A 71,826-nucleotide genomic window follows, 5' to 3' on the forward strand; every position below is an offset into this window, starting at 1 on the left:
TCTGCTGCTCTAGAGTGGAGATGTGCTTTACACCACTATATCCATGGATTTGCATGGATATAAGGCTTGGATGCAGCTGCTCCACCAGGGAAACCCATTCCATGAAGCTCTCTATGCACTGCTCTTGAGCTAATCTGAAGGCCACATGAGGTTGGGAGGTCTGTAGCGATTGACTATGCAGAAAGTTGGAGACCTTCTGCCTCAGCATCCACTGACCACATTAAGTGAATTTATTCAGCCTATCACTTCTTGTCTGAGTTTCTGTCATTACTAGTCGTTTTCACATAGTTACAGTACCATTAAAAGTTGACTGTGGAATATTTAGTAGCGAGCACATTTCATGACTAGACTTGTTCCCCAGGGGGCTCCTGAGAGTTACTCATTCTTTCACAAATGTGTGTAGAAGCAGTTTGCATCACTAGGTCTTTGATTTTATACAACTGTGGCCATGGAAATGATTGTAACTCCTGAATTCAGTGATTTACATGGGAAAGAGACTGCCTTTATTAATATAGTGTATCTGACCATGCTTTAGTTACATGCAGTTACAGCACTCCATAGGGAATGTAATAAGGGAACACAGTGGCCAATATGCAGTCTCACAACCACTGGCTATTCCTTTAATGTCTACTGGACATCTGCTAAATGGAAGATCAGTGCTTCAACCACTGAACCCCAAACTACTTTTTTTTAATGGGCTGAACTTCGGCAGCAAAGGAGGAGGTGACTCTGCTTAGCTGATATGAACATGATAGGTGTGACTCTGGGAGAAGAGAGAGCTATTAGTCTGAGAAGTCCAAATAAATTCTGTAAGGAAAGTCCAATTAGTGAGTGAAAGTGTGGTAGCTTACTTGGACTCCTGAGGGGGAGGTGACTGGTTTGCTTTTCCACAGGTGGAGAGAATGCTGCAGGCAGTTGGGTAAGATAGGTGAGTGCTCCAGGAAGAGCCTTCAGGTAAGGCAGACCAGCTTGAGTGATTTTGGTAACTTATCAGGAGTTAGTGCAGGCAGCAAGAGCCTGACTATCACACCATAAACACAGATAATCTGGGAGAGACTGGGTTCTGGAGTTGTTCCTTAAATAGAGATTGAGAATGAGAGCAGTTGAGAAGCAGTTGGTTAGACTGAAAATCCGGACTCCAGGCAGAAGGCAGATGAAATTCTGCTATGCTCCTGACTGACTCACAGAGAGTTAAAGACTGCAAAACAGCCACATACCAGGTAGAAAGAGTAAGAAAGCGCACAGAGTCCCCAAGTTGATGGCATCTGATTAGAACGGACCAAGAAACCTTAACATATGACTTACAACATGACACAAGTCTGAGTGCATGCAGTCACATTAAAGGACAAGTGTGTACAAGATTGTGATTCTACAGGAGTTTAGCTCAATGACATCCTTCTTGTCTGTCCCAATAGCAATCTCCAAAAGTTGAATCTGTTCATCTGGACGTAGCGTTTTGTGGGAGAAACGTTTCGTCACTCATCCAAGTGACGCTACGTCCAGATGAACAGATTCAACTTTTGGAGATTTACTTTCCTGGATGATTGAGAATGCATCAAGACGTCCCAATAGCAATATCACAAAATGTGAAAAAGTCACAGCTGGCACCACTTTAGATTTATCTCACTGACTTTGCTCTTTAAGTTCACATTTTACAGTTTAAAATGTCTCTAAAAACATGAATATGGAGTTGAATTTTAGATTAATGTTTTCAGTTAGTTTACAGAAGATTTCCCTTTTCGTCTATTTCAGAGCATAAAAACAAACAAACCCTGTGAACTGGATAAACCTTCTGTCTGCTGTGAGGCAACAGTGCTAACTAGCCAGTCGTAGTTCTAGCACTGACAGTAAAAATCTGATCTGTCTTCCACAGTGTGTATGCAGTCCCATACCACACAGGACCTGTCCTGTGTATCAAACTATTTATATAACTGCTGTATTTATTTTTTCAGAAAACTCATGTGCTGCCCATCTCACACTTGTAGCAAACATAGCAGAGCCGGTGACTGATGTTTATCTGCTGGGTTTCATCAATTTTGCACTGGTATTGTGTCCAGTCTCACTCCTGTTTTCACATTATAAAACTTGTTTAAAACTATGAAGGGTAAGAAAACAAAAGGTCGTTTATCTTGAACAGATTTAATGCATATCTGTTAGAGCTTTTACAAACTAGAGACGTTTTCAAACATTATCTCGGAACATAAAAAAAACTCAGGACAACATCCAAAATTGCCTTGCCTAGATTTCTTACACTGTTTTGGCTGGATTAAGAAAAGGCTTTTTCTGAATACCACTGTTAGCACGGCTCAGGAGCTTCTCTTGGGATGCTGATTGCTCATGTGAAGATAAAACACACCTTTTGTCTAAATGATTTGTTTTACATGAGCCCAGAGTGTGACCAGGTAACGTAAGATAACAAGCAAAAGTGTTGTGGGGGGTTGTTATAGTTTCTTTAACACCTCAAAACATTTCCCATAAATTGCTATTAGGCTTCTCATTTTCAAACACAGTGCTTTAGTAATTAATGTTGAAAAGTAGATTAAACCCTGTGACAGACTGGCGAACTGTCCCAGGGGTATCCCTCTGGAAGGACAAGTTAAACATAACTACAGCACAGATGTCATTTCTTAAACACAACACTGACAGCAGTATTCGCTTCAGTTTTTATTTATATAACACTAATTCACAGCAGCAGCGAATTGCAGGTGTAAATTGAAAAATAGATCATGTGGTTCATATTCTTAAAGAAATGAAGTGTAATCATCTGCAATAAACAGACTGACTGAACCTTTGTTCAGGGCAAACGTGTTTTTCATGTTAGCTTTAGTGTGTACTGAAACTGTGTGTGATGCAAATGTGCTGTGAAAATTGTATTTTGCATTTACAGTTTCAAGAAAACCTTAGAAAGTTTCGAGAAATCTCCCTTAGCAGTTCTGACAAACTGTAAATTATTGGTCCCGCTGCTGTCCCCACCCACAAGGTTTCAAGGAGGGACTTGAGCCTTTCACCATTTAACCAGTGAGTAGCCGGGTCCCAGTGACACAGAGGGCTTTTCAAAAGCTGGAATCAAACCAAGCAGGAGCGCAGCGAGCTGGGGATCCCCTCACGCTTCCATCCTAGTCATGTAAAGAGCAGCATTACAGCCTTTCTGCTTTATAATGGATGCGTGCGCTTTTGATGTTTCGAAGAATTTTTCACTACCCAATCAGGTGGATCAGTTTTCTGATAAATGTGACAGGAAATAACTGCTGCAGACTTTGTCGGTGTGGATGGACAGGTCAGGAGTGCATATGCGACACTGTGGGAACGCTTGGATTTATTTACCGCATCCTTCTGGGATTTACTGCCGAAAGAACTCTGCTCCTTGACCGGTTAAAATAAGGGAGAGAATGTATGGAATAAACCAACACTGTATTTACATGTAAGAGGGCCGCACACTCTGATTGTATGATAGCCACAAAAAATCACTTTATTGCTCATTCATTTTTGTTGCTCCTGCAGATCGTTTCATTTTTTCGTGCTGTGGTGCCAGGCTCAGGTAAGCCACTAAAACTTAAACCTCTTAACAATAAGGAATAGTTGAAAGAAGGAACAGTTAAGAGGCTACAATCCAAACGACATTTGAATATGAGAGCTGATGTTAGTTTGCCAAGGAATATTAATTTGTGAACAAATCTGACGTATTTTGGTGCTTCTAAAATTGGCTATCGTTTCTTTATCCCAGATTAGAAAGACAACATTATGTATTTTATTTTTCCCTTTGCATAAAAAAGGGGGAGAATCACCCGTCTCCTAATTTTAACCAGTATGTGAGGACGCAGGGCGCAGTGACGGACCAGCTCAGCCGAAGACAGGTCAGAGTTTACCAGCTCTACAGTCGCACTAGCGGGAAACACGTCCAGATTCACGGCAAAAGGGTCACCGCCACCGCCGAGGATGGAAATCTGTACGGTAAGAGCTAACAGATTACTTTAAGAATAACCAAGGATTACGATCACTAAGGCCTACCGTTAGATATTTAATGAGAAAGCATTTTCTTTCCAGCAGCCCATCCCTCGAAAAAATAATACAAAAACATTTACATGATATTTTCAACTGATTTTTTTTTTGTTCTTCTTCTTCTTCTTAATGTAAAGGTACCTTTTTGTGCAAACACGCAAAATATGAAGTACAGTTAACATTTGGGCAATTAGCATCAAAACCAAACCAGGGATTTTAAACGTGCCAGGATAAATATGTAATGATCATAAATTGGTTTATTACATTACTAATACTTTAATCTTTACATCATAATTTAATACATTTATATTAACAGACTCTCACCACCGGATTGTATTTTTATTTTGAGTAAAGCTGCCAGAATATGAACTTTTCTCTAAATGAATATTATGGCTAAATGTTCATCTAAAATAGTACTGATATTATTATTAGTTTTTCCTTAGGAAATAATAATAATACAAATAATAATAATAATAATAAATATGAATATAGTACATTTTGTGACTATGTAACCATACCTGTACAGAAACCTTGAAAAGAGCAATTGCACACTTATTTACAATATCTCAAATGTGTATTACATTCACAATATATTTCATATATAAAAATCATGGATATCATCAGTACCAGTATTAAGTAATTTTTACAAAATCCAATTGAAAAAGTTAAAAATTTTGAAATTTGTTCATTCCAGAGTTTCTATGTATTGTAATAGTTGCATTATCAAGAGGCACAAAATGATGCAAGCCACATGCTAAAAAAGGGACATTTTCCACAAAGTAGCTGAATATGTTAATAAAGTGTGATACTTTTTTTCTGTTAAAAGCTTTAAAATTTTGATCTTCCAAATAGGAGAAAATTCTATATTCAGTAGAAATTCAGTTGAAATTCACTGAGACATCAGCTGAACCGAAACCATACTCCTGTTCCACTGAGTCACAAATGACTTGGTGGAGGTTAAGAGGTTAAGGGTTTTGCATAGTTTGGCAGAACGCAGTACACTAGTCTGCAATCAGTGACAATGCCTTGTTAAAGACACTCTTCCGAGGAATTAGTGACAATCTGGAGTTTTGTGGTTCCCCACAGCGCAGCTATTTAGCCCCTGCTGGGCACTGATGTCCTCAGGCAAAGCCAGCAGTTTCACATCCAGCCTGCCCGTCCCTCCCACTTTGAGGTGTTTTCAGTTCTGTATGTTAATTCAGCCTCCCTGCTGTATCCATGAAACCATCGTCTGATGAATTTAGTGGCTGATTAGGACAAGCCCTTTGTTTCTGTAGTCCCAATACACAAGACTGTTGTAATGGCCATGATTAACTGCCGAATAATAAGTGAGAATGTATATTCAGCTAGTTCTTTAATGACCAGACATAACATTTGTTTAATCACTTGGTGTTTTGACTTTCAGCAGGCTGTTATCACTAAGGAGTTTCAGCTCAACAGTGTCCACAGAGCAAAGAAGTACAGATTCTTATACTAACAGCTTACACAATAACTCATCATCCATTATCCCTGTAGGTTTTATATCTGCAGTGAATAGCAGACAATAAATGCTGGTCATACATGGTACAACAGAAATCAGGGCTTCATATTTCAGCGTCACTGTCTGCTTTCAATAATACCTGATTCCCATAAAGACAGTTTGTACATGCCTTATTACACACACAAGACAAAAGTGAGTCTGTGGCTTTGTCCTAGGCTCCTTTTGTCTTTAGCCCCCTGACAGTCCTGTGTCTTTCCCGCAGCTCGCCTGTTTGTTGAGACAGACACCTTTGGCAGTCGAGTTAGGATAAGAGGTGCAGAAAGTGGGCGCTACCTCTGTATGAACCGGAAGGGGAAGCTTGTTGGAAAGGTATGTGTTGAGGATTGTGTGTTAACACAGTAGCAGAAACTACACCTATGCTGTCTTTAGTGAGCAAAGTAGGGGAAAAATGTGGTGAACCAAAAAGAAAGAAAGAAACAAAAAAGCAGTCAAACTGTATTATAGTAGACTGATATTTGTCAGTGAACTTTATCATCTAACCTGAACATCTACCAGGTCAACCCATCTACTAACTGTAACCCTAGGTTCCCAATGATCTGGTGGATGCTGGTGGATACTGAGAGGTTAAGGCAAAATGAACACCTTGAACATCTTGAAAATGAACACATCAGGTAGAACACATCAGTGCTATCATTGTTCTGTCTGTAGCATGTAAAGCTAGCATAACCATTTTCCCATAAGATGGACGAAAGATCTTACATATCTGGAAAAACACTTATGAGAAAACTTTTCCTCAGAGGAAATACAGACTTTATTTTAACAGAGTGCATATCCACTAAAACACACACTGTAGCTCAGATGCTAAAGCTCCAGTCCATTGTTACTGAATTCTCATACCTTGTCAGTCACTCCAGGACATGATGTAGTCCTGGAAAAAAGGGATCCTCTCAGGACTGAGTGATATCACTCAGTCCTATTGGCCACGGTTGACAATGACTGGGGGAAGTACCCTCCCATCATGCACACCCTGTGTGTTTGGTCATAAGTCAACTCTCCACTTCCTTCACGGAAATGGAAAAGATGGATTCACATATCTGGCTGACATGACAAGTCATAAATCTCGTTCTCATCACGATTCAGAGGTGTTGAAATTGTGGCTGCTGTGATATCTGTACAGAGATAAGAAGTTCACTGAGACAGTCTGTAGGTAAAGATGAAAAGAACAGTTCTTTTCAATACTTCTGTGTACAAAGTCACAACAAACTTGAATGTAACCATCACACATTTTCTGCTACATTTTTCTAGTATTGCAGATTGTACCTGTTATCAGCATATCAGAAGACGACAACAAATGATTAAATCACATTAGTTTCCTTTGATCATTGTGGAAAGGGGTGATTAAATTTTTAATTTGATACCTATCAACTGTTTTAATATAAACTAAAATCAGAAGCTTAGCACAGCATAAAGACAGCTAGCACATCTCTGTACAAAGGTAACAATATATGCCAGCATTTAACCATGTGAGGCTTACGTCATTGTCAGTGAAGACCACAACTTTAACCCTAACTCTAATCGTAGGCAATGACAATGTGAACTTTCTGGTTTTCCATTTTTCTTCCAAATCTTGGCAATAAGGAAACAAAGAGAACAATAATTTCAACTGAAATACATGAAAGAATATTTACATTTTCACCCCGAAAAAGTCTCATTTCAATTTCTCAATATTATCCCATACTTGACTGACAAATTGTGGTTAACACTAATGATGACCACACTGCAACTGTGAGGTAAGTCGTAAAGGCTATCAGTTCCAACCCTAACCCCAACCTTAGGCAATCTGAATAAGTTTTGTTTTTGCAGTTAGTGAAGAAAGAAAATCATAATTCTATCTGACACACATCAGAAGCTATTTGCATAAGTAAGTCAGCAGAAGCTCACTGTTGAGTAAACTGAAACAAGCAGGGTTGTTTTATTGCTTGTTCCCTCAGCATCTCATTTATATCAGGTTGAATTTGGTTTTCTCTTTCAAATGTTAAAGTCTTATTTTAAGGCGTTTGAATTGACAATCGTTTTTGGCATAGTATAAAGTAATTTATCCCGTGACTTCCAGCAATAATTTAATATGTAGATGAATCAGAACATTTCTTATCCAGGTGTAACATAAGAAACCTTTCTGTCTTCTCCCACAGCCAAATGGCCGGAGCAAAGATTGTATCTTCACTGAGATTGTACTGGAGAACAATTACACAGCCTTCCAGAATGCCAAGTATGAGGGCTGGTATGTGGCTTTCACTCGGAAAGGGAGGCCCATCAAAGCCTCCAGAACGAGGGAGAATCAGAGAGAGGTCCATTTCATCAAGAGGCTGCACACAGGATTACCTCCCTTCCCCAACACGGACCAAAGTAAACCATTTGAGTTCATCAGATTTCCGTCCACACGTAGAGCGAAGCGGAACAGGAAATCACCTAGCTCTTCCTAGGCACAGCAAAAAGTGATGGACTGATGACAGCTGTGACATGGGAAGAAACAGATGCAATTTTATTTTTGTATATTTTTTGACAAGTGAAAAATGCCTTAGATGCCATAATATTGCTGTAAAATGATCATGTGTAAATACTAAGAGAGAGTAAAGCAAGTGGATTGTATTTAATTGTCTACTGCGTCAGTGCAAGTGTTGAGGGATGAAGTGAATGCATAGGGTGGGTAGCAAGAAATCAGAGGAAGCCTTAGAAACATCCCACAACACCATTAGATACTACACTTTCACATGCAAATCAATTATAAAATACATTTAGTTGTGCTTCAAAGAATGTTTTTCTTTATATTCCAGTAGGTCGACACAATACTACCATCCATACCACAAGGAAACATTTTTAAAGCAGCAGGGAACAAACAAAGAGCTCCAATAAGGCCATATTGGAGACAGCTGGACAGTTAGATTTAAAACAAGTTTGAATTTTTTGGTAGAAACATGCTGGCTGGATTCAGTTAAATGACTAATTGGATGAAGTGAGGCGATTGCAACTAAATGGTGACCAGCTACAGCTACAGCTACAGCTATCAGAAGGATGAGTTATAAAAAACAAAAGGGGGGTTGCCACTTCAATTAAAAAAGGAAGAATGGAGAAATATATTTCAATTTGATGTAAAATCTACTTTTTCCTAATAAAATGACGTTAAATGTTTAGGTGTATTGCACAATCACTGTCTAGATATTTGCTCTGACGTTGTAATGGGATCAATGACATACCATTTCCACATTTTCTCTTAGCCTAGTGGCAAAGTAGGTTCATGTACCAACATGCATGAACTAAAGGGAATGTTTTGGATTTTAGGAAACTACTCAACCTCAGGGGAATGCTAAAGGTGAAATCTGTACAGTATCAGTGTTAGCGAGATTTGTTCTGTGTACACCGTGAACATCCATCCATTCTCTTCCACTTATCCTTTTCAGGGTCCCGGGGGGCCTGGAGCCTATCCCAGCTAGGGATAGGGCAAGAGACGGGGTACACCCTGGACAGGTTACCAACCTGACGCACAGACAAACAGACACACCAGGAACATCTCATCATAAAAATAAATTATTTGAGATAACTCAGTCTGCATTTAACAGTTTACGAGTCTATGCTTGCAAGTGGTCCACTTATACTTTCACAGAAAGGAGTGTTGTTAGTGTCTGCAAATACATTTACATACAAACAGCAGTGCTCATATCACATTAAACTGTGTTGCTGTCGGTCAGGACTGACCTATGCTGTTTGGACTTGAGCCAGACAATGTAGCTCTTTTAATGAACTTGGCAAAGAAGGAAGGTTTGAGTCTTACTCAGTATTAACACTGATAGAGGGAAATGTGGTTGCATTTATGTGAATATAATGAGATCTATTTTTAAAACAATGGTAGGAAAACACTTAAAAAAAAAAACAAGATGGAGGAAGCACACCAGTAGTTAATATTTACATTTAAATCAGATGTGTGGCATCACAATGTTTTTCACAGTCTATTTATAGAAATAATTTTATAACATTAAAATTATTTCATTAAATATTGATAAACCAGATGTGAATATGTATGTATAATATCTTCACCTCATTAAAAAAAGAATATATAGATATAATATATGAAACATACTACATATATAATAACCACCAAGCAATAACAATGATATGTAATAATTAGTGCTCCCGAAAGTACAGCAGCAGTCATTTCAGCCACATATATTGGGATGATAGCACTCTCACTGATTTTGAATTTCACATTTGTCTTTTTAAAAAATCAGGAATAACAATGGAAGCTCAGCATAATTGAATGTATTTTACTACTTTTATTTTATCTTTTAAATTATTCTCTGCTCTTTTTCTTCTTTTTCTTGTAAGGTCGAAGGTCAGAGTTGACTAAAGGACCGCATCCCCTGACAATGTGCATGCTTGATGACTGAGCAACCCTCAACTCCTGATGACCTTGTGCCATTTGCCTACCTCACCGGTCCTGCCTGTGTTTGAGGGATTATATATGGTCTTTGGCCCCCTCTAGTGGTAGTTGCGGTCAATTGAACTCGGATCAGGTGGAAAGTCAGCTGACTTTTGCACAAGCAGGAAGGGGAAGTCGCAGACTAGTCATGTCAAACAGTTAATATATTTTTGTGCGTTTCTTTTATTTAATAGACGAAGGCTTCAAACTTTTACAGAATGTTCGTTGGGGACGATGAGGACGGAGACTTCTTGTCTCCCACAGGAGGGTAAGTTGGTTTTGTACTCCGAGCTAATGCTCTTTAGGCTGTAAGCTAACTAGCTCGCCAGGATTTAGCCAATGTTCTAGCCGTTGACCCAGCTTTCATTTTAATCTTTGTATTACTGTTGATTGATGGTAGTCCACCCAAAAAAACAACAACAAAAATCTAAAGTGCAGGCTGATAATTTTAAGCACCTTTCTAACATGTAGTGCATATTTCAGTTATGGTTTTAATTTCCTTTGTTACATGTTTTACCGGAATATCAAGAGAATCATGTAGAAGTGATGTGAAGTTTTGTCAAAGCAGCATATCTGTGCCGAATTTCAAAGTGACCTCGTCTAAACAATGAGGAGAATAAAACGGCATTTAAGTTAAGTTCAGGACTATTAATACAGTGTAAGGTCAACAAATATGAGCGGGTTTGAATCGTTTTCGTCATGCAAAATGTGACCTCTTATAGGTTTACGAGGCATTATGATTGCTTATATTACACACTCCGGTGTTGGTACTGCCTGCTCACATGATTCTGTGACTCATTTTCCAAGTAGCATTGATAAATGAAGCTTTTCATCAAATTTAATTTTTCGTTCATGTTTATCTGTCGCCCGCAATAAAAGCATAAAAGAAGCAGATGGTTTTATCAGGCAAAAACCTGCAAAACTTCGGGGCTTTTTGCTTTTTAAACACACGCATCTTGAACATGGGCTAGCGCGATGACGTTTACCCCTTTTCACAGTAAACGTCGTCGCGTTCAGTAGGACGCTATTGCAAATTAAAGAGTTTCATTATTTCCATTTAGTGAAAAAAAAATCTTTATTAACTGATTTTATGGACAGGTCACTATGCGTGAAAATTAGTTGGTGCATGATGTTTTTTCCTGTGTGTCAGGTATTTGGAGTGAATTGGCCACAGACTTTCCTGTTTAAAAATGTGTGTGTGAGGAGAGAGGCTTTGCACACAGGGTGAATGAGAACAACAAGATCTGATATCGGGATGTTTTCTTTTAAGAAGAAATGAAAGCCAAGTAAATTGTGAGATACTGGACTACGTAATTTGAGCTTCAAAGTGTTTTTGAAAAACATTTATCCCATCGTGCTACATTCTGACTATTAACATCTAACTGGTAAATGAAAATAAATGTATTTACTATGGAAGTGTACAGGTAACATTTGCATATAAAGAGGTTACTTCTAAAAACTAAAGCCACACAAACGGCATGATATGGGACTTCTAAAACTGTGACACACAGTTTAAAAAATAATAAAATGAATACAATGAGAACATTTCAGGCTGATTCACAGTGATACAGACATTTTGAGGGCCATACTATATTTAACTGTGGTATACAATTATGTGAAAAAGAGTTCACATGACTCTATAGAGTTTACTGCTTCCATAGGAATTAAGACGGTAAAGGTAAACGGTCATTGATAAGAATGGGGAAGTATGTCTGTAGACCAAGTTTTGGACGTTTACCGATCAGACGTATTCAGGTGTGTGTTTTAAAACACTACCAACGAAAAATAAAAACCAATGTTTTAAGAGCACTATAGAGTCTGTACTGAGGAATACATTTTGTAATCCCAGGTGTTAATGCAAACTGTGTGTCGCGTTGTCATGGGAATGTGCGTGTATTCATTTAACGATTCACAAAATGTGTAAACGTATTTATACTTGATTTTGACTTAGCTTCTTAGTCTGTTTTACACTACTGGAAATGCAGTTAGAGCATAGGACACATGCCACAAATACCCATTCAGTCAGTAAGAGCAGTTTCTACGGAGCCCCGCAGGGGACATGGGAGAAAAAAAATTACGATGAACTTTTGCGAGATCTCGCAAAACTAACTCGATCTCGCAAAACTCGCAAAAATTGAATTCCAACAATGGCGGCAGCTACTTAGTTGTAATATTACTCTTTCTGGGTCACAAAATAAACTTTTAAGATATTTTGACGCGTGAATGTAGCTGTGTAAACGTCAAATATCTGCTCGGTTTACAAGACATCACATATTTGCAAAAGTGCTCCGACGTTTTCGGAGATCTGACACCCACCATCTCGAAGCTGACGGGAGGTCGAGACCTACTACAGCCGGGAGGAACACCGCTCTCCCGGCACATCGTGCCTCGACCTCCCGGTCGGCTTCGAGCTGGCGGCCTCCGAAGAATGCGGCTAAAACTTTTGCGAGATCCCGAGTTTGTTTTGCGAGATCTCGCAAAAGTCCGTCTTAATTTTTTTTTCTCCCATGTCCCCTGCGGGGCTCCGTAGTTTCACATTGATATGCCAAAAAACGAAATCAATTTCACTTCACCTTTACTACGCTATGGGACGTTATGATTTTATGTGTATAACTGTTTAACTGTATCCACTAAGTTTCAGAACTCTAATGTGCAGCACTATAAAGAGCACTCTCAGCAATGAAACCGTTAACCTGTTTTAAATTGTGTATTTTACCACTGCATACCAAATCACTAGATTAACAATTTTCTGAAGTATTAATCTCATTTCTTTCTTTCTTGCAACAGTGATGTATTTTATTGTTACTTTTTTATGTTCTCTCTAAATTTCTAAAAACCATGAACTCATCATCTGATAATATCTCTAACTGGACCAGGTGACACTCATAGAGCATCTGGGATATTTATTCTAGAGTCAAAGGCCATCTATCGAGGGCTAAAGGTTGGCTGAAACAGTCATGTAACAGGACAATGATGCCAAGCACACTATCAAACCTATGAATGAATTTATTCATTTATTCATTCTTTTATTTATTTTTTACATTTTTCAGACAAAGCCCAGACCTTAGAATGTGGTAGCTTAAAGGAGCTGTGTGTAAATTCAAACCTTTGCATATCAATTAAAACATTTAATTTGACACTATTTTCAAAATGCAGTGTTTTGCAGCTTGCTTAGTGTCCTTGGAAAAGTAGTTCCAGAATCTTGAATTATTCCTTCTTCTTTAAAGAAAAAAAGGATCTGTGTGTTGAAAGACCCAAACTTCGTGCACTTTTGTCATGGGACAGACTCACTGAGTATTAGGAAAGCTTACAGCTGGCTTTTTAATCTTTGCCACTTTTCCCATGCCTCCTCCCTCTGCATGAGTTCTGTGTGACTGTAGTGCAGTGTGTGTGAGCGGTTGGAATCAGTGGCAAGCGTGGAGGAGGGACAAGTGTTATGGAATCTAATTCCTCTCACATGCTGCTTGTTAGAGTAGACTGGAGTTGAAGGCTTCTGCCACAGCCCATCTCTTCCCTCCAAAGACCCGTGCAGCACTAAAGCAAGAGCACTGCGCTTTTCTTCTTTTTCTGCTATGCTGTCGAATTTGTCACACAGGTGTGATAGCACTGGGGGTTGAGTGGTCAGCATAGGTAGCGAGACGAGCATTGGAACAAGCATTAAAAGGATTTTAACTCACACATGCAAACTGGCTGCCCCTCCTCAGCCCAGTTCCTTACCGTCGGAAATGAATGCGTTAAGGCTTTCAACATGTCTGTTCTGGGAGATGCCAGTGATTACCAGTGGAAGGAGTTCCAGGGGTCAGTACCAGACTGCCACCATTAGTCAGTGACTAAAAATTACTTGGCAAGTAATTGGATAACGAACTAATCATTTCAGCCATTTGCTTAAAAAATCTGTGATTAGAGAAAGAATCTTGATGTCATGTGAAAGATATGACAGGCAGTTTACTTACTGTCCCACTTCATAATTTACCTATTATGACCGTGGACAAAATGGTATATTTGAATAAAAATCATTAGCTGGTAATGGTTAAAATGGTTAAAATAATGACATCTCGATGGGAGCTCTATGATGTGTGGTTTTATGAGACTTTCTTGTTTACACGTGTGTGATGATGCAGTGCAAAGATGCTGGAATAAAGGCACAGATAGAGATAAATAACTGGTTACTGTATATGCAGTTTATACATGGAAACTTGACTATAAAATAAAATGTTGGCGCTGTTACCGCCGTCTGGCGGGCACTGCCTGTGTTCACCAGTGTTCTGATGATCACAGGGCTCACTGTTGCCTTCACCTTCCACATCTTCTCTAGCTCTTCTCTAGCTCTTGGTATTCCTCAAGCTTTTGTGTTCCTTGCTATTACTTGCTGTTGCTATATCTGTTACTACAGGTTTCTTCCTCTTCTTGCCCACCACTACTAAATCTGTTTGGTTAGCTGCCACCAATTTGTCTGCCAGTATCTGGAAGTCCTGGAAGTCTTGGCCTGGTCATTCTCAACCACAACCACCATTTCAGCCTGCACCTGGGCTCGTGCTTAGTGTTGTAGACCCAGCCTCTGTCAGTCTTGTGCATATTCCTGTGCTGCCAGGATTAGTGCCTCTTTGCTGTATTTTAGTCCAGCTTTGTCCAGCCATCTGTAGGATCAGTTGTGTCATCTTTCTGATATGCTCGCGGATCTTTGTTTCATCCTGAACAGTGATTCTGGCACTCACTAGTCCTAAGCCTCCTTCAATAAACTTAACGTAAAGTGTGAGAGTGCTGGAATTTTGTGGTGAAACCTCCCATGCATGCTAGGGAACTTTCTTGCCCTGAAGTCAGTGCCATCAGTTTCCTCCTTTGACTGTCTTATTATCCCAGTAAGGTATCTGATGACTGACAGGGCATATGTGTTAACTGCCTGAATCTTGTTTTTCTTGTTCAGCCGACTGCTTACTCTCTGCAGGTACCTTAATCTCTACACAAATGCTATGGCAAGGGGGAGTGAGGAAGTTGGGCCATAAAATATAAATGGAAAGAAGGCAGGAATAAATAACAGATATGAGAAATGTATACAAAACAGGAAAAAGGCACACATTAGAGGACAAAAACACAAAAAAGGTGTACAGTAGTCGGGAGAGCTGTGCTGCTTCATACGTCTGTATGCACCGCCATCTTGCCATCATCCCCACACTTCAAAATTGGGTACCAAGCCCCAATAACAACTGGTATGTTGAATGTGAGAGCAGCTGATCTGAAAGAGAGGATTATACCTAAGCTGGAAATCTAGATCCTCCATGACAAAGAATGCATGAAATACAGTGGCTTGCAAAAGTATTCGGCCCCTTGAACTTCTCCACATTTTGTCACATTACAGCCACAAACATGAATCAATTTTATTGGAATTCCACGTGAAAGACCAATACAAAGTGGTGTACACGTGAGAAGTGGAACGAAAATCATACATGATTCCAAACATTTTTTACAAATAAATAACTGCAAAGTGGGCTGTGCCTAATTATTCAGCCCTCTGAGTCAATACTTTGTAGAACCACCTTTTGCTGCAATTAACAGCTGCCAGTCTTTTAGGGTATGTCTCTACCAGCTTTGCACATCGAGAAACTGAAATTCTTGCCCATTCTTCTTTGCAAAACAGCTCCACAACTGCCCTGTGACGGCCTCAGAGGTTGTCTAAGAGAATATTGGGAGCAACAACACCATGAAGTCCAGAGAACATGGTGACTCTGGACGAGCTGCAGAGATCTACAGCTCAGGTGGGGGAATCTGTCGATACGACAACTATTAGTCGTGCACTGCACAAAGTTGGCCTTTATGGAAGAGTGGCAAGAAGAAAGCCATTGTTAACAGAAAACCATAAGAAGTCCCGTTTGCAGTTTGCCACAAGCCATGTGGGGGACACAGCAAACATGTGGAAGAAGGTGCTCTGGTCAGATGAGACCAAAGTGGAACTTTTTGGCCAAAATGCAAAACACTATGTGTGGCGGAAAACTAACACTGCACATCACTCTGAACACACCATCCCCACTGTCAAATATGGTGGTGGCAGCATCATGCTCTGGGGGGTGCTTCTCTTCAGCAGGGACAGGGAAGCTGGTCAGAGTTGATGGGAAGATGGATGGAGCCAAATACAGGGCAATCTTGGAAGAAAACCTCTTGGAGTCTGCAAAAGACTTGAGACTGGGGCGGAGGTTCACCTTCCAGCAGGACAACGACCCTAAACATAAAGCCAGGGCAACAATGGAATGGTTTAAAACAAAACATATCCATGTGTTAGAATGGCCCAGTCAAAGTCCAGATCTAAATCCAATCGAGAATCTGTGGCAAGATCTGAAAACTGCTGTTCACAAACGCTGTCCATCTAATCTGACTGAGCTGGAGCTGTTTTGCAAAGAAGAATGGGCAAGGATTTCAGTCTGTAGATGTGCAAAGCTGGTAGAGACATACCCTAAAAGACTGGCAGCTGTAATTGCAGCAAAAGGTGGTTCTACAAAGTATTGACTCAGGGGGCTGAATAATTACGCACACCCCACTTTCAGTTATTTATTTGTAAAAAATGTTTGGAATCATGTATGATTTTCGTTCCACTTCTCACGTGTACACCACTTTGTATTGGTCTTTCACGTGGAATTCCAATAAAATTGATTCATGTTTGTGGCTGTAATGTGACAAAATGTGGAGAAGTTCAAGGGGGCCGAATACTTTTGCAAGCCACTGTACCCTCTGAAAGTCTATTAGAAGATGTTAATGCAGCATTAAGGACAATGTCTACTGCGACCATCACTGAAACCAAGCAGCTGATCTATACGATAGCAAGAGTAATCCTTGAGATGGCCTGGCTACAAGCTGAATAATACCCACAAAGAGTATTGCCCTCCATGGTGTGATGAAGAAACTGGTGGCTAAGAAGTACAACAAGCTGTCTATACTCGAGGCCTGGTGAATTGCCAAGCAAAGATTCACAACCAGCACCAGTAGGCCAGCATCAGTCTTTCAAAGGATATCAGGGTGACAGGTCTGTAGTCATTTAACCCAGTCACCAAGATGATTGTGGAGTGCTTGAAATGGGAGGGGACTTCACACAGTTTCAGGGATCTGTTGAAGATCAGTGTGAGGATGGGAACCAGCTGGTCAGAGCATACTTTGAGGCAGGAGGGTGACATACTGTCTGGACCTGGTTCCTTCCTGGTCTTTGTCTCTTGAAGAGTTGCTAGATCTTCACACATCATAGGAGAAGGTGGGATGTCAGTAAAGAGGGGTGGGTGGTGGGGGCAGCACCATCACACTGTGCCTGTGCCTGACAACTGTCTTTGTAGTCTACCTGTATAAGAAATATAACCCCAGGCTGTCTTTGGTTAGCTCAGTAGTCAGTCTTACTAGTTTTAAGTGGTATGTCTCCGGGTGTTGTCATAATAATAACAAAAATGATAACCAAGCAAGCATTGTTACTTCTTTTGTAGCTATTTTAATTAACTTAATACAGTAAAATGTAATGACATAAGGAAACGGATTTATAAACGTATACAGTATTACCACTGTAGCGATAACCTTCTACCAATGTGTGGTAAACAATTGGGCTGCAGAGTAGGGGTGAAGAGTTAGGCTCACTGCTTAGCCCCTGTGGCACAGAGGCCCTTGCCCAGAACAATGTCACATCTACTGGTGCATTCTGCCATGCTGCCATTTTGGTGTCACTTCAGCTGGTCAAGATTTTGTTTGAGGGGAGATCCCCCAGGGAACCATCTGTTATCTATTTGGGATCATGGTTTGATGTTGTCAGACATGCATACAATATAATACTTTTTATATAATAATTTTGCTTTTAATGAAATGATTTGCATACTTTCATTCCCAACACATTACCCAGTCCATATCAGTATAGATGTCCAGCATGATTTTTTTTTTAAAGCACCATATATCAATGCAAATATGACCACATGTACATAATCTTTTGTGTTTTTTAGGGCCAAGCTGGCTTCCCTGTTTGGATTAGACCAGGAAACCAGTCAGGGGAATGAGTCATTCCAGTACACAGCCCCCAAACAGCCTAGAAAGAGCTCCAACCAAGGTAACATTCTCAGAACTGCAGCATTGCTGAATTTACATTCAGTTGTCGTGCAGAGTCACCACTGATCATGTCTTTAATATTATCGCAGCTCCATCCAATCAGAAGCCAGTTCCACAACCTGGAGCTCCAGCAGTATTATTTGCAACAGCAGTCCAAGCCTTCAGATAGTGAGTTTGAAAACCATTTTTAAGCACTCATCTAAATATGTTGGGTGCTATATTCTGAATGTCAGTTTCCATGTTTCTTTGTTTTGTTTTGTTTTACATCTGTTTGGAGCATTATCCCCCTTTTCTTTACAAAACTTAAACTCTTTACTCCCCCAAAGTTCTCTATCTGTTCACTGAACAGCTGTTTTGTCTCATGTAGTATTAATGGACAGTACATGAAGCAGGGAAAGCTGGGAGCTGCTGTGCTGGGCAACCATACAACAAAAGAGGTTGGAGCTTTGTTATTTAGTCTTTTCCTTTATGCTACTGGTTTGACTTTTGTTTCGTTTTTAATAATGAGCTCAACTCTTCTTTTCTTCAGTACAAGCTGCTTCTGTACTTAAGCCAGCAGAAACAAGTAACCTCTGCCAAGATTAATGTGGGCTTTGCTTTCACGGTGAGTATAGTCATGAAGGATACAAAAGTAGATGCACTGTTTGAAATTCTGTTAGTTATATATTTCCGATAATCATTGTGATACCTGTTCTTTACAGCTGTTGCAGAAAATGACCTTTTTAAAAAAAAAAAAAGAAAAAAAAGCTTGTAACAACTGTTAAGAATAGCTTTTACCAAGAATGTTATGTTTTTTCCCCACTGACTGTTTTCATGGCTACATGCTCTTCTTCCTTTGCAGGTACAGCAAAACAATTATTGCACTTTTTATGATGACCAGAGGCAGAACTGGTCCCTTATGTTTGAGTCAGAGAAATTATCTTCAGACTTCTGCAAAGAGGTGAGCCTCAAATAATAAATACTGTGATTACAGTTGGGCCAACACACTGTGTGACAAAGCAAACCAACTTTGTTTATTGACAGGATAAGGTCCAAAAGTATCAGGTGATTTTCAATAAATGATCTGTGTAGTCTACATTTTGTACAAGCATTCATTAAGATGCTTTTAAAACTGAGTCGGTTATTTTTAGATGAAGAAGTCTTCTTTTACCATCAGGTATGTTTAGCAAAAGTGAACAGCGCTGCGACTTTAGATGTGGTGGTACTCCAGGATCTGAGTCTTGGTGAGGGCCAGTCAGTGGAGAATGGAGACTCTGTGGAGGTGGTGTACACAGGCTGGCTTTTGGAGAACCACACTTTTGGACAGGTCAAACACTCACATCATTCATTTTAACAAATAGAATAGAATAGAATTCAACTTTATTGTCATTGCACATGTCATAAGTACATAAGTACAAGGCAACGAAATGCAGTTTGCATCCATCCAGAAGTGCTTTAGCCATGATATAGATAGTATCGGTGTTTTTTGTTTTTTCTCTTGTGGATTTTCTGGTTATGATGACGAAGTCTTTGAATCTTATTTGTATTGCTACAGATGTTTGACTCCAACCAAAACAAAGACAAGCTGCTGCGACTGAAGATTGGAGCTGGGAAAGTGATCAGAGTGAGTAAAAGCATAATCCAATGACTGTGAATAGTAGCTCAAAGTGCTGTCCACACAGGAAGTGACATGTAGTGATGTGGCAACCCAACTTAACTTGTGATAGAACTAAGCTAGAAACATCATGCACTACATACTGCAGAGAGCTGCCTAATCTTCCCATCTTGACTGTTACTGGAAAAATTTTAGTTATACATTCACTATTTAAAATTCAGTTTTATTTATATAGCGCCAAATGACAAAAACGATCACCTCAAGTCTCTTTAAATTATAAGGTAAAGACCCTGCAATAATACAGACAAAACCTCAACAATCAAACCTCCTTTGAGCAAGCACTTGGTGACAGTGGAAAGGAGAAACTACCTTAAAAGAGGAAGAAACCTCTGGTGCAATGAGGCTTGGGGAGGGGCGACCATCTGTCGCGACCAGTTTGGTTGATGGGAGGATACAGGACAGGATACAATACACATTGTGGAAGGGAGTCAGATATTAATAATGAATAATGATTATGATGGTGAGTGAAATAGAGCATCATGGGAAGCCACCAGCAGCCTAAGCCTATTGCAGCATAACTAGAGGAGGATTCAGGATCACCTGATCCAGCCTTAACTATATGCTTTTCTTAGGCTTTATGAAAAAGGAAAATTTTAAGCCTAATCTTAAAAGTAGAGAGGAGCTCTGTATCCCAAGGCCAAACTGGGAGCTGGTTCAACAGAAGAGGGGCCTGAAAACTGAAGGCTCTGCCTCCCATTCTACTTTTAAATACTCTAGGAACAACAATTAATCCTGCACTCTGAGAGAGAAGTGCTTTATTTAAGGGATATGGTACTGTGAGGTCATTATGATAAGATGGGGACTGATTATTCAAGACCTTGTATGTGATTAAAAGGATTTTAAATTCAATTCTGGATTTAACAGGAAGCCAATGAAGGGAAGCCAATATAGGAAAAATATGCTCTCTCTTTCTAGTCCCTGTCAGTACTCTTGCTACTGAAGGCTTTTTTAGGACCAGGAGTTTTTAGGACATCATGATAATAATGAATTACAGTACAGCCAATGAAGAGAAACCAATGTTGGGGGAAAAAACACGTCCCTATCAGTACTGATGTTGCAGAAATCTTTTCTTTGTGCTTTTCTTTTTCTTTGTACAAGGCTTGGTGATGGGAATGAACATCACTGTCTGACATGCCTCATGTTAGCTTATGATGTAATTTGGCAAGCTACCAAAACACTGTCAAAAGCAACATCAGAGGGTTCTCTTCTTATGTATATTTTAGATTGTAATCTGCACTGTGCTTAGAGCCGTTTGTTTCTCAGTTAGAGAGACTACAGCCCACTTTCTTCACTGTCCACGGACTGTTAGTCAACCAAGAAAATTGTAGAATGCCTCGTTTTTAAAGATATGTTACAGTTCATTCACACATTAAAAATAAAAAGCACATAATACATGAAACAACTTAGGTACTGCCTACTTAAATGACAAAAAAAATCCAATATTACATTCTCACATTAGGTTTGATAATAATTTGTTTTACAATGCTGGGGTCGTAAATGAGACCAGTGGACTAACCAGCTGCTTTTAGGCTCACCTTAACTTATGATGTTGTTGATTAAATAAATAGAATTAGCAGTTTTTTAAATCGCCACTCATTTATGTTTGCTTTTGTGTTGGGTCTCTCCTGCATTTCTAATTATCTAAAAATGGCTACAGTTGTTTTTTAAAGGTTCTAGCATAGCTTTAAATTAGGTGTGTGAGCACTGAGATCGTGCTGTTTATCACTCTTCTGTTGTTATTTTGTTATTACCTCATCTCTTTCCTCTCCTTCTCTGTATGCACAGGGCTGGGAGGAAGGGATGCTGGGGATGAAGAAGGTAGGCCGTCGTCTCATTGTCATCCCACCCGATTTAGCTTACGGATCTAAGGGTGTCCCTAACCGTGTCCCAGCTAACAGCACTCTTATCTTTGAAGCGGAGCTTCGACGGGTAACATCCGCTGCACAGTCCTCGGCATCTCCCTCATCTACTGTATCTGTTTAGCAGCTACAGTCTACCATTCAACCGCTTTCCGAAATATTAGAAGCTTATTGAGGTTGTTTTGTGGTTTAGGTGAAGTTCTCAAAGGAAAGTGGCTCTGATCAGGCGAGTGCTGGCTCCAGAGACTCTGCTGCTCCTTCCCCAGCCCTCAGTATTGAAAATCTGGTCCCAGAGCCCTCAGCACAGGCACCCTCTTCAGGTTCAGGAAGACCAGGGTAAGATTTAAACCTGATAAAGTTAGCACTATTATTCTAAACTTTTTTTTCTCACAATAGCTGATTTTTCTTCCCAGGGAGCCACCAGTTCGTGCAAAGTCAAACTCTCTGAGTGAGCAGCTGGCTGTAAGCAAGCACCTTATTTTGTGTTTTTGTATTCATTTGTTTTGTTGCTGTAAAGATTGAAGCTGCTATTCTTCTCCAATTTCAGAATCCAGATGCCACTAAAGCCAAACTGATTTCTCGGATGGCAAAAATGGGCCAGCCCATGCTGCCTTTTCTAACAGGAGCGGCCAGCCAGCCTGAATCCAGTGACTCTGAGCTTGAGGTCAGTATCTTGTCATGTGTACTGATTTAGAATTTTCCTGTTGTCAATAACCTAAATATTACTGCTCTTGTATCCAAAGCCTGATAAACGTTATTCCTGTACCTGTAGTTCATTTTGAACCTACAGGTGCTTAAAATACTCTCCAACAAATGTACCTGAATCCTGCAGCTAAGCCTGGTTTAGTGTATTTTTAGGGTATTTCTTTAAAAAGATTCTATCTTTGCTAATGACCACCGCCCTCCTGTAGGGCCGGTGTAATGTTTGTAGCTGTAGTCCACGAGGTAGGGCAGGTCATCTACTAATCAGAAATCCCTGCCTGCTCCAGTCTCCATACCAAACATCCCTTGGCAAGATACTAACCCAGTGCTCTGCAATGGATGTGTCAAGAATACGTGTATAAATGTTAGCTAGAAAACACTTGCTGCCAGTATGCTGGGGTTCTTACTGGTGGATGGGAGGGTTGCTTCTTCATGTTTTCGGGTCATGGAATGGGTCCTGACTGTCATTTGCACTTTATTTACTATATTTACTATTATTAGGATTGTTATTATTAGAAGTATTAGTGATATTAGTGTTATTAGCAGTAGCTGTTTTAAAGACTTGGTGTTTAAGCTTCCCATGACAGGCCAGCCTTCATTTTTTCATATGCAGAACGGTATGGTAAAAACTTCATGTCAGAAAGTCTCCGAGGTTGTTCATTGGCCCTCACAGCTGATTTAGATTAGGAGGCTATTTTTCGCAAAAAAACAAAAGAAAATTAGCCCAGTGCTTTAATTGTTTAACTTTGCCTGTACAAAACCCACAAATGCCGTATACAGGAATAAAATGGCTCCTAGCTTCTGTTTTCACAAAAGATGAAACTTTATTGTGCTCTATATTTCTTGTTACTGTACTGAATGCATGTCTCCATGGATGTGCACAAACACAAATGTTTGGATGTTTTTATGTTTGTAAACATTTACATGTTTTTTTTTTCCTTTCCTTTATTAATAATATTTAAAACATTTATATGGTTAAAATAGTGTTTTATGTTTGTCTTTAGCAATAGAAAACAGTATGTATGAGTCATTTAAATTTCAGATTAGATTGATTTTACAAAACCGCCATTGTAACCATATTTTTAATACGACTAATAACGAATAACTAATAATAAGTATCTTTGTATATATATTCATACAGTTAGTTCTGGAACATCATATCCTGAATATTTCATTGATGCAAATGGTGAAAATCATAACATGAGTAACATTGTTGATGGGTTCAATAAATTTTTTATAAATGTTGGCCCTGAACTAGCAGCGGACATCCCGTGTCAAAAAAATGAAAATATCAGTAATATAAAATCAAATCCTTTTTCACTGTTCCTCTCAGCTACAAATGAGCAAGAAGTAATAGATATCACATTAAAATGTAAAAGTAAGTCTTCAATGGATTATCATGACATAAATATGTCTGTAGTTAAACAGGTTATTCTGAATATTGCTAGTCCCTTAACATATGTCTGTAATTTATCATTTCAGTCCGGTTGTTTTCCAAAAAAAATGAAAATTGCGTAATACCACTATACAAAAGTAATGACAAACACAGTTTTACCAATTATAGGCCTATTTCTCTACTGCCTCAATTCTCAAAAATTTTAGAAAAACTTTTTAATTCAAGATTAGAAAAATTCCTTGAAAAACATCAAATAATAAATGTTGGTCAGTATGGTTTCAGAACGCAAAGAACCACTTCAATGGCGATAATTGAGGCAGTAGAAGAAATTACTAATGCACTGGATAAAAATAAATATGCAGTTGGTATTTTTGTTGATCTCAAAAAGGCCTTCGACACAATCAATCACTCAATTTTATTGGATAAATTGGAAAGATATGGTATTCGAGGGAAAGCTGGTAACTGGTTAAAAAGTTACCTAACGGGTCGGGAACAATATGTTAGCATAGGGCATTACCATTCAGAAAAACTTGATATTACATGTGGTGTTCCCCAAGGGTCAGTGTTGGGACCAAAACTTTTCAATGTTTACATAAATGATATTTTTGATGTTTCTCAAGTACTTAAACTCATACTGTTCGCAGATGATACCAACATATTTTTCAGTAGCGATGATTATACTGATCTTGTAATGACCGTAAACAGGGAGTTAAAATTAATAAAAAAATGGATGGATATAAATAAATTATCATTAAATATAAATAAAACTAAAGCAATATTTTTTGGTAATTTAAAATATAATATAGAATTACCAATTATTATTGAAGGTGTACCAATCGATAATGTGAGTGAAAACAAATTTTTGGGAGTCGTAATTGATAACAAAATTTCATGGAAACCCCACGTCAGACACATAAAAACCAAAATTTCCAGAAGCCTCGCAATTTTGAACAAAGTGAAACCATACCTTGATAAAGATGCACTTCGTACTCTGTACTGTACCCTGGTCCTTCCATATTTTACATATTGTGTGGGGAAACACATATAAAAATACAACCAATCCATTAGTCACAGTACAGAAACGAGCACTGCGTATTATTCACAAGGCTGGTTATCTAGATCATACTCACAAACTCTTTCTTCAGGCAAAGTTACTTAAATTCCAGGATCTGGTTAATTACAATACATCCATAATCTTATACAAAGCCTTTAATAAACTTCTACCTGCAAATTTACAAACTATATTTGAAATTCGAGAAAGGGCTTATAATGTGAGAGGCTTCGGAGAATTTAAATTACCCAGAACTCGAACAACCCGTAAAGGGTTTTGTGTGTCTGTATGTGGTGTGAAAATCTGGAACAGTCTGAGTTTACAACTGAAACAATGCAAAAATATTCATAGATTTAAATTCCTCTACAAACAGTTGGTCTGGTCACAGTATACTCAATGATGGTTTTGGTGTGCTCTGTAATGTCTGTTCTCTTACCATTGCTGGTATGGATTCCAAAAAAAAAAAAAAAAGTGTATGTATGTACATATATGTACATGTGTGTGTAGATGTGTGTTTGTTACTATGTAATTATTATTGCCTGTTACCTGTGGTAACGCAATTTATAATTAATATATTTTGTATTCAGTTATGAAGGTTCTATTTGTTGTTTGCGAGCTGCCGTTGAGATGCCCGGGGCTGTTGATGTGTTGTTTGGTTTGCAATGATGGGCGTAGCTGTGGGAAGCTATTGTTTTTTGTTGATGAGTGAGTATAGGGGTGGGATTTAATAAGTTTTCTTCGTCCCACTCCTTTTCAGGTAAATTTTGTTTTTTGTTTTTGTGCACTTTATGTTTAATATATGTATTTTGTTGTGCCTGAAATGAACAAATAAAAAAAATAAAAGAATGCTCTTAACACTTTGTCTTTATTGATTTTTAAGTCATCTTGTTGATGTCTTAAATTAAAAAGACATCACAAAAAATGTTTTCTGGCATCATCATTGGTGAGTTCACACTGCTGTGCATTTATCTTCAGGACACCAGTGGCAGCAGAGCAAAGGATCATCCCGTAGTTTCGTCTCCAGTGCCGATCACCACTGCTCCTGCAGCTGCTGCACATGGTAAACTTCTTGTCTTACTCATCCGTCAGTTCTTTCTTCCTGCTGTATCTGTAAAATTGCAGTGTTTTTCTTGCAGTACATCCTCATCCTCATGCTGCTCCAACCTCCGCCTTACTTCCTGTTATGAGCACTGTTACCGCACAGCCTGGACTGCCAACCAGCAGCCATGTGTTCCAGGTGTAGCATCACCACTGTTTGTACTAACTTAATATTTTTTTAATACATGTTGGAAGAATTAGTGGCAGAGATGGTAAATTTGTCTTTATATCAGTGCATTACATTGTTTCAAAGCCGTGCTCCTACACACAGACTCCTCTGGCTCCATCTCCACTGCAGCCTGTGGGCCAGGTCTACCCTGCACCAGCTGTCCCATACATGGGTAAGATTCAACCACCAGGAAGCCACTAGTTCATTTGATGATCTCATGATAATAATGCTGGATGCAATGGTTCCGAATTACACACCCTTGTGTGCTCCTGTTGTTTCTCAAGGCTCTGGGGATGTGACTTCCTTCTTGATGACTGAGGCCAGACAGCATAACACAGAGATTCGCTTAGCTGTCGGAAAAGTAGGAGATAAAGTGGATCAGCTGGCTTCAAAGGTACACACTAAAATGGTACAAAATCATTTAGCAGCTTAAATGGAAAGCAGAAACATTTGATTTCGGGGGTTTTTTTTGTTTTGGTTTTTTTTTCTTTCTTTTCTCAAACTCTTAACAGATCGATGATCTTCAAAGGCAGGGGGGCCTTTCCACAGGTTTGTCTACTGTGTCGATGGAAACCTCCATGATCTTGCACAATATCCAAAGAATTGTTCAGGTACATGCAGCAGCAGCAGCACAGTGCTTTACAGAGGCATTGTTAACACCCCACCCCCCCACCCCCAAGCTCATATTTTATATCATCTATAGATGTTCTGAGCACTTATTTTGTTTTCAGGAAAATGAGTGTTTAAAAAAAGAAGTGTTTGAGAAAAGTTCTCGCATTGAGGAGCAAAACCGTAAGATCGGAGATCTCATCAACCAGAACCAGAGGTGGGTGGAAAGAACTAAGAATTAGGCACAGATATGGGGCAGCCTAAAGTCAAAGTCTCTTTTAGATGTTCAGATTCTTATTTCTTGCACAGTGCCATCAGGGATCTTGACAGTAGGGTTCAGCTGATTTATAGACTGAATTTTGAAGCCTGTTTGTTAAGTGTGTGGCTGCTTGATTTAGCATTGTTATAAAAAAGGATAAATTCCTTGACGCTGCAGTTGTTATGAAACTTTATAGAAACAGCAAAAACGATAACAGTTTAAAACAAACGCAGCTTTTGTACCGGGCTGTAATTCAGGCTTTTTAATGACATAAACCTGGATATTTTAATATAAGGTAGAAGGAGACTGATTCACTTTAGTCAATACCACCAGGTTTCAGTGTAATGCAGTTTTTAACAGCTCAAAATGGGTTACTTCTAGTTCTGTTTAGTTGTCTGTCTCTCTGTCATGTTGCAATTTGATCTTAACAGTAACAAAGCAGTCCCATATAGCCTAAAGAAAGCACGAGGGAAGCTTTGAGCCTGAATCTGCTTGATGCAGATGTGTGAAATGGGTGGTGGTGTGATTTTTCTTTTTTTTCAGGTATATGGAGCAGAGTCACCTGATGCTGGAACAGAGGAATGACTCCCTCAAGTCATCCAGTGAACAGAACCAGGCGAGACTGCTGCAGGCTGAGCAGGACAAGGTGAGTCTTTTTGGTCTTTAACGAAACAAATAAGGCTGTTGGCTAATTTTTTGATGTTTGTGGTGACAGACTTCCCTTTTAGTGAACGGACTAAAAACTTAACAGGAGATGTGTTGGACTTAAAGTGGTCACATGCAGCATATTACAGAGTCTGCTGATTTTGTGGCTGGCAGCTGCGGGTCTTCACAATTGAGATTTAAAGTTTTTTTTTTTGTTTGTTTGTTTTTTTTAAATGTCACTCATTATTAAGAAATAACAAAGTGAAACATTCTTGACCATTCTGGCGTTTCTGATTTCTACCTAAGATTAAGTTTCATTACTAATGAAACAGTCAGGGCTCCTTTTTCCGTTGAAGACACAAAAAATGTTTGAAATAAACCAAGGTAGAAAATGTCATCTTTATTTTAGTGTAACTGTGTTGCCATTTATTTTCTCTATTCAATGGTAATACAGATATATAAGGAAAGACTCTTTTTAGAGACTATTAGAGCGTTTACTATGAACAAATAAACAGGAAAGTTATATAATTATATATAATTAAAGTCTTTTTAATTATAGGATCAGTATTTGGCCCACTGCTTTTTATTCTGTATCTGGCTATCATAAAACATTAAAAACTTAAACTAAATTTTTAAAAAAAATTTTTTGATGTGGTGTGTAACTTGTTTGTTCGTATTCAATGTGTGGTATTCGTCATTTGTCTTTCAGTTGTCTGCCCTGCCTGACTGACTGAGTAACGTACTTATACCACAGGTTGTGTTAGTTTTGGGTTAGATAGCCATGACTTTGGACACGCTTTATTCCTATCATAAAGGTTTTCAGAAGAATCAGGTTGTGACAAAGAGTCAGGAGGACTTTCCCTCTCTGTGTGGTCGACATTTTACTCCAGTGAAAAATAGCAATTCCCAACCCGTATGCCAAAATTCAAAAACATTAAGTAGGTTAGCAAAGGGCACAATGAACTGTTCCTATCTAAGTTGTGATGTACTTAAACACGAGTCAAATCATTTGTTCTACAGTTAAAACAAAACATATTACTGTGCAGTACCTCTTGAAGAGTGGTAGCTGTTGTAGTTTAATTAAAAACCAACAATGTTAGTTAATATAGTTCCATACAATATCAACCGATTCCACAGAAAGTTCAAGAGGGATGCACTGATTTATTTACATGGAGTGTAGTTGTAATTTTTGTTGTTGTTGTTTTTGTTCTTAAAACCTGAGAATAAATGTTGGTAAACTGTTTCTGATTTTTATTGTGATTTTGTAATTTAATTGCTTGTTAACTGTACAAAGAGTCTGGTGTAAGTTTAATAACGTGGTGTATTTGTTGATTCCAGCCTGCCTTCTAATTGTGCACCTATAGTTTGTACGTTTGTGTGTCACCAGAAGATTGTTTGTAGTTTTGACTTGGTTAAAGGTTTGCTATCTGCTGATTCCACTCTTTTCCAACTGCTCTTTTCATTGTATTCAAGCTGCAGTGCTGCTCTGAGGAAAAACTCCTATTCACTGCTCTCTCTTCTCAGCATCCTCTGCCTCTGGACCTGGGCTCTGGCCAGGTGAGCCTGTTTCCTCTGTGTAGTGCCACCAGACTGGGGTCAGCTAGAATCTGCAAAATAAGAAAAAGCATCTAGAATTATAATTGATGTTTAAAATACAGGAAGAAAATGCTGCCTAAAGCATTCTTTTTTTGTTATGCTGTAAGAGAGCGCAGCTGAAAAATTCATAAGACTGTAAAGATTCATTTCCACGTCATTTCAGACCAGAAAGCACAAACTTTAGCACAAAGAACTGTGAGAACCTCCTATTTCATCCCAATCTGACTGCAGCCACTGGATCACCCTCTTTCATCATCTTTCACTGGCACCTCAACTAACCTTATTTCTTTTTTTGTCCTTCTGCTTCCTTTTCATCAATCAGCGCTCACCATTTTCCTTCCACAGGGACACACTGCTAGCACCAGCAGACACTCATCCAGGCTTGTTTCTTTGTTGTTCCACCATCTCTGTGGCTTTTATTTTTATATAGTGCCACCAGTACATCTTCCCCTCTCACCTCTCGCCAACTCCCTCAGGTTCGTCTAACAGAGGACCTGGCTTCAGCGGCAGCGCGGGTGTCTCAGCTACAGCTTGAAGCTTCAGCTCACCAGCAGAAGGCCGCAGAGCTGCAGGGTAAACTGAGCACAGCACTGCAGGACAGCGAGAGCTGCTGCCAACGCATCGCTGCCCTGGAAGCACAGCTGGAAGGTGGTTGTGTGCTCATTTCAAATACACTTTGTGCCTGATAATTTTAAAACCATTTAACAAATTGTGCCTTTTTATGAATATCAGAATTTTCATTTTTTGGTGGTGCAATCAGAGAGGCTTTAATGCATTCAATACAGAGTCTACCTCCGCAGATATTATATCTATTTTGTTAATTTAACATTAGTTCCCAAAAGTCATCTCAAAGTGCCTGATATTGTGAGGTGATGAGATTACAATTAGCTGAATGCAGTGGGCAAAATATTTACAATAAACCCCGAAAATGAGCTCAACAAAATCCAGCTGCCATACAATCAGAAAGTTTTATCCATGTCTCTCTAAAACATCTTCAACAGAAAAACGTAGTGATGATTTACACAGGTTTAACTGCTTTATTGTCCTGTTGTTTAAACTTGGGGCAGCTGATCCTGAAGCAAGAGATGTTGGACATATTAGACATAACCTGGAAGGATAAGACTAATTTTATTTATAGACTGTACGAATCCTTTCATCAGATGAATACATTTCATACAATTTGAAAGTGAAGAAACAAAAACAACCTGTATAGAAAGGTTTGAGCGCCTCGAGAGAGCTCTCTCGCATAAAATTGCCTAAATCTGTAACAAGCTTGTATTATGGATTGTTCGTAGTCATCATTAGGTCTACTGCTAAGATATTAAAATATTCGCCAAATGTTTTCCTAACAATCTGTCTCTGAATCTTAAATTGTCTGACTTAAAGTAGAAGATTTTTTTTTTTTTCTTTAACATAACAGTTTCTTCACATTATTATGACAGTTAACAGGAATAGTTGAGGTCACACAGAAGCTTGAAATTATGTTGTTAGAAAAGGAAATCAGAAACTATGTTTTACTGCAAAACATACAGCAGCCATACTTGCACCACTACGAACAGAAGAAAGCCTGTCCTGTATCCTCATAACATTTAGCACCAGAAGTTTGGGCAGCACGGGGGCACGGTGGTTAGCACTTTTGTTGCCCCACAACAAGAAGGGACTGGGTCAGAATTCTTTCTGTGTGGCGTTTGGATGTCCCCTGTCTGTGTGGGCTTTCTTCGGGTACTCCGGCTTCCTCCAACAGTCCAAAGACATGCAGTTAATGGGGTTAGGCTAATCGTTGATTTTAAATTGCCCATAAGTATGGATATGAATGCTGGCTGTCTCTGTGTTTGCCTAGAACAGACAGATGTCACGGGGGTGGAAGGAGGCTGACCTGTCCAGGGTGTATCTCACCTTTCACCCTATGGAAGCCTGGATGGATAGATGGTTTTAAATTTTTTAATTCTCTTTGAATTCTCCATTCTCCCATGCAGAGAGCCCACGCTTTCCCTTTTGCTGAAATGGAGAACAGCCTCACAGTGTCCTCGTGGTGATTTGGAAAGTTCTTTCCATGCCTTAAATCTTTTGTCTTTCCCATTCCCTGTAAACTTGCGGCCAGAGCTAACCAACCACACAGATATTTTCCCTCCCAACGTTTAAGCTAAGAGTGTTACTTTAACAGAAACGTTTCATTACAAAAAATATGCATGTGTGACATCAGCAACAAGAAAATCAAGTCAACCCTGTGTAAGAACATCTAGTGCTACATGAAGAGCAAAGGAGAAAATGTCAGACCATTTTTTTTGAAAGATGGACCAGACTAACCATCTGTGTGTTCATGTATTTCAGAGCTGAAGGAGGAGGCAGAGAGGGTTCAGACTCAGTACCGCTCAGAGAAACAAAGACGCAGAGAGACAGAGCTGAAAGTGAACACCATGGAAGAGGAGCTGCAGGACCTGAAGACTGACAAGGAGAGCCTAGAACGAGTAAGCGGATTTCATTCTTTTGTGAATGAGTTACAGCAATACACAGTCACCATGGAAACAAAAGGTTTTCTGATCTTGAATTAATTATAACAAAAGTTTTTGAAATCAAAAATGGATGTCTGACAAAAAGGTTTGCCTCACATTTAGGTGCTTTCAGAAAGAAAGAAGAAATGGCAGGCGGAGCGTCAGCGTCGGGATGAGGAGGTGGAGGAGCTCCGCAAGAGCAGCCAGCAGGAGCTAGACAACCTCCGAACTCAACTTCGCAAGGCCAGGACTAGCAGTGACAATGCTGCATCGGAACAGGTCACATCTCTGCACCCAGCCCAAGGGCGATCACATCTTCTAAATCGAAACATCAACAGAATGTTTTGTGAACATTAACGTTACTTTACATGCGTATTGCAGCTGTCTCAGCTGCAGGCAGAGCTTGAGCAGGAATGGAAGAGCAAGTGTTCCCAGATGTTGGCTTCAGCTAAAGAGCAGCACAGCAGAGAGCTGGCTGAACTAACAGAGCAGAGAGAGGGTCTGCAGGACAAGTTAACCCAGCTGCAGGAAAAGGTACATGAGATTGTGCTCTCATATCATCTTATGATGTTCATTTTACGCCCTTTGGCACTTCATGTAAAGCACTTTGAGTTGCTTTGTCACTGAAATGTGTTTAAAAAAACAAAAGAACAAAACTTGCCTTACTTTTAAATGAATCTCTTAATTAACGTAGAAATGTGAAAAGTACACTGACCTTTTATAGATTATAATTATTATTATTATTATCATCATCATCATCATAACTCATCATTCATTTAGTAACTAGCAAACATTCCACATATATAATATAATACTACCACATCTTTCATTACTGCGGTGTCCTGTGCCACTCGGCAGTAGTTTCTTCAATTGTTCACCTTAAAGTTGAGAAAAGTTTATATTGGGACACGTCCACGTTACATGATGTGGTGCCGAATCATGTTTGAACTCTCTTACTGTCAATAGTTTACAGCTCTGAAGCAACTGAGAGACTCAGAAGAACATAGTCTGCTGCAGCAACACAAGCAGAATGAGGAGTTGCACGCCCTTCAGGAAAAAGTAAGATGGGTGACTGCATTTCACTCATCTTGTCTAACAAGATTAAATATTCATTATTAGACTTCACTTCCCTGGAATATTTAGCCCTTTAACACTGAGACTGTGCTGGTGCCGAAGCTGTAGCTGAATCTTGACATTTTTACCTGAGGAAAAAGCAGAGCTACACAAAATCCTGGTTTCAAAATTGATGTTAATAAGTGTGGCAGGGATTCCTCTGTTAGTTTCTCTGGGAAGTAACTGGTAAATGCCTGTTATGACTGATTACAACCATACCGTTGTGATTTACATTACATATATTTATGTCATGTTATTCTCTTCAAGTACTCAGCCTTGGAGCAGCAGGGAGTGACTGTAAGACAGAAGTTGCAAAGACGAGTGGCAGAACTGGAGAGCAAACTGGAAGAGCAGGAGCATTCCGGAGACACTGCAGCAGAGGTGAGAAATACAGGAAATCTTTTAAATAGAACAATTAATAGAAGGTGCAGTGCAGCTTCGACTTCATCTGTCATTTTAAGAAGCTATTTAGCTGATAGAAATCACAGAATGAAAATCAGAAATGATCAGCAGTAACTCATTAATGCCTCCAGATGCCAGTGCAGGGTGCCGTAGTCTTAGTTCTCAGCTTGTTTTCCATAAGACGAGAACTGCCTGATGTTTCCAATCCAGTACTGGATTATGATGTTGAGTACGTCATGTTAAGTATAGGTTGAACCATTTTTAAAACCAATTTTATTTATTATATTGATGTGTTGAGAGATATTGTCAGGTGTATCTGGTAACTTTACCCACGCAACGTGTACATTATAGAAAATGCTGCATGTTTGGCAGAAATTTGACTTTTTCTAAGGGAATTTTCTACAGGGAATCTTTTTAATGTACAATTTAACACACACACACACACACACACACACACACACACACACACACACACACACAAAGCTGAGATTTAAATGTAAATATAAGCAGAATCCAATGATTTGTAATAACATACAAAAAGTTGTTATGGTAAAAAATAATTCCCAAATAAAGCAAATTGTTTACTCTGCAACATGATTGCATATGAAACGAGCTTCCTAGAGTCTGAGAGAACAGAGTCTTTTAGAAGTAAAGTTGGGGAAGGGTCCCAGACTTTGAGAGGCTGTGTGGGCACATAGTTCAACAGTTTAAAATAATATTTCTACATGCACAACTGTAAAGTATTGGCTGATTTTATAATATGTGTTACAGAATATCAGTAAAAGAATCACAGAGCAGTGTCTGTACACAAGGCACGGCACGTAAAACCCGTATCGAACATTGATGATGTTCAGATCCTGTCACCTCTGTCACACCTGCAAAGGCCCCACTGAATGATATATGTGTGCATACAAGTTATGGAGTAATGTTTGATTTCATCCAGATGACTTGCTTATTTCAGCAAAACAGTAGCAGACCTCATGCTGACTAGTGTGGGAGCATCGTGGGTCTGTGTCGAGTCCTAAAATGATGTGCTTATATAGAAACATTTTGGCCATTATGAACACAAAGCTTTTAAGCTGCTGAGCAGGTAAAATCTGGAAAATATGTCCTGGGAAAATAAAATTATTAAAATCTTCCTGGCATGAAATTTACATTTATATTTAACAAAATCTCTTATATATTTTCAGAGGCCTAATTATAACCTAATTTGATTTAAATGACTAATGTATTGTTTGAAGAGACACTTTGTATAATTAATGTTTAATATCTTGAGATCAGTTTTTCATAAAGGGTTTGTATCATAAATAATGCTTCAGTAAATACATTTTCTCACTCTGTTTTCTACATAGAATGGAATGAATATCTCCGTCTTTATTATGAGAAGCACACAGTTAGGACAGCAGGTTACGCTAAGAAATCAGTCCTAAGTAGCTGAGACAGAAAAAACATTCTTGAAGTTTCTTCTTTTTAAGTCGCTTTTCATCCATGACCTGGATGACTGAGAACCTTCAGACATATCTGAGACATCAGGTTCAACAGGAAATCTGAAGTGCTGATTTGCACCATAGTCACTGTTGCATAAAGCTTAGGTCAGAGGAGTGATGGCTCTGCAGCTCTTGTAAAATCAAACATCATTAGATGAAATGTGATGAGTGAATATAGTGAATAATATAGAAAAATAGAGTGAGGAGCGTGAAATACAAGATTATGTTCATGCTCCTTTTAACTGAGACAGCATGACAGATCACCATTATAACCTTTCTAGTACATTCTGATCGCTGAATATGATTAATGTGTGATTTTTCTCAAAAGTAGATCTGATTTTGGGACGTAGAGTTTTTTTTTGATTTAGTCCTAATAATACCAAACACATGTTCTCAATCATAATCAGTGGGTTTACTAAAGTGGGTACACATCATGGATCACAGCTGAGGTGAAAGTTTGCTTATTGATATGCCCATTAGTGAGATGCTGTGTGAAGTCTAAGGCCAGTGCATGCTGGGACATAACTCATCGTTTGTGTTTTTGTAGGTGAAGCGTGTGATGAACGGAGTGTTCCACTCACTGCGAGGGGAGTTTGATCTCACTGAATCGTACACCGGCCAGGCTGTGCTGGGGGTGATTGTCACTACCATTAAGGTAAAATCCTTTGTGAAATGATCAGGAGCCACACAGCATTTGAGCGTCAGTCGTAGCGCCTTTATTCTGAAACACTTCCACTTAGGGATGGGTATTGATAAGATTTTCACGATTCCGATTCCATTTTCGATTCTGTTTAACGATTCGATTCTTTATCGATTCTCTTATCGATTCTTTTTAAAAAAGGAGAACACTAAGGTCGATTAGCTTAGAACTTTGTTTTATATCTTCTCTTTGAACAAGATAGAAATTTAGGAGTAACATGGCCTTACAAACCCAACAGTGAGATCTTAAGAGATCCACAGCCTACGGCTCTTCAATGGGGTGTCACAGGGTCCCCAGGAAAGAAAACTGTAAATGTAAAATAATGAAATAAATATTCTTCTGTAGCAATAACAAAGTATAACATAAATTATTCTGTAGCAATTACACAAGAATATCCAGTAATGTCCCTGCCTACAATTAAACACATTCACTTACCGAAAATCAGGGGCATCTGCTGTGGCACATGGGTGCAAGCCTTTGACCACAAACTTAGTCACTGCTCGGTGACATTCGTCTATCCTGGCCTGAAAGGAGACGCTACCGGTAGACTGCAGCGAGAACTGCCAGCCAGACTCTGTTTCTCTCATCATGGTCACCTAAATGCACAGTAATGGCAGGTTTTGTAATAAGGCAGATCGCACTAACATAATATGCACTGTTAGTTGATTATTTACCTGCCGTATTAACGGGAGAGGACGTGCAAACGTTACCGCTGCTGCTGGGTTGAGATTCACGAGTCCGGAGCGGAATTAAAAACACGACATTCATTGACGCTGCGCAACGTGGTGACGTCATTCGGGGCGACTAGAATCGATAAGGGAATCGTTTGCAAAAATGGCAAACAGTTCCAAGGAATTGAAACAGTGGGAACCGGTTCTCAACAAGAGCCGGGTTTCGATACCCATCCCTACTTCCACTGCTTCGGCACCTTATGTTTAACTGGGAAGCCAGCTTTGCAGCTCCATCCCACACCACACACACCACTCTTTCCCCACTCCAGACCTAAAAAGGGGGAGAGTTCTTTAGTTCCAGTTCATTGCACCTGTCCCCTCTGGGCACCGCCCCATGAGCTTACCATACCACCCCTCCACTGCAGCAGAGCCAGAGACCACACCCCTAAAAATTCAGAGTTCTTAAATGCTTGGACAAATCATATTTTTGGTGTCTTACATCACCACAGGTGGAAAGGCTTTGTTCATTTATCCGTATTGTATAATCACAGCACTCATCTCATGATAATGGAAGTGTTTGACTGGCATTTGGTTTTGAATCACAGAATTCTAGAAGCAGACAAAGTGGCCATTAATGTGGTTACTTTTTTCTTCTTCTAGAATGTAACTCTGCAGCTCCTTAGTGCCAAAGGCGGGTCTGCAACAAGACCAATTGCAAAAGATGAGGAAACAGAGGAGGAAGAGGAGAAAGAGGAGCTTGAAAATGTGAAACAACAGGAAGAAGAACCTCATCATAATGTGCACATAAATGGAGAGACAGAGGTCAGAAAGGAAGAGAAGGAGGAGGAATATGTGGCTGATTCAGATTCTCATCAAGTCAGGGAGACTCGGAAGGATCAGGAAGAAGCAGCCGAGGAGACGGTGAGCGAGTTAAACACAACAACTAAGGCAGAACATTCAGAAAGCACAGATATCCATCCAGTTTCAACGACTGAACTTGAATCTGAAGAGATGACAATAACGGCAGCACCAGCAGCAGAGTGCGAGGTACAGGAGGAGGAGGGGCAGCAACCTGCTTCTGAAAGCTCTGCAGAAGATAAAGACACCAGCAAGTCTATGGATCCAGATGAGCGTTCACCTGAGGATGGGCAAGATGCTGTATCAGAAACAAATGCTGCAGTGACCAGCGAGGCATGCGTGGACAGCTTGGAAGAGGATGGACAGCATGTAGGAGAAATAAATGCTGCTTCTCAGAAAGCCTTTGGACCCCCATCCAACCCACCTCCACCACCGAGTGCACTTCAGAACACCTCGGGAGAGGACACAAGGTGAGTACGGGCCATCACAGCTGATGGTAAAGTTACTAGTTTGGTTTTGTGGCTCTGCTTGTCAAAAGAAAAAAAAACACATTGGTCTCACTATAGACTGAGAAGCTGCGTCCATTTTTCATATACACTTCATGGTTAATGTTATTCCAGCCAATAACAACAATATGTTTCAATATAAAATTATACACACAGGACAGAGTGAACATCATTCTGATACGTGGTTGCTTTAATTGTGCAAAGTCACCTTTTTAGACTGTAGTGGCAAACAGCTGTCAGTAATACTGAAAAGTTTATCACTGGAAGCCAATGAATAATGTAACGTTAAGCGCATATGGTGTGTTAAGAAGTCTGAAAGGCTAACAAAAGACTTGTAACTTGGAACATATTTATGTCCTCATTACTACTGACATGCCCTCTTGCTAACTAAGGCTACGTTCACACTGCAGGCGAAAGTGCATCAACTCCGATTTTTTTTTTTGACCCTATGCGACCCATATCCGATCATGGTATGACTGTGTGAACGGCACAAATCTGATATTTTCAAATCCGATCTGGGTCACTTTCGTATGTGGTACTGAATCTGATACATATCTGATGTTTTAGAAAGCGACTGCTGTTTGAACGGTCATGTCGCATTAAATCCATCTTTTACGTCACTGACACAAGACAGACGCCAATTATCAGCGCCGGAGAAGCGCCCGAGAAGACATCGCGAACGCTTCCTGGCCATCCAGTGTAGATGTTAGTGAAACTGTTGGGAAGACAGTGTGAATATTTTATTTGTACTGTATAATCTGCAGATTCTGACAGAAATCTGCAACTATCCTTTGAAGCACCGCTCCTCTAAAACTGCAATAAGGATAATTATTAGGTTATTTACATTATTATGTAAATAACAAAATAACTTAAAGCAAAAATTGGGAAACGTAAAGTCTGAAGTCTTTATATTAGGGGTCATCAGTCAAACAATATTGTTTGCTCTGGGTCTAAACAGAGCGCGTTGTGTGTGACTAGAGCTGGGCGATATAAGATTTTTTCATATCACGATATGTTTTTTTTAATTTCAGGCGATAACGATATATATCACGATATAAGCCAAATAACTATATTTGTAAGATTTAAATGTGCCGTTGCTCACAAGTAAAATGTGAAATAATCAGCAGCTTGTTTTGATTTAAATATTTATTTCCCATAATAAGTTCAATAGGGTAGATGTACTTAAGGAACATGAGACTTCAGTTTCAGATAAATAAAGGCAAATATTGCAAACTACACAAAAGGCAGCCGCTAAAGCGTTTAAGTTTCAAAATAGAACAAACAAAACAGACTAAATTGTCAATTCCACTTAGAAACAAAATATTAATTCTAAAAATAAATCTTAGGTCGTTTTACAGAAGAACAGACAAAATTGACTAACTTTTGTCAATATCAAATAAACTGAGAACTAAAAGGAAATTCTCAATCTCTCCTTGTTGTATAGCTTAGCTTTTCAAACAGTTTTAACAGTTACTTTAGTCTGACAAAAGCCGAATGACGAATTAGCGCTTTCAGTCAGAGATTGAGCATGCACCGCTTTATTGTATTTCCAGACTTGCTTTTGGCACAATTTACAGTGCACGCTACTCTGTTTTTTGTCAGACTTGAAATAGCCGAAATACCTTCACACTACGGAACTTCTGTGGCCCTTCCGTTCGACAAGCTCTCCGGCATTGGAACCATCATCTGTTTTTTCTTCGGTAACCTTCGCTCACGCTCTCGGTTGATTTTTCTCTAGTCGGCAAACTCATTTCCTTCATTACCCGGGCTGCACAGCTGCAAAAACAAATACACATGTGCGCCTTGGCGCTTGTGCTGTACGTAACAAGTCACGTAACGTGACGCTGCGGCTGTGATTGGTTCGGCTCTGCGCTACTTAATTTGGATTGGCTGTTCTTTTTTTTTTTTTTTTTTTTTTTTTTTTTTTTTTAAAGAGGACAAGAGAGATGAGGCCTATCGCAATAGTTTAATTTTTCTATCGAGAAAAAGTTATTTCGCAATACATATCGTTATCGTTTTATCGCCCAGCTCTATGTGTGACGTCTTCTTTTGCGCATGCGGGCCGCTTTGAGCGTTCACACTAGAGCGCGTTTGCTGTCACATTTTATTTGCAGTGTGAACAAGCAGACAAAAAAAACAGATTTGATCAAAAAATCGGAATTGAGCATGTGAACGTAGCCTTAACGCTCATATAAACTCTATCCTGCTGGCTTTATTGCCTCGCCCCACTTCTTTCTGCTATTTTCTCAGTCTGACTGGGAGAATTGATGAGGAAAATGGAGAGGAGCCATTTTTCCAGAACACAACTCCTGCCAATCCTTCCGCAGCACCCAGCGAGGAGGAAGAGGAAGAGGAGATGGTAAGGAAGGATCTGTAGAGTTCAGGCAAAGCTCTCAGATTTGATTGAGCGCTTTTAACTCATCCCACTAAACCCAGCCCTTCCCCTCTGTGTTGTGTCAGAGATGTTATAGCACTTGGACAGTATTTGTGATTTTCTTCTTCTTCTTTTTTTTTTTTTTTTTTTGCCTCTGCTTTGTGTCCAGAGCCTAAAGGGGCGTCCACCACCTGCTCCTCTGTTTGGTGATGATGAGGATGATGATGATCTGGACTGGTTGAACTGACATGGAACCAGAACACTATTAGTCTGCGTCTTTTAATTTTCAAAGCTACAAACACTGCAAGGTGTATCAGCTGTGTCTCCACGGTAGAGCCGTGAAGGCGAAAGAGAAGCTTCTGCTGATGGACTGGGCAGAGGACGGTCAGCCTAGCTCTGCAGCTCTGTGTGATCCTGGTCATTGATCGGCTGCTGCAGACAAAGCAAAGATTCAGTCTTGAAAGCCTGTAATTAGAGGAATCTAATGAAATACCTTTCTGTACTTGTTTAATAACAGTTGATGATGCAATCAGTTCAGTCCCAGATTTTAACGTGGCAGATTCGCTTGCAGGAATAAATGATTTCAGACTGTACTCACTTAGTTTTTAATCACAGTTTTAAAAACTGAACTTTTACATACTTTTGTTAAGCTGATATTAATTTCAAAAAATAAATGATCAGAGATATGTGGCCTTTATTGACTCTCTGGTTCATTGCTGTGTGTTTTACAATTTTACTGTTAAGTAACTGTTTAAGTTCAGTCCTGGCTATTTCAGGAACATTTACTGAAGTGAACATCATCCTTTTATTTACCTATAAAAACTATTGATTGGTTATAAGTTAAAGCACAAAGCATGATTACCTCTTTAGTGGGATGTCTGCCAATAACCAGGAGAGGGAGCTCTAGACCCAAGGAAAGCTACACTGCTGCTGAGTAACTGAAGGCGCCATCAGGCTGACGAGCAACCTGTAGGAAAATGTGCGCTCGGTGTCAAATGAAAGGTTGCAGGAATTAGTGAATTCAATTCAAATCTGAGGAAAGCCAAAAATTCCTAGTTTTCCTTTTTGCTAGTTTTAGTTGGCGTGAAGTGGACCTTTAATACATTTAGTCTGTTAGGGGGTTCCAATGTTAGCCTGTGGAGTGTTTTCAGTGCTCCAGTACAGCAACTTATATTTAAATCTAGCAGCTTTAAATTCCATAAAAATATGGAAAGAAAAAAATATATACACACACACATATATACATATATGTATATATAAACTAATAAATGAGTTCTGAGTAGTTATTTCCAGTGGGATATAGCTGTCAAATTTTCATTGGCTCATTGTTTTAAGTACAGTTAGTGACTTGGTATTTTTTCAAGGCTAACATTCAGATTTTTCCCAACATAAAAAACATGTGGGACTAATAAACTGAATCTAGCTTTGATGTTACAAGTCCTCAGAAAAAGCATTTTTTTAGCCTTGCTTTCCCATGAAATGTTAAGCATCAGGCAGTTTACTCCAGGTCAGTTTTTATGCACCAACTCATAGTTATTTTGTATCAATTAATGCTGAAAATAACTTTATTTGCATACAGAAAACAAAACAATTACAGTGTTTTTGTACACCATATTTGGTAATTTATGAAGGAATGTATAATTTTATCTTCATACTCGAATAGGTGCCGTTTTATGAACGAGTATGTGATTTTTAGCTTTAGAATATGACACTTGACAAGGGCTGCAGTTTTTAACAGATCTTAGATTAATCTGGGTCTCAAAGATGATGGTGATAAAGTGAATAAAAGCACCAACATTTATCCACCCTGATGTCCTCAGAGGGCCTGTAACTGTAAATTTTCATAGTATGATGGTACAAAATCCTCAGACCTGAGAGGATCAGGTGGGAACTTTTCTACTTTTTGTTTGATTTTTCTAACATAGCCACTCACCAGGTAACTGTCTTTAAAACAGGCCAAGCTCCTACTGATCCTCAGCATTTGTCTGCAAAAAGGAAAGGAAAAAAGCATCACTGTGACATTTATAACTAAAGGGAAAATTTTTTATTTTTTTACTATTTTCAGTAGTCTTTATAAGAGTTGTCATAAAAACCAAATAACTGCTTATGGGAGAGAAGTTAGCGTTCATGGCTTTCTGCCAGACGGGGTCTGAGAAAGTGGCATTTAAACCCAAAACGTGATCTTAAACCTAAACAAGCAGTTTTGGTTCTTAATCCTTACCAAACTGTGACTCAGAACTGAAATTAATGTGTTGGGACCATAATGTGTTAAAACACTGGCGGATTAATCTAGTGAAGTTGCCCCAACATGTCACACCTTGGCAGAAAATATGCTCACAGAGTTGACAGTGCATGACAGTGCACAAATCAAGCTATGAAAACCAATGAATTGCCTGTAGACCTCCAAGACAGGACTGTAAATGAACAAAGTTTGGAACCACCAGGACATTCACACCACCTGAATGTCAAGAGCTATGACTGGAGGAAACCAGGCACCCTTCACCAAAAGGCCAATACCATCCCTACAGCAAAGCATGGTGGGGGCAGCATCATGCTGTGGGGATGATTTTTGGTAGCAGGAACTGGAAAGCAAGCCAGGGTTGAGGGAATGATGAATGCAGCAATGATCAAAGACACCTTTGATGATAACCTCCTCAGGACCTTGGATTGGGGCGAAGCACGTGGCTGTGATGCTCCCATCCAATGTGACGGAGCTTGAAGTTCTGTAAAGAGGAACTGGAGAAAAAATACACCAAGCTGAGCTTGTAGTGTCATCCTCAAAAAGATGTAAGACTGTAATTGCTGACAAAGATGCTTCAACATATTATTGTGCAAAGGCTGTGAATACTTATGTACATATTGTATTTTTTTTATTTTTGATTAATTTTTTGAATTTGATGCAAATTTTTTTCACTTTGTCATTATGGGATGGTCTGTATAGACGTCCATGGTGAAAAATGAATTTAACCCATTTTGGAATAAGGTTGTCCACAGTTTAAGTGGAGCGCTAACTTGGTGGAGGAGGTGTCTGTCTCGCGAATCCAAACTGGGAGCTGGTTGCACAGAAGATGAGCCTGAACTGGATATGGTCCTATGAGCAGGGGTGCACATAAGTGGTCCGCAGGTGCGCATTTGCTGTCAAAATACAAGACGCGCACCAGATAAGAAGTTGCAACAGGCGTTTGCGTACATAAGATTTTCTGGAGGAGGAAAAACATTTGTTTAGAACTCTTAAAGATGTCGAAGAAGCAAGCTCCTTTAAGCAATTACTTTGGTGTTCCTCCACCTCCAAAGCAATGTCAGAAGGAGTCCGAACCGCAAAAGAAGCGCGTATTCTCGGAAAAGTGGTTGCAGGAGGTGAGCTGGCTTCAAACAAATGATGAACGCACAGAGATGTGGTGCAGAATATGCCGTGAAAATCCCACTCTAGCGGACAAAAACAGTGCCTTTTATATGTACGCAAACGCGCGTTGCAACTTCTTATCTGGTGCGCATCTTTTATTTTGACAGCGCATGCGCACCTGCGGACCACTTATGTGCACCCCTGCCTATGAGGTCTTCAAGAGTTAAGAGAACATGGGGCCTGATTATTCAAGACTTTGTATGTGAGGAGCAGGATCTCATATTTGACTCTGGATTTAACAGGGAGCCAATGAAGAGAAGACAATATGGAAGAAATCTTCCATCTCTTTCTAGTCCCTGTCAGTACTCTTGCTGCAGCAGTTTGGATCAACTGAAGGATTTTTAGAGAGTTGTTAGGACATCTCAATAATAATGAATTACAGTAGTCCAGCCTAGAAGTAATAAACACATGAACTAGTTTTTCAGTGTCACTCTGAGACAGAATGTTTCTATTTTAGAGATATTGCACAAATGCATATATGCACAAATATTAAATATATTTGTTTAATATGTACTTTGAATGACATATTCTGGTCAAAAACGACTTCGTGATTCCTCACAGTGTTACTATTGGACTTGTAGTGGTGACTCATTGCACAACTGAAAGATCAGGGTTGCAGTCACTCATTTTACAGGGAAGATCTTTTTTACTTATGCTGCGCTGACACTTTCTTTAGAGCAGTGCCTCCTTCCAGGCAACACGTACATGGAAAACTGTAAGCCAAACTTGTAGGGGGAAAAAAATGACCCATCTCCGGGTCTGTAACTGGTGAGATTCAGAAAAAACATAAAGCCAAAACATTTCACCTTGAAATTGGGGAAATGGGAAAGATGGGAAAGAACCCAAATCTGCACAAGTTGGGAAGCCACAGTAAACTTAGCTAACAAAACAGCACTACACCGCTGTTATGTTATCAAAAGCATAAAACCATATTTATCAACAAAAAAATGCACTGAAAACAAAGTGGAAGAACGCATGCTACCTTATAAATGCAGTGTAAATTGCTAAACTGAGTGTTCTGTTGTTTAGAAAGAACTTAAGAGTGCCTCATTTGAAGTCTATATTGACCCGGAAATCAGAGGCTGACACAGCAAAGACAAAGAGGTCTGTGACCCTCCCTAGGTCTAGGACTGTTTTTTTTTTGAGGGATTCCGTTGGACAATTCACAGTGAGAGTGGGAATTAGCTTCCAAAGATCAAAGTGCTGATACAAACACAACTATTTTTTGCTGGGTTTAGTCTTCAGTGTCGTGTGTAGAGAGTGCTTGTTGATCACGTATTTCACTGATTACCCTGGCCTCCATGCAGGAAGGCTGGAAATGAATTCTGTCTCAACTCCTCATAAACTTCTCATGTATGCCAAGGATACTTGTAAAAGGACATACTTGTTATTGTAAAGTCATTTCCTGTCAGTTATCCAGCCACACCAGGTACAACAGGAAAACCAACCTAATATAAACTATCTAATATCGGGTCACTATGGTGCAGCACTGACCCAAAAGTCCTGGAAGCAGTTGTTCCAGGACTTTTGGGTCTGGGAGATTTGTACAGTTAAACTACAACTTGATTTTTTTTTTTTAAAGATTACATCCTCTAAGACCTTTTAATCATAAAATACAAAAAAACGGCATAAAACATTATCCTGCGGAGTAGGTCTTTGCTACGAAGGCGTCTATGTGGACTTCAACAAGATTTAGGTTTATTCTAGGTGTCAACATAAATATGAATGTCAGAATATGAGGTTTCACTGAACTTTGTCATCACATTGCTTCATCAGCATGCCTTCTTCTTATTCTCATTTCTTGATGTAACACGATGTAAAAGAAAACCATGATTCATCAAGCAAGGCCACTATTGTCGATTCCCTATGATTTGTCCTGACATTCACAAGCTGTATGCATCTTTACCATACAGTTTGTATGGTAGAGGAGGGAGAAGTGTTCACATGAGCTACGGGTCATCAAACAGCTAATGACTTGTCACTGGTTTCGTGCTTGTGAAAGCCACTTAGACCCTCATCCTTCATGTCTTTGCTTCTGTTGCATTACCTTCAAAAGCTGTTCACTTGTTGCAGAGTATATCCCACCAATCATCTGGTGCCATTTTAACAATGTAATTAGTGCTATTAATGAATGCAATTATTGCTGCCTGATTCATCACTGTTGCCACCACATTGCTCTTTGTCTCCTCATAGTAAAAAGGTTGCTTGTTATAACACCAGCCTTACTGCATGAAGCTTTCTCAGTGCCTGCATAGGTAATCTCCAGGTACACCAGCTTCCTCCCACAGTTCAAAGACACACATGCATGAAGTAAGTTGTCAAAGGCAACAATTTCCTTTGTTTCTCACTTCATAAATGTGGATGACAAATGTGGGACAGAGCAACAGGGAGGGAGGCCTCAACTCAAAGTCAAACTTGCAAGGCTCGAGTCAGAAGAACAGTCAGAGGACACTTTTACTGTTTTTAAACATTAGCTTTCATTTCATTATAAAGAAATCCATTTGATATCATGACTTAGGCCTTCTCTGTGGCTCAGGCTGACAACATAAAAAGAACCAGAGTATCCCAGAGTGGTTGTTTGTGCCACATTGGCCCCTGCTGGCAGTACACAGCCACAGCATACGGGGAGTGATAGTGGAGTTTGGAAAACACTGGAAGTAGGAGAAATGTGAAAGAATGTCAAAGATGAAAAAAAAGGTAAAAACACAGGAAGCGGCTGCAGTGAAAACTTTGATTGTTTTTAAAACTCAGTTTCTCCTATGTGTGTGTTATAGCTTTGCTCTTCTCCATGGCTGGTTTAAGGACCAACAACAGCAGAAGCAAGAATAGCTTTAATACTAACAGCGTTTTGTTTACAAATGAGTTTCCTTGGCTTGATTTGATTGTATAAATTGTATTTTAAAGCTACAGAAACCCAGATTTCAAAAGCATGCTGTCCATTCAGGTTGGTCCCAAATTATTACACCCTAAACCTTGAAGACTTTCAAAGAGCCCTTTGAATAAATGACCTCAGTTCAGTTGAATATCAGCACAAACACCTATGCCTAATTTTAGTTCCCAGTAACACTGAATATTTGTCACCGGGTATTAGTGCGTGCTGCTAGCTACTAAGTAAACAAGTAATGTTGTTAGTTTACCAAAGGAAACAAAATACAGCCAGGCCTTTTTTTTTTTTTCATATGTACAATACCTTATGTGCTGTCATTTCATTAAAAATGACTTGATTTCCATTTACTGTACATGGTTTTCCAGCTTCCTTGGGCACAATGAGCTTTATGTGCTAGTGCCCCAATTCCCGTAGGGGAGCTCTGGAACATTTTGTGTTTACAGCTTTACTGCGATAACATTTTCCCCTCTGAATCACAGGCAGTGCTGTGTGGTGGTGCCACCTTTCCCCTGCCCACTAACAGGACACTCTCTGTCAGTCGGCTACTTTGCCAGCTCCCACACTAAAGTTCCTTTGAAATACCAGTTTGTTTATTCTAGCGTACTAAATATGCAGTGTGCAGGTCAAATAACCTCAGATTTGCTGTAGGGAGAGGCAGCACTTTTTGATGTTCTGGCCTCAGTCATTTTTAGCTAAATCTTGCAAGTGTCTTCAGTTCTGTTTTCACGCTGCCACTTGGTTGGCTTGGCTTTTTCTATCTTCTGATGACATTATGAATCGTGACTCCTCCAGAGTCCTTTTTGTCTGTATCTCCTGAAACCTGTTGCAGGGATGGCAGAGTGAAGCAGTGGTTTCTGGGATTCCAGACCCAAGCGGTTAGAGCTCCCCAAGTGCTGACAAACATAAGTGGAAGTGTGTTACAGAGTGCTAATAGTTTGTTCACACCAAACGTGAAGGAAAGTTTTTCTAATAATTGCCTCCATTTACACCAACCTATGATCTCTTCTTCACCTCTCTGTGCACTGTCCATTGCTTTGGAGACTCTGAGTATTTAAACTCGTCCACATTTCACTCTACTGTTTGTAGCTTCACTCTTATACTTGTCTCTTTCTCATTCACACACATGCATTCTGTCTTCCTACTGACTCACCCGATCATATCTTTTCTCTAGATTTACAGACACTATGCACCTCCTTCTGACTTCTCTATACTTATCCGCCAGCACTCAGAAAGCAAACGTTGTATCTGTAAGAGCTCTTTCTGATTCGCATGCAGTCATTCTGCTGCTCATTGATCAGGACCTCTCTTCTCAGTCTCAACAAGAAACGTTTGTTAGTACATCTGTAAACACCCTAACCCACTGCACATCCTTTCCAACTATATTTCTCTGCATGGCCAGTTGATAAAAGTTCTTTTTCCTTCTTAACTTAGTGCTCAGCTTCACATGCAGTTGTTATCCAAATTTACATATGTTTTCATCTTGGGCATGAATGTCATGTAATTTTGAAATTTGAAATCTATTTTGGATTTTCTTGCACACAGTCAAAAGTATACATACAAGCTCATATAACATACTCCTGCACTCATTAAAAATCAGTTTCAACATTTTCCCAAGGTCTGGAAGAAGACCCAAACTGTCAGATAAGAGGAAACCGGTTAGGGTGAACAACCCAGGAACCAACAAGACTCAAGTGTGCCATGAACTGAAAACTGCTGGAACACTATGTCACATTCACATACATAGTGAAGCAAAATTTCCAGTGCCATGGACTGAGAGGGTGCCGACCAAAAGAGTAGTCCCTACACCAAAATCAGCACCTACAAACTAGTCTAAAATTTTCATCTGCCCACATGGACAAGCCAACTACCTTCTAGAGAAAAAGTTGTATGATCAGACAAGACAAAGATTGAGCTGTTTGGCCATAATAACAAGAGGTATGTTTGCAGGAATAAAGGTGAGAACACTGTATCATCAGTCAAGGATGGTGGTGATAGCATAATGCTGTGGGGCTGTTTTGCTGCCAATGGTACTGGTACATTGCACAGTGGATGGAATAATATAATAATAGGAAAATACACCAGGATTTTTTTCGGTTATATGAACATAACGTGCAGCGGGAGTGATAATAATGCCCATGGATTTTTAACATTGTTTATCCTTTGTGGGTATTGTTCATGAGGGACCTGCGATAGCACTCGGTCCTACACCATGGCTGTAACAGTCACTGCTGAAGGAGCTGCTCAGGGCCTCGATAGTCTCATGCAGGGCGTGAGAGGTGTTGTCCCTAACGTACATTATCTTGGCTAACATCTTCCTCTAACCCACCTACTCTATGTGGTTTAGGATACTGGTCAGGACAGAGCTACTACTCTATTTAACTTTTTCCTTTCCCTCTCCGATTTTATACACACACATATGTATATATATATATATATATATATATATATATATATATATATATATATATGTATATATATACACAGTGGCTTGCAAAAGTATTCGGCCCCCTTGAACTTTTCCACATTTTGTCACATTACAGCCACAAACATGAATCAATTTTATTGGAATTCCACGTGAAAGACCAATACAAAGTGGTGTACACGTGAGAAGTGGAACGAAAATCATACATGATTCCAAACATTTTTTACAAATAAATAACTGCAAAGTGGGGTGTGCGTAATTATTCAGCCCCCTGAGTCAATACTTTGTAGAACCACCTTTTGCTGCAATTAACAGCTGCCAGTCTTTTAGGGTATGTCTCTACCAGCTTTGCACATCTAGAGACTGAAATTCTTGCCCATTCTTCTTTGCAAAACAGCTCCACAACTGCCCTGTGACGGCCTCAGAGGTTGTCTAAGAGAATATTGGGAGCAACAACACCACGAAGTCCAAAGAACACACCAGACAGGTCAGGGATAAAGTTATTGAGAAATTTAAAGCAGGCTTAGGCTACAAAAAGATTTCCCAAGCCTTGAACATCCCACGGAGCACTGTTCAAGCCATCATTCAGAAGGGGAAGGAGTATGGCACAACTGTAAACCTACCAAGACAAGGCCGTCCACCTAAACTCACAGGCCGAACAAGGAGAGTGCAGTTCAGAAATGCAGCCAAGAGGCCCATGGTGACTCTGGACGAGCTGCAGAGATCTACAGCTCAGGTGGGGGAATCTGTCCATAGGACAACTATTAGTCGTGCACTGCACAAAATTGGCCTTTATGGAAGAGTGGCAAGAAGAAAGCCATTGTTAACAGAAAACCATAAGAAGAACCGTTTACAGTTTGCCACAAGCCATGTGGTGGACACAGCAAACATGTGGAAGAAGGTGCTCTGGTCAGATGAGACCAAAATGGAACTTTTTGGCCAAAATGCAAAACGCTATGTGTGGCGGAAAACTAACACTGCACATCACTCTGAACACACCATCCCCACTGTCAAATATGGTGATGGCAGCATCATGCTCTGGGGGTGCTTCTCTTCAGCAGGGACAGGGAAGCTGGTCAGAGTTGATGGGAAGATGGATGGAGCCAAATACAGGGCAATCTTGGAAGAAAACCTCTTGGAGTCTGCAAAAGACTTGAGACTGGGGCGGAGGTTCACCTTCCAGCAGGACAACGACCCTAAACATAAAGCCAGGGCAACAATGGAACGGTTTAAAACAAAACATATCCATGTGTTAGAATGGCCCAGTCAAAGTCCAGATCTAAATCCAATCCAGAATCTGTGGCAAGATCTGAAAACTGCTGTTCACAAACGCTGTCCATCTAATCTGACTGAGCTGGAGCTGTTTTGCAAAGAAGAATGGGCAAGGATTTCAGTCTGTAGATGTGCAAAGCTGGTAGAGACATACCCTAAAAGACTGGCAGCTGTAATTGCAGCAAAAGGTGGTTCTACAAAGTATTGACTCAGGGGGCTGAATAATTACGCACACCCCACTTTTCAGTTATTTATTTGTAAAAAATGTTTGGAATCATGTATGATTTTCGTTCCACTTCTCATGTGTACACCACTTTGTATTGGTCTTTCATGTGGAAGTTCAATAAAATTGATTCATGTTTGTGGCTGTAATGTGACAAAATGTGGAAAAGTTCAAGGGGGCCGAATACTTTTGCAAGCCACTGTATATATATGTATAAATATATATAAATGAATATATATATATAAAAACTCTCTCTCACCCCTGCAGATGGTCCTTATCCTTCAAGCTCGGGTCCTCTGCCAGAGGCGTGGGAGCTTGAGGGTCTTGCACTGGGAATTTTTTACTATTCCTTGGACTGCACTCTTCTGGACAGAGGTCTCCAATGTTGTTCCTGGGATCTGCTGGAGCCACTCACCTAGCTTGGGGGTCACTGCACCCAGTGCTCCAATTACCGCCAGGACCACTGTTACCTTCACCCTCCACATCTTCTCGAGCTCCTCTCTGAGTCCTTGGTACATCTCCAGCTGGTCATGTTCCTTCTTCCTGATGTCACTGTTATTCAGTATCGCTATGTCTACACACAGTGGTCGTCTTCCGGTGCTTGTCTACCGCTACTATGTCCGATTGGTTAGCCACCACCATTTTGTCAGTCTGTATCTGGAAGTCCCACAGAAACTTAGCTCGGTCATTCTCGACCATGTCTACCATTTTGACCTCAGGACTTCCAGGCCATACTCAGCACAGATGTTTCTGTATACTATGCCGGCCACTTGATTATGGTCCATGTATGTCCTGCCTGGTAGCTTCTTGCATCCTGCCCCCAAACCCCAGCCTCTATGGCTCTTGTACTTAGAGCTTGTTCCTGTGCTGCCATGATTAGTGCCTCTAATCTTCTACATCTTCCTGATGTACTCATGGATTTTCGTTGTCTCATCCTGGACTGTGGAACTGACTCCATGCATGGTCAGGAGCTTCCTGGTTTTGATGTCAGTGGCCAGCTTATTATACCAGCAGGGTATCTGACAGGCACAGCAGGGCGTAGGTGTTGATAGCCCCGATCTTGTTCCCACTGTTCAGCTGACTCCTCAGGACTTGCCTGACCCTCTGCAGGTACTTTGTGACTGGACTGTTAATCTGGGATACATTGGCATTTCCTGGGCACTTTGCCGGTGAACCAACACACTTTTGGGCCGATGGCGGCCTGAATGGCTGCTGTACACCAGCCGTACAAGGACTGTTAAAATGTTAAAAATCCCCTACCTTTGCTGTTTGCTCATGCTATTTGAAGAAAACATTTAGTCTGGAAGAAGTGATGAAAAGATGAGAGACAACAATTAAAACTGAGACAAAACTGAGACAAAACAATAAGAAATTAAAACTATGTTTTTTGTGACAGGCTGCTAATAACAAATTATCTTATAAAAAAGTGTTTTTTTTTTTTTTGCCAAGCTGTTTGCTATGCGTAGATTAAACACTGGTTGATGCCTTGCTTTTTTGCAAATTCTGTTCAGTATTAAGTGGTTGCACAGTACTGTATATATGACAAAAGTTAAGGAACCATTGTTCTGTTATTTTATTTTTATTAATTAATTTGTTTTTATATTGTGAAGTTCAGGTTATTACCTGCATAATGAACCTGATCAGTAGGTTTAAATGTGTCGATACCATGAATGCAGTAAAAAAAAAAGCAATTCCCTCTGGGCTTATTTGTTACTGGTGATCCTCTTTATGATTTGATGCATTGATACAATAAGAGGCACTCATTTTTGCCCCTTTTATATAACTTAATAAAAAGGTAAGTTACTTCATTTAAAGACACCGGAGACTACACATATAGCCCACAGAGAAGCTGTTGAGTCACAGCACCCAGGGAAACTAATTGATTAAATCCACTTGCTGCATTCTCCATGCACCATGAGGAAGGGGTGTGACCATCAGGAGCTGCAGCACACCTGCTTATGTCAGACGCACAATGGCTAGGTTATTGCTAGTGCTCTGTGCTCCCAGCTGTCATCACTGCTATTAGATGCTGAGGAGGAATGTGCAGACCACAGCTTCCCTCTGTCCTGGTTCCTGGGCAGCTGCCAGCTGAACCATGACTGTCTTTTGTATACAGCTGCAGGACAGCCACACCTGCAGACACCACATGCAGGACTAGCCCATGTTTATCATTAACTTTTATTCAGTTACTTTACTGTTCATTTCCTGTTTTATCAAACACTGTTAGATGAAGAGTTTAACTTCTATTAAATCATGATCCGGCAGCTTCTAAATCCTGTAGACTGTAATAAATAAATGTAAAAAAAAAAATTAAGGAGGTAAAAATTAAGAAATCATATATAAATTGCCCGAAATAATAATGTGTCCATTGGGGTTTTCTTGGCACTATACTATATAATACATATAGTACTTCAGTACCATAAAACCATACACCAGTTCATGAAACTTAGTAAATGCCAACCTATTGTACAATTTATAGGGCAGAATAAACTGCTACAAATGTGAGATCGGGATGAAGATCCCAATCCCAATTCCAAAAGTTAGCCCCTTCTTGGCTTTCTCAACAAAACAGCTAGTGGGTTTTTCTTCAGGCTTTAGGACTGAAGTTCTTTCAGCTGCTCCCTCATGGTTCACCACATCAGATGGCTGTGTGGATTTTCTTTCTATTTAACTCTGACTCGTCATTCTGATGCAACCCCCAGGGGATTTGTGTCTCATCTCAGTTTTGAAACAGGAACCTTTTACATGTTGGGCAAATATTGTTGTGTAAGCCACAACACTATGGAACCACTTCACTTAGGCTTTTGGATTAATGACAAAAATATGTTTCATATGTTTTGAATTGCAAGATTATATTGATAAGACAGTCACCAGACATAAAATGCTAGCTGTAGGTAATAAAGAAATTTGACATTGGTCACACAACTTTGGTCCACCACTAAACTTCTGTGTTTCACTTAATGACCATCAATGTCTCAGACATTGTATCTAGTCTCCTTCAGCCACTTACTAGTTACCACATGTTGAAGGAAAGTGTAAAATTCATGTGTGCTCTTTTCTTAGCATTTTCATGTTGTAGCACAAAATGTGAACGGTTACGTTCACCAAGACACCTGAAAAAAAGAAGTGGGAACAACAGTGAAAACCCATTTTCAGGAATCATTGTAAATATTCTATTTAATGGTGAAGTTATGTGGCATAAAAAGGAGAAACTTTTTAGGGTCACCATCTGAAGTCCAGCACCCTGAGGCTGAGGCTTTTATGTGTGGGTTTTTAAAAAATATTTTTTGGTTGATATTCTGTCATGCTCAATTAAAATGAAATTATCAGAAAACTGAGACCATATATATATATCACCCCTCACCAGGTGAGAGGGGCATAGTTTTCATATATATAAATTCTATCTAATCCACTCACTGCTGTGGGTCCTGTCTGGGTTCCTGTTGTGTCTTTCTTCTTTCTCTGTGGTCGACACAGAAGTAACAGTACCTCCACCCGTATCCTGCAAATACTTCCTGTTTGCTTCGAAATTGTGATCCCGACTCTTTCTGTGCCATTTTTTGGTTGCCAGATTTCCAGGAAGTCTCACATTGAAAGAATCTAAAAATGACAGCTGTCTGAAGGAAACACTGGACATGGATTCATTCGTGCTGCCTTGTTAGAATCATGCGGGAAAACTGACTTGTTGGAGGAGCTGATAGGAAGTTTAGGCTGGTGGTTGGTGTCAGATATTGAACTGAGAAAACAAACAAATCCCTGATGACTCCTGACCTCCATGTGGTCTGGAAAAGTTTGTCTGGCTGACAAACAATGGTTGGCACACAGTCAGGGCAGCAGGCTGCCAAACTGGCAACCTCTCCACCCTCAACTCCTCCTGCTCCTGCATCAGTGTCCGATGCACATTGTGGCCAGTGCACACATCCTGGCTTTGTGGGCCAGGAATGCCAAAAATCCAGACTACTTCTCACCTCCCTGCTGCTGCCCAGCAAGGTGCTTTCCCCCCTCCTCTTTCCCATTGCTGCTCATCGTTCCAGTGGTTTTACAAGCCAGCTGGCCAAGCTGTCTGGGTGGCTGCTTGCATAAGTCGGGACACTGTGTTTGACTTTATGTTGCACACAGCAACATGACTGCTTCAGTCTGAAGCTGCAATGCTTGCTGTTAGGAAGAGAGCTGAAGGCCACAGGCTGGCTCACTGCAGCATGCTCAGATTTGATGAAGTTCTCAGGGTAGGCTATGGGAGGCTTGGGTGAGTCTTCAAATCACGTCTGAATGTGAAATCTTTGACACCTTGAAGTGTGGAAATGTCTTGGTCATTTTGGTAAACAGAATTACAAGATAAGTAAAGCAGTAAAATATATTTGCATGTATAAATATAATATAGGAGCTGCAATTGGCTGTGCTCATGGAATTGTTAAGTTTAAGAATGTAAGCATTCTCCAAAGATGACATAAACTTCATAGGAATGTGAGTATTAGCAGATGGATAAGTAATAACTGCCAGCAAGCAACTGCACTGAGAGACAATTCATGGCTGTTTCATGTGGATGTGATCAGGCTGGGTCACAGTTCAGGTGTCTGGCACCAGGGTCAAAACTGGTCCTGAGACACCTGGATCTCCTTCCTGAGAGCAGGAGTGAAAATAGTCCTCTGCAGGAATGAAAAGAGTCTTTGTGGATGTTTCATCAGCCTTTCTTCTCCATGTTAAATATTGCAAGTAGACCGGGTCTAATGATGCTCAGCGAGCTTTACACGCTGGGAGTGATAGATGTGTTATGTCTCATTCACCCATTCATCCATGTTCTATGTCTCAGGACTGAATTAGAGTTCTGTGGGGAACCCTTGTAGAGCCTAGAACGCAACCTACAAAAGTGGCTGATGTTGCTCACATTTATGCTCTTGTGTGGTCAATTACAATGTGGTGCCCACAAATAGAAAAAAATAAAATGCTGGGACATTTTTCTTCTTTCGTTCCCACTGTGGTCATTTTTTTTTTTTTCATTTTGGGAAGCAAACATTATGGTCCTTCGTGTTTTTCCACTTTTTTGTACGTTCCTTCACGCCCATTCTGATCATGTCAGCAATCTCCATCCAGGAATCTGATCATATTGATACTATGATTATTCTTTATGTTCAGGTAATGATTGTTTTTCTCTCACTGATAAATTTAAAAAAAAAACACTGTAGCTATAAATGCACGACACAAATCAATAAAACAGCCTAATCACAATAGTTGTGGGCTCTTTCAAAGATTTAAAGTTTTTGTTATAGCATTCCTTTTTAGCTGCTTCTTCTTTTGTCCTCCACGTGTCGAGTTTCCTCAAATTTCGTAAGGACACACACTGCACACCCTGCCAAGATATGCATAAGCTATTTGAGAATTGTGTTATCCTTGTCATGTTTTTTGTAGACGTGCTTTTGTCAAAGGCTCCTAGTAACAAAGCATAGATACAATTTTAAAATGTCTGTTATGTGTAGACACAACACCGGTTCATCCCTTGAGTTAAGTGTCTTTGTAAGGCTTGAAAGATTCATAGCTCAGTGTTAAGTGGCTTCACAAACCAAACCGTGAGGTGCAAAATGTAAAGAGTTAAGGGGACGATCATGGACTTTTGCACAGTGCGCTTTTAAGGAACAGGCCAGAGACCTTCAGCAGCCTTATCGAAAGCCAAATTAAGTTTCCCATGTTTCTTGACAGCCTAGGCCAACTTAATGCGAGGACTTTCCTGCTCTCCAGCAAAACACTCTTTACGTGCCACCATGGTGACAATGGGAATGCAGAGTTTTTCCTGCCAATCATGGGAACATGAGGATAAGCCTGTGTTTCCTGGAATGCTGCCCATTAGGAAAGAGACTGAGGGAACACAGGATGTTCTGAGCACATTGTCCTTCAGTGTAGAAGAGAGCTGTTTACAGGGAGTTTCTCCATTCTCACAGTTAATCATTCTGAGCCTCTCCGAGCGGGATTCCCTCCTTAAGTTTTCCATTACACCTGTCCAACCACTGGCTTCTTTTTTTCATGTGCTAAGTATATCCTCTGCTGTTTCCTTTATAGCGTGTTCATGCATAGAAAACTAAAGATTTTTACACACACTGAAAAATACAAGCAGTTTAACCAGGATTTAGTAGCTCTTGTAAACCAGGGTTTTCTTGGTGACACCTTTAATGACACCTTGACTCATCCATAATTACGCTGTGACGTTAACACATCTGTAAGTGTTTCACACCTCCTCCTCCTCTCTCTGGACACTCTGCTGAGAGGTGCGGCAATGATGTCACAGGGCAGGGGCATGTGTGTCTATAAGTGCAGAGAGAAACCTCTGACTGAAGTAGAGCTGAGCCACGCTTAGACCAAGACGCTGCTGGAGAGCAAAGAGGCACAGGCAGATTTACCTCTGGGTGCCCACACTCACCTCTGGATACTTTTCATCCTGGAGCTGCAAAAAATAACTTCTTTCCACTTGGGAATCTGGATGTGAAAGCCTACTTCTCCATTTCTTTGGGGCTGGAATTTTTTGTTTGCTTGCTTTATTTGCTGAGATCAGGATGCTTTGTCCTGTTGCTTTGCAGCAGATCTTCTTCACCCTGTTTATGCTGGGCAGAGCTGCAGTAATGGTGAGTTTGTGTGGCTTTAAATGCTTTTTCTTTCTATGATTTTCCATACGGTTATTTTAGATAACATTTTGATTACCATTTTAAAAAATAAATAAATAAAAATCAGTCTGAGCTGACCCTTGACCCTGGTTTTTAGGTAGACAGTGCATGCCCAGCTGAGTGTTCCTGTCCCCCCTCGCCTCCGCTGTGCCTGCCCGGCGTCAGTCATGTAACTGACGACTGTGGCTGCTGCAAAGTTTGTGCTCGGCAGTTTAATGAGGACTGCAGCGCGACAGAACCTTGTGATCATATCAAGGGGCTGCACTGCCATCTGGGGGCTGGAGGAAACCCAGAGAGAGGACTGTGTCAAGGTGAGCAAGCAGTTTATTGAAAGCTCACAGCTTCAAATCATTAAAGGAATAATTATTCTGATGGTGGAACAACAGCTACAAACAAAAACACAACTCCTGTACCAAGAATTAGATCAATGGTTCCAGTGTATAAATATATGATGTGTGTACTTACAGCAAGGGTAGATGCACACTGTTGAAATTACAGGGCAACTAACCAACAAACACTCTGCAGATGCATTTTAAAGGAACTCTGGACACTCTTATGTAATGACTTTAATTTCTCTGTAGGAGCTGCTTAAGGTCTAGCTTAAAAATAAATAAATTAAAAAGCAGGAATGCAAACATTTATTTATAATAAAAGGTGCTATGAATCTGTTCTGTTGGATGAGTACAAGGGAACATTAAAATGTTTAAAAAGTATTTTTCTAGAGTATGATGTCTTAGCTGAAGGGCCAATATTAGGCTCACTTACAGGTTAGTCAGGTTAACTTTACTAGATAATGTTTACATGTTTATTTAATATTATTTTTTGCAATACATTGCTTCAGCACCTCTTTTGACCTCCAGTCAGAAACGTTTTGTTTTAGCTCGTCCTCCATAAGAAACCTTTTCGTTGGCTGCTGAGCTGGCCTGGTGTGAAAAAAGTAAAAGAAGGTTGAGCAGATTTGACAGATTTTACGAGTACGGCCATAGTTGTTTGTGTAATTCCAGGGATCTTGACCGTTTATTCTTCACACATGTACATTCAGGGAAACAAAAAGTCAGTTTGGTTCGCACTAAAGCATAAAAAATGACACAGCAGCACAGTAACCCACAGCCACTGCTTGATTATTGGTTGATTGTTAGCATCAAAGCTGCAGACGTGATAACACTAACAGTTTTCCTGCTGTGAAGCTGCTGCCACTCACAAAGCAACACACTGAGTCTTCAGCTAGAAAAGTGCATGGAAATGAAAATGGTGCACTGCAAGGTAGCTGACTGCATCTAGATTTAATTTGAGAGGATGGCCTCAACACATGTTACATAGATAAACAACAGAAGGAAAGCCTGGAAAAGCCAAAATGGTAGTTCATCAGCATTATTTTCTGCGAGCTAGACGTGAAAAGCTACATAACATACTATGTGAGAGGTAAAAAAACAAAATCGCAGCATACAGACTCATTATGTTTTTGCTGCATCCGTCCATGAAGTTCAAAAGTGTCTGCTCACAGCTCAGTTTCCTGTTTTCTATGTATTGTCAGCTGAAGCTCATGGCTTACCCTGTGCATTCAATGGGCGAGTGTACCAGCATGGTGAGGACTTCCAGCCCGTTTGCCAGCACCAGTGCACCTGCATGAATGGTGTGGTGGGCTGCATGCCCCTTTGTCCCTACCAAGTGCCCCTGCCTCGGTGGCGATGCTCAAAGCCCCGGCTGGCACAGCCCGAGGGTGGCTGCTGTGAAGAATGGGTGTGTGATGATGACAACAGCATCAGCGAGGAGCTGAGTGAGCCAACAGAGAGCCAGCCCCACCCAAACCACATCAGTCCTTTGCTGCCAATCCAGCAGCAGAATCACCTCCCAGCTGCCAGCGGACCAGATACATTCAGAGGTAACGTTGAAAATACTGTAAATTTGAGAATAGTCCATCATTAGAGCAACACTCTCAAATAATTTAATGACTATATTGATGTAAAATATTCACAAAACCCTCAAGAATTTCAAGAAGTCACTCACAAGGTAACTAATTATCTGCTGGGATCCATGACTTCATTGGTGTGTTGTGCTCTCACACAGAGATCGCATCGTTCCCCCTCTCTGAGGCATTACGTGAGCCCCAGTGTTTCCCACAGACCACTCAGTGGACCCAGTGCTCTGCCACATGTGGGATGGGCATTTCAAGTCGTGTGACCAATAACAACCCAGACTGTCAGCTAGTCAGAGAAACTAGGCTCTGCCAGATCCAGCACTGTGACCTGCAGCTTCCCAAAATTATGAAGGTAGTGTATATTCAAATGGAGATGGATGTAGAATACAGATAGGAACATCTGAGAATTGTTATTTAACTGTGGCTCTGTCTCTGTCATCCTGAAGTGGAAGAAATGTCAGCGAACCTTCCGCCCACATGAGCCAGTCAGCATCACCTTTGGTGGATGCTCTACAGCTCAGCGATATCGCCCTCGTACCTGTGGGACTTGCACTGACGGCCGCTGCTGCGCCCCGTCTCTCTCTCGCACCGTGCAGCTCCGCTTCCACTGCCCTAGTGGAGACATCCTCTACAATGTACTGTGGATCCAGCGCTGCAGCTGCAGTACAAGCTGTGGTAAACACACCTATCACTCCAGCACTTCCGTCAGCCTCTACAATGACATCCACACTTTCAGAGACTGAGGCTGACATATCAGCAGACTCTGCACCTCCCCCTCGCTAAACTCACTGCCTCAATGTCTGTCCGCTGGGTGGGAAAGCAGTCCACTCGCTAGCACTTTAAGCTTGCTGCCATGATGATGTCAGTTTGTCCACGCTACAGGCGGTGCCTCTCCAGTGTCCTATGCAGTCTCGAGGACGACACAAAACAGTGTGTCTGCTATGCCACAGTGTAGGCCAAGAGCTTTAACTGAAATTTTAATTTATTTTCAACTTTGTGTTCTTTTCCACAGAGGGTGACACAACAATTTGTCAAACATAAAGAAGGCTTTATATCAGGCATATTAACAGGAAGTAATGGTTATCAAAGACATGCATTTTTGTTCTTCACCACATTTTAAATTGTTGAGGAGCAGTGACATTGATTGTTGGTTCGCATGGATTGTGCTTTGTATGTTACAGTCCACCTGTTTCCGGTGCAAGTACTGATGGTGAAATGTGTGAGATGTGTCTGTTTTACAGTGACAGACTTTCAGAAAGGAGTTTGCAGACTGTGCTTATTATGCTACTATGGTATATTGACTAAAATCCTACAGGCTATACAGACTTCACTCTTAGTTGTGGAGTGAGAATATTCGAGGATCACTTCATTTTTCGAGGTGTGATACCATTGTGTTTTTTAACATGTGTCTATCACTGTGTACATATAATAAATACATGTTTGTTTCAGAGGGATTCTTAAAGCTTCATATTTCACACGTGTCACTTGTGTATTAGAAGTTTATGGTTGTAAACTCCCGTATGTCAAATAAAAACTTAACCTGCAATGTGTCTTTTCTGCTAAACAAAAGTTTGAGGTGATGTTATGCTGGGTGAAGGTTCAACAGCATAAAAGAAAGCAATATGCATGAAAATGTTTCTAATTATTCCATTAGTGTTGTGAAAAATGCAATGTGGTCAAGTAAGCAAACATTTCCAAGCTAAGGTTAAAGGTTATTCTGCAAATTTCAACCATTCTTCATCTCTCGTGGCTTTGCGGGATTCCCAGTTGAAAATAATGATAAATATGTATATGTACATTACTTCCCACCTCACCGGAAGTCCTTATACAAGGTTCTAGTTGACTCTTCGGCACAAACATTGCAGTGGACTACCACATTCCTCACCTGGCCTACGCCTTTTTCTGAGAGGAGAGAGGAACATGGTGACTTATTGACTGCTATCATCAGAACTACTGGTGAGCTCGATCTTGGTCACTCACTCAATCTACAAACATTCTGTCTCAGAGTAGCTCTGTAAAACTAGCTTGTGCATTTATTTCTTCTAGGCTGGGCTACTGTAATGTTATTTTCACATTCTTCTAAAAGCTTCCTTCTGTTGATCCAAAGTGCAGCGGTGAGTACTGACACAGACAAGAAAGAGACACCATATGTCTCCCATATCGACTTCTCTTCACTGGCTCCATGTAAAATCCAGAATAGAATTTAAAGTCCTTCTCCTCATTAAAAGGTCTTCAAAAATCAGGCCCCATCTTTTCTTAAAGACCTCATACTATCAGCCAAATAGAGCACTTTAATAAATATTTAAGTAAAGTACAGACACCTGAAGATTCTACTTAAAGTAGAAAGTATTATATACTTATAGTGTATATACCTTGTTATGTCCCACCTCTGCTCATGTCCTCATGCAGTGTTGTAGTTGGCTCTTTAGCACAAACATTACGGTGGACTACTACATTCCTCACCCCAGCCTGTGCCTTATTCTGAGGGGAAGGTGGAACACAGTGATCTATTGGCTATCATCAGAACTGCTGGTGAGTTACATGTTGGCCAACTCTGTAGTCCTGACCATGATCAACTGAACTAGAAAATGTTTTATTTTTTATTTTTTGTCTTAACTTAATTGGGCTGCATGTGCTGCACATCAATACCGAGTGTGGGTCTAGTGCAAATTTGTCCTAATGGAATACCACTGGTCCTAATGCTGTAGGTATTAAAGGCACCATGCTGGTTTGAATCATATCTAATAGATGTAAATCTATAAATATAGATATTCATAAAAATGGGGAGCCCTCTTCACACAGTAAGGTTGATTATGGAGTTCCACAGGGTTCCGTGTTAGCACCAATTCTGTTTACATTATACATGCTTGCCTTAGGCAGTACAATTATTATTACAATTATTAATTATTGTTTAAGAAGGCATATCTGTGTTGTGTAGATATAATAATGTAAAATTACCAATGACAAATAAGAAAAAATTTGAGCTGCAGAAAGAATCATAGGTTACATAAAGGCCTTCTCACCATGGAGACTTCTTTACCATCCACTTCGCTGTTCACTGCCTCTAGATGACGACAATTGTCTAACCGCACTGTTTGTTTGGCGTAAATTCAGGTAAATGATCCGAGTTGTTGTACACTAAAGCTGGTGGCCCCTGACAACAATTGACTGCTACTTTGTTTAAGAGTCATTCTAGTGTTTGAGTGAATTTTACACCCCCAAAAGAAGCAGCCCAGGTAGATATAAGGGAATATTCCCGAGACGGTTTGCCATCAGTGCTGATATGTCTCTGTAATGTAATGTCTCTAATAAGATTATGTTGTTACATTAGTTACAATGCTCAGTATGCTGCCTCTGTGTTTACCTCGGGCCCTGAGAGCATCTTGCAAACAGGAAAGAAGATCTGAGGAAAGGAGGATTACTTACAAGAGCAGTTTGAAATATACAACATTCTTTTTCATAATCACTGTATTATTGTAGGGTCTTTACTTTACCTCTGATTTGGTGCTATATAAATCAAATTGAATTGAACTCTATCATTGAGATTGCTTCTTTAAGGGTGAGTGACATCACTGATGTAGTCTGAAGCTTCTCTATTTATGAAACTGGCTCAAGTGTTGGCGTGATTTATGAACATGTATAAAGTGCAACAGAGTACCACAAAATATGCATTTTAGTGGTCATGTTGGAGTTTCACCTGTGACAGAGGAGCTTGATTTTACAAAGCCCGCTGAAAGACGAAGGGTTTCCCCCATATGGCTACACTTTGAGCTCATCTCTCTCAGTAAAGGATTACACATCATAAGCCTGTAAATAATAAAATGTGTTACTACTAAAATACTCACTATTCTTTTTTTCCATTCCAAGGTATAGTGTTTGTTGCTTGCAAAGCAACTGAAGTATCTACCACCTGATTTATGGGTATCATCTAGAGGTCCATATATCCAAGCCTTTACAGGCCTGCTTGTACACCCCTGCGTTTTTAACACCATGTGATTGGTTTTCTCCAAAGCTGGAGAGGTTAATACCAAAAAGAGAAACTGGTTGAGTCAAGATCAAGAAATGAATAAAGTCATTTTCACCCCAGTATTCATAAGTACAATCACTGTCCAATCATTTGAAAATACAACAAAAGTCTAAACATAAATATTTCATTTCCTGCTGGATTTATTTAAGCGCTCAGCTCATACTGACAAGTTGTTTTTTTGTTTGTTTTTTTTAATAGGCATTTATAAACATTTATTGGCTCCTGTTGCCATTAGCCACACATTCATCAAAAGCAAATTAGATGAACAAATGAATGAACCAAAAAAAAAAAAAAATGTTTAAGGTGTTTCTATTTCTATTTTTGGTAGTAATAATTCCCACGCTGACACAGTAGTAAGAAAGGGCCATCACAGGTGACCTCTTACGCCCGGCTCACCACCTGTTTGACCCGCTGCCCTCTGGTCAGCCCCTCAGGTCAATCAGGGCCCACACCTCCAGACTCACAGTTTCTTCCCCTGGGCTATTCAGACTGTCAATAAACACTATCCCACACACACCCCACCAATCTGAGCCATGTTGTGAGTAACCCTCATTACTCAGGCCATTCACACAGATTTTATTCTTTGCACCACTTCTAAGCAAATTGCAACTTGTTTTCCAATATGTGCCTTTCTCTTAATTGTGTATATATTCCTCTTGATTGTTTATATTTCTCCTGCTTGTTATTTATTTCTGTTGTCTCTATTTATATTTTATTCTGGCACAGTTGGCGTGACGCACAATTTGTACGCACACGTACAATGGCAATAGAGGTCACTATTCTAATCTAAAAAAAACTCAGACAAGATAGGAACTAGAAACTAAGGTACTTGGAAACAAACAGAAGACGTGGAAGTCACCTATAGAGGAGGGTGACTTGGAATAGGTTCACACTGCAGGTGTTAATGCTCAATTCCGATTTTTTGATCAAATCCGATTTTTTTGTCTGGTTGTTCACACTATAGAAAAAAGAAGACGTCACACACAACGCACTCTGTTTACGGAAGTAAAAATGGCGGTTACAGAGCTAGTAGGTGTTGTTGCAGCAGTCTATCAATTTCTGCACAGTCGTAACCAACAGAATTTTGACAAATTAATTAGAGAAAGAAGGACACTGAGAAAACAGAGAGCCCGTGCTTTCACAATGGCCTTGTTTGGAGCATTGGCTGCTACCTCCGTGCAGAGGTTTGTCTTCTCCGGCGCTGATAATTGGCGTCTGTCTTGTGTCAGTGACGTAAAAGACGGCTTTAATGCGACATGACCATTCAAACAGCAGTCGCTTTCTTTAAAACATCAGATATGTATCGGATTCAGTACCACATACGAAAGTGACCCAGATCGGATTTGAAAATATCGTATTTGTGCTGTTCAAACTGTCATACCATGATCGGATATGGGCCACATAGGGTAAAAAAAAAGTCGGATTTGATGCGCTTTCGCCTGCAGTGTGAACGTAGCCTAAGAGAAGTTGAGACAGTTGGGAACGCAGCAGGGACAAATCAAGAGAAACAAAGAGGAAACTGGATTAGCTTAGAAGACCATACTGATTAGCAACTATGAAAAGTTTCTGTTCCATCTCAAATGTATTTGGCCTGTATGGAATGTCAAAATACCATAAAACACACTACTCCTCAGAAATGAAGTTAAAATCTTTCAAAATCATAGCTACAATATAAATGTGTAGGGTACATTATCTGGGACAGAATCATGTTTGTGTGTTTGATATTATTCAGAACAAAACTGAACAGTAGGAACAAAATAAAGAAAAAGCAATTTTACCACTAAATAATCCTAATCCTAATCCTAACCCACAGAACACACTGTGACTCCAGCACATGTGTACTCATGAAACATCAAGGTTTATTTAGAGTGGATAATTTCTGAACAAATACTACAAAACTCACATGACACTGAGGAGCTTACCCTCAAGATAAACAGAAAATAGAGCCTCAGATGGAAGGATGTCTCACAGAGCGTGCTGCATAAATGTGTTTATATTGGCTGGAAACTCAGACTGGAAGCTACAGGTGTTGTCCAGCCTTGCAGCAAGCTGTGACTTTCAGCATGGCCTTGACAGAGGAACAGGAAATATGTCGGAAATAAACAGGGGCCTCAGGGAGTATGGAAGTCGGCTCAGGTTGCCACACTTGTCCATAGCAAAAAAACGAATCCCCTAAAAAACCCTCTGCTCCCACCACTACCATGCACTCTAAAGAAGGATGTATTGAAGTGGAATAATGAGGAATAACATCATATGTCTCTATATAAATTATTGTTAATATTCTTGCTGTGCTGAAAAAGAACGTGTGGAACCTGACTCATTTCCATGAGAGTGTCACAGCAACATTTTTTATGGAACTAAAGTCAACTTTTCCACAGAGCCTTCTGATTAGACCGAGAGGTCACAGTCAAGGAAGCACTGTGACGTCAATCACTGATTTATAGGATATCCTTCTAAAATTGCTACTACAGTGTTTCCAGTAGTACTACTACTGCTGATCCTTTTGATAATAAGGCAACTTTATGTATTACAAGGAACCTAAATAACTACTAGTGCTAGTTCTAGTTTTCTAATATAGTGGGTAAAACAAATGTTGAACACATGACCAATTTTCTAAGTAAATATATTTCCAAAGGTGCTATTGACATGAAATTTTCACCAGGTGCCAGTAAAAACCCATGTAATCCACACATGCAAAGAAATCAAACCATAAATTAAGTTGTGTGTAACAATGACAAATGTTACAGAAAAAAAGAATTGAATACATGAAGGTGGGGTGGGGGGCAAAAAAGCATGAAAACTCATGATGCCAGCTTCTTCTTCTTTTTTATTATTTATTGGCAGTTGGCAAATAGCCAAATGGTACATTAACACCACCAACTGGTGTGGACTGAAATACAAAAAAAAATCCTCCCAAACAAATTAATCTGTCTTAAAAAACAAAATATGGCCTGATAACTTTCACTTCTCGCGTTAAATAAATCAACCAAGTCCAGTTTCACTTTCATATCGCTGAGCTTTTGGATCAGCTGTCTTCTTTCAGCATCATATTTCTGACAGTGCACTAAAACATTTTCTATGGTTTCATCTTCTCTATTGCAGTCAGATTTTCTTGTATGTTTTTTTCCTGTTAAAAATAACGTGCTATTTAAACCAGTGTGCCCAAATCCAAGTCGAGCTATAACTGTCTCCTCTCTCCTGTTCCTTTCCGTGCTTCTCATTTCTCCTGTTTTCCTTTGGATTTTGTAAAACCATCACCCTTTCCAATTTCAATTCCACCCATTGCTTTTGCTACCTTTCTTCAATTTTCTGCCGTATTCTACTCTACTGTATACTGATAATCCATCACTGATCCTTTTCCTTACTTTGACACGAAATTCAGGAACAATAAATACTATCCCGCTGTGGTTGGCTGTATTAGTAGATGCATCTATGTAGATTTTGACATAACTGTAATACTGATCCATATATGCCTGCACTGTATGTGAGTTTAAAATTCAACTTTTTGTCCATTAGTGTGAAATCTACTATAGCATGAGGGGACAATGCTGTAGTGGATTTACCACCATATATCCATTATATGGTATTATTTGGCTAATGCTGATCTTGTCCAGATTAAATTCAGCTGCTTTGTGATTAACTGTCCACCCAAGATTCTTCATTTCTCTTTACTCTTTTTCCCAGCAGGTTGGAAAATAGTTCTTGTTGGATGATCTTGACCATGTCTTTGTAGACTTGCACAGTAGTTCAGTGTTAGCTGCTCTCTTCTGATTTCTCCCATTTCTACCTGTACTGCTGCTGTTGGGGTTGTTTTAAATGCACCTGTGCAGAGTCTTAGCACCTGATAATGGATACTATCTAACTTATGAAGACTTGCTCTGGCAGCAGAATTATATACTATACACCCAGAATCCAATACTGATCTAATTTACCAAATATATAGGGCTTTCAAAGATTTCCTATCAGCTCCCCAGTCAATTCCCACTGAGCACCTCATTATATTTAACACTTTCTAGCTTTTGTCTATTATTTTTTTTAATATGTACAGTTAGTGCTGGGCGATATAAGACTTTTTCATATCACGATATGTTTTTTTCATTTCAGGCGATAACGATATATATCATGATATAAGCCAAATAACTATATTTGTAAGATTTAAATGTGCCGTTGCTCACAAGTAAAATGTGAAATAATTAGCAGCTTGTTTTGATTTAAATATTTATTTCCCATAATAAGTTCAACAGGGCAGATGTACTTAAGGAACATGAGACTTCAGTTTCAGATAAATAAAGGCAAATATTGCAAACTACACAAAAGGCAGCCGCTAAAGCGTTTAAGTTTCAAAATAGAACAAACAAAACAGACTAAATTGTCAATTCCACTTAGAAACAAAATATTAATTCTAAAAATAAATCTTAGGTCGTTTTACAGAAGAACAGACAAAATTGACTAACTTTTGTCAATATCAAATAAACTGAGAACTAAAAGGAAATTCTCAATCTCTCCTTGTTGTATAGCTTAGCTTTTCAAACAGTTTTAACAGTTTCTTTAGTCTGACAAAAGCCGAATGACGAATTAGCGCTTTCAGTCAGAGATTGAGCATGCACCGCTTTATTCTATTTCCAGACTTGCTTTCGGCACAATTTACAGTGCGCGCTACTCTGTTTTTTGTCAGACTTGAAATAGCCGAAATACCTTCACACTACGGAACTTCTGTGGCCCTTCCGTTCGACAAGCTCTCCGGCATTGGAACCATCATCTGTTTTTTCTTCGGTAACCTTCGCTCACGCTCTCGGTTGATTTTTCTCTAGTTGGCAAACTCATTTCCTCCATTACCCGGGCTGCACGGCTGCAAAAACAAATACACATGTGCGCCTTGGCGCTTGTGCTGTACGTAACAAGTCACGTGACGTGACGCTGCGGCTGTGATTAGTTCGGCTCTGCACTACTTAATTTGGATTGGCTGTTCTTTTTTCTTTTTTTAAGAGGACAAGAGAGATGAGGCCTATCGCAATAGTTTAATTTTTCTATCGAGAAAAAGTTATTTCGCAATACATATCGTTATCGTTCTATCGCCCAGCTCTATGTACAGTCCATGTCACCCTTTCATCAAACCACAACCCCAGAAACGTAATTGTTTTACCCTTTCCAACTCTTGTCCATATAATTTGACCTTGATTTCATCCCCAATTCTTTTCCTTGTAAAAACCATAATTTTAGTCTAATCAACTGAGAATTTAAACCTCGTAGTATAAATTTAAACATTTATACGACCACTCTCTGTGGAAGAGTGGTCGTAAACCTTAACGTTATTCGTCTTCCTACCAAAAAATCCTTAATCCATTAGAACGTTTGATCATTTATACCCATCCATCCATCTTCTTCCGCTTATCCAGGGCCAGGACACGGGAGCAGCAGCCTAATTAGAGAAGCCCAGACCTCCCTTTCCCCTGTGTCCGCCCTGGGGCCTCCTCCTGGTAGGAGCAGCAGCTCTACTCTGAATCCCTCCCAGATGGCCAAACTTCTCACCCTATCTCTAAGGGAGTGGCCAGCCACCCTTCGGAGGAAGTTCATTTGTGCTGCTTGTATCCGCGATCTCGTTCTTTTGGTCACTACCCACAGAACATGACTAAAGGTGAGGGTAGGGACGTAGATCAATCGGTAAAGCTTTGCTTTTACACTCAGCTGATCCAAAACCCCATTTCTGCATTCTATTCTCCGAGTACTCTATACTGAACTACTTGTTTCATAAATATAACACACCCTCCCTTGTACCCTCTCTTCTATCTCTACAAACACTCTCATACTCTTTAATAACAAAATCCAAACTTGGTCTAAGTCAGGTTTCCTGAATACAGATAATATCCGGTTTCTTTCTAAGATCCCTAATGAATCCACAATTATTTTAATCTTCTTTGTTTTGTGTTTTACTTGGTCTGTACAGTTTATTGCACACGCAATGAACAAAATCATCTTCTCCACTGTAATTGCTGGATGGGTTTCTTCAGTCTGTCATTAGTCTGCTGTTGAAAATTGTTGAAATTTGGGAATTTTTCTTCTTTTGCCTTTTGCACTTTCCCCTTGCACACTGCAGCGACGTGCCCATACCTCTGACATTTATAACACCTGAGAGGCAGAGGTATATATGGCCTTACTGGAAAACTCATGCATTAACTCTACCTGGAAGAACCAGTTCTTGGAATTCCAGCATTACAGACACACTGTCAACTCTTTCCCCATTGACTGTTCTCGCCAGTCTTTTAATCCTGCTGACTACACCGCAAGATATACTTGCGGTACTGGGATACCTGTGATTACTCCCCGCATCACTTAAAACTCCCCCAATATCTTCCTCTCTCTCACACACCTTTTGCAGATACTTTCCATATTTAACACTTTATTTTTCTGCTCTTCCATTTTAACGGCTATCAACAGACTTCCATCTCTGAGTACTTTAGCTAGTGTTACATCTTCAAACTTCTTTTTCAGCTCTCTTGACTAAATTATCAGGCCTAATTGCACCCCTTCATCCTCAGTATTATTTTGAACTCTTCTCTGATAATCTTATTTTCAAACTACATTACCGTTATCCAAACTATTCCCCTCTAAACTTCTTTTGCTCCTCCAAGTTCCTAACATACTTCCATCCTCTCTTCTTCTTCTTCTCCCTCTCCCCAACCCACGGTATAAATAAAATTGAATTGAACTGAATGCCAACCTCCAAAGTCTGTGATCCAAATCCATATTCCACAGCCAAAACCGAACAGTCCACTCAAAAAGTCTCCCGATCATCCCCCTACCATGACACCAGCTGAAAAATACCATTAATTAGAAAGCAATCCAAATCAATATTAGCTGGTTCAGTCCCAACGGATGCCCTATAAAAAGCTTTCCCTGAAGAGCTGAAGCTGTTATAGCTGCAAAGGGTCGGCTGATATATTAAATCCTATGTATTAAGAATGTGATGTCACTTAGGTTCATATGGATGAGAAAGCAGATGAGAAAATACTTTTGGCAATATAGTGTATCTCTATATAAAAGTAAAAAAATGAATTCATTATCCTTTATAGATGTGAGCATGTTGTTTCAAGTTCCCGTTCACAGAAAAAGAAAATCAGAGCCAGAAATTGTCGTTATCCAGCCTAGAGGCTTCTCAGCTGAGGAAACAACAGGAAACAAACTCCATTCCAAATGGCACACCAGGTCTTTTAGACTATATATTTTTAGATAGATGGAAAAGAAATTAAATGCATTGTCATTAAGTCTAGTCTAAATTTAAATACTGAGTTTGAAAAAACAAACAAACAAACATATTGCACATATTGCACTCATATGATTAGCCACTGCTAAAGGAATTGTTGCATTGCATTAGCTAAATGTTTTCCACAGAGAACTCAGCAGTTTAAACCAGAAATGCAGGGGTAGTACTATGGATCACAGAGGAAGTATATGTGTCTGCACTCCTCCGGTCAACAGTAAAGCTGACCTGAACATTTGAACAAGTCAAGTGGCTTTTATTGTCATTTCAACCATGTACAGTGGTACAGTACAGATTGAAATGAGACAGCGTTCCTCCGAGACCCTGGTGCTACATATGACATATAACCGACAAACACAGGACTACGTAAAGTGCAATGTGCAAAAAATTTGCAAAAATAAACAAGACACGACAGTGCACTGGAAATGTACAAAATGCTGAGTATTGTAAACGGCACCATTTGGTCCGGAGTGGCTGCTGCGTGCTGCTCCGCGAATTACTAAATGGCTTGAACATAAGTGGCTTTAACTATTCAAAGGTTACACCCACAATAAAAATAAATCATGGCTTGGATTTTGAGCAGTATGTTACAAAAAACATAACAAAATAGATACAAACAACAAAAAAACTTCACAATTACAATTTGGCAAATATTCTTCACATTGCTCCTCTAACTCCCATTGGTTACAAACATTTGCATCATCCCATAATCATCCATAATCGTACCATAAACTATAGCAGTTTTTTTTAATTATGATTATTTATTATGGCATTTAAATAATTGACAGATACTAAAACAACTTAAAGAAGGAACTCACTGCTTGTTTCTATCTGAAAGTGTTGATGCTGATGGATTTGAATAGTGAGTGTTCACTGCCCTCTAGTGGATACAATGAGAAAGTGTATTGCCCCATTGAAACAACTTGGACAGCGTTTTGGGACTGTCACCAGAGCAGTCTAACCTGTTCATTGCTGGTTCATCACAGCACAGGAATGGTGTATGTCTGAAAGCAGCTTTAGATTAAATGTAATAGTCTAAATTCAGAAAAGCAAAAAAGGAACCAACTGGTATCATTATCAGTGACTACACTCAACTATTTGCAAAACTGGTTCAGTGTAGCATATTAAATATGTATTATATTGACATATTATTGTAAAAAACAACCAACCAAACAAACAAAGCTTTAAATGTAAATCTGAAAAAAAAAAAAACTGATTCCATTATTTCTCTAAGCTCACCTCCAAATTCAGAACATTATAGGACACTATCCTCTACTGGAACTCAGCTGGAAGCACACTCCCATGAATGAAAATCTCTGACCTACTGAGATTGCTCTGCTGAAGTGCTGCTGATCACCGACAAATAAAACAGGGTGGGTAGCACACACTTCCTTTCATCACTGTATGCAAGTATGCTTAAACTGGCTCACTTTCACTATTGAACCATGCCATACCATGTTCCAAAAATAAACAAACAACAGGATGAGAGAGATTTTGGTCCTTAGTGACATGATATCATCATGCAGTTGCTTTCTGACATCCAGCGTTAACTTGCTGGAAGTAGCCATTAGAGGATGGCACACTGTGGTCATAAAGGACTGGATATGCTCAGCAACAATATTCAGGTTCGGCTGTGGCATTTAAACCATGCACAGGTTGTACTAAAGTGCCCAGAGTGTGCCAAGAAAACATCCCTACATCATTACACCACCCTTAATTGTTGTTTCTGTTGCCCCATTTTGATGAGCGCAGTTGGTGTGGTCTTCTGCTGCTTTGGCCCATCTGCTTCACAGTTCCATGTGTTGTGCATTCAGAGGTGTTCTTCTGCATACCTTGGTTTTAATGAGTGATTACTTGATGTACTGTTACCTTCCTGCCAATTCGAAGCAGTCTGGCCATTCTCCTGTGACCTCTAGCATGAACAAGATATTTTCACTGAGGGAGCTGCCACACACTTGGCTTTGCAGGGGAATCTCAGTGGATGAGCATTTTCTGAAACATTCAACCAAACCTGTCTGGCACCCACAGCCATGCCATTTAAATAAGTTCTTTCTATTCTTGGGTAAGGGTCAAACTTCAGCAGATTATCTAATCCCTAAATGCACTGA

At 39.9% G+C, this 71,826-nt stretch overlaps 3 protein-coding genes across 9 annotated transcripts; all 3 read left to right on the top strand.

The window, feature by feature from the left end:
• Positions 1-3,031: 3,031 nt before the first annotated feature.
• On the top strand, positions 3,032-8,128 carry fgf17 (fibroblast growth factor 17). 3 transcript variants are annotated; one of them, XR_002063989.2, is made up of 6 exons: positions 3,032-3,421; positions 3,502-3,538; positions 3,774-3,951; positions 5,742-5,848; positions 6,064-6,150; positions 7,672-7,767. XR_002063989.2 is itself a non-coding variant. In XM_003455031.3 (5 exons), exons 1-5 carry the CDS (start codon positions 3,390-3,392, stop codon positions 7,960-7,962), a joined length of 645 nt encoding a protein of 214 aa, XP_003455079.1. In that variant the 5' UTR covers positions 3,032-3,389; the 3' UTR covers positions 7,963-8,128. The 3 variants fall into 3 exon arrangements, 2 of the variants coding, with proteins under 2 accessions (XP_003455079.1, XP_005472943.1); XM_003455031.3 differs by lacking the exon at positions 6,064-6,150 and having other exon boundaries at positions 7,672-8,128; XM_005472886.2 differs by lacking the exon at positions 6,064-6,150 and having other exon boundaries at positions 3,807-3,951; positions 7,672-8,128.
• A 1,885-nt stretch (positions 8,129-10,013) lies between these two features.
• Positions 10,014-40,355, top strand: fkbp15b (FKBP prolyl isomerase family member 15b). Of its 5 annotated transcripts, none has more exons than XM_019365928.2 (30): positions 10,015-10,221; positions 17,915-18,018; positions 18,107-18,185; positions 18,385-18,454; positions 18,547-18,621; positions 18,859-18,957; positions 19,174-19,323; positions 19,552-19,620; positions 21,457-21,600; positions 21,724-21,866; positions 21,944-21,992; positions 22,078-22,194; positions 25,655-25,739; positions 25,816-25,916; positions 26,031-26,118; positions 26,231-26,340; positions 26,459-26,557; positions 26,678-26,772; positions 27,358-27,460; positions 28,933-29,016; positions 29,532-29,703; positions 31,387-31,523; positions 31,671-31,826; positions 31,929-32,081; positions 32,514-32,606; positions 32,928-33,041; positions 35,097-35,204; positions 36,581-37,248; positions 39,535-39,643; positions 39,828-40,355. In XM_019365928.2, the coding sequence occupies exons 1-30, from the start codon at positions 10,172-10,174 to the stop codon at positions 39,903-39,905; spliced, it is 3,702 nt and encodes a 1,233-aa protein (XP_019221473.1). In that variant the 5' UTR covers positions 10,015-10,171; the 3' UTR covers positions 39,906-40,355. The 5 variants fall into 5 exon arrangements, with proteins under 5 accessions (XP_019221475.1, XP_019221473.1, XP_025752768.1 ...); XM_025896983.1 differs by having other exon boundaries at positions 28,939-29,016; XM_005472887.4 differs by having other exon boundaries at positions 26,049-26,118.
• Positions 40,356-56,160: 15,805 nt separating this feature from the next.
• Positions 56,161-59,979, top strand: ccn1l2 (cellular communication network factor 1, like 2). The gene is made up of 5 exons (XM_003455046.5): positions 56,161-56,476; positions 56,613-56,826; positions 58,050-58,397; positions 58,583-58,785; positions 58,880-59,979. Exons 1-5 carry the CDS (start codon positions 56,408-56,410, stop codon positions 59,174-59,176), a joined length of 1,131 nt encoding a protein of 376 aa, XP_003455094.1. The 5' UTR covers positions 56,161-56,407; the 3' UTR covers positions 59,177-59,979.
• The last annotated feature ends 11,847 nt before the right edge of the window (positions 59,980-71,826 follow it).

The sequence above is a fragment of the Oreochromis niloticus genome, linkage group LG12, assembly GCF_001858045.2.
Source record: "Oreochromis niloticus isolate F11D_XX linkage group LG12, O_niloticus_UMD_NMBU, whole genome shotgun sequence".
NCBI lineage: Eukaryota > Metazoa > Chordata > Actinopteri > Cichliformes > Cichlidae > Oreochromis > Oreochromis niloticus.

Coding starts and splice junctions, on each gene's coding strand:
- fgf17 (XM_003455031.3), top strand. CDS start 3,390: ATGTATGGAATAAACCAACACTGTATTTACAT. Junction 3,422..3,501: donor AACCAACACTGTATTTACAT/GTAAGAGGGCCG, acceptor TTGCTCCTGCAG/ATCGTTTCATTTTTTCGTGC. Junction 3,539..3,773: donor TGCTGTGGTGCCAGGCTCAG/GTAAGCCACTAA, acceptor TGCATAAAAAAG/GGGGAGAATCACCCGTCTCC.
- fkbp15b (XM_019365928.2), top strand. CDS start 10,172: ATGTTCGTTGGGGACGATGAGGACGGAGACTTCTTGTCTCCCACAGGA. Junction 18,186..18,384: donor GCAGTCCAAGCCTTCAGATA/GTGAGTTTGAAA, acceptor TGTCTCATGTAG/TATTAATGGACAGTACATGA. Junction 18,622..18,858: donor ATGTGGGCTTTGCTTTCACG/GTGAGTATAGTC, acceptor CTTCCTTTGCAG/GTACAGCAAAACAATTATTG.
- ccn1l2 (XM_003455046.5), top strand. CDS start 56,408: ATGCTTTGTCCTGTTGCTTTGCAGCAGATCTTCTTCACCCTGTTTATG. Junction 56,477..56,612: donor TGGGCAGAGCTGCAGTAATG/GTGAGTTTGTGT, acceptor CCTGGTTTTTAG/GTAGACAGTGCATGCCCAGC. Junction 58,786..58,879: donor AGCTTCCCAAAATTATGAAG/GTAGTGTATATT, acceptor GTCATCCTGAAG/TGGAAGAAATGTCAGCGAAC.